The sequence below is a fragment of the Mustelus asterias genome, chromosome 14 (genome assembly GCF_964213995.1).
Source record: "Mustelus asterias chromosome 14, sMusAst1.hap1.1, whole genome shotgun sequence".
Taxonomy (NCBI): Eukaryota; Metazoa; Chordata; class Chondrichthyes; order Carcharhiniformes; family Triakidae; genus Mustelus; species Mustelus asterias.
Window position 1 is genome coordinate 56,379,199 of NC_135814.1, and position 72,089 is coordinate 56,451,287.

At 41.2% G+C, this 72,089-nt stretch overlaps 1 protein-coding gene across 1 annotated transcript; it reads right to left on the reverse strand.

Annotated features, from left to right (window-relative positions):
- Window positions 1-4,772: 4,772 nt before the first annotated feature.
- On the reverse strand, window positions 4,773-45,612 carry LOC144504051 (N-chimaerin). Its single transcript, XM_078229214.1, has 7 exons — window positions 45,370-45,612; window positions 38,424-38,508; window positions 29,098-29,271; window positions 26,728-26,805; window positions 18,326-18,463; window positions 8,104-8,209; window positions 4,773-4,944 (listed from the first exon to the last, which is right to left on the reverse strand). Exons 1-7 carry the CDS (start codon window positions 45,610-45,612, stop codon window positions 4,773-4,775), a joined length of 996 nt encoding a protein of 331 aa, XP_078085340.1.
- Between the last annotated feature and the right edge of the window lie 26,477 nt (window positions 45,613-72,089).

Below are 72,089 nucleotides of genomic sequence, written 5' to 3' on the forward strand. Positions count from 1 at the left end.
CTCTCAAAATGTTATATATATCTATCCATTAATATATTAAAGATGGCACATCAGCACATGCAGACTTCACACTCCATATCTCTCACTATGTTACAGATGCAAAAGAATCTTAAATTACAGGGTGGTTCTCAGCTGCAAACTGAAATTGATGGGCACGTTCGGATTTTCAAAGTTCCTTAACCAATAACTAAATCGTATTTACTTACAATAATTAGACGTTTTAGTTGTAAAGGAACATGGGTAAATGTAGCTCCACTATAGTAGCAGACCAATGTTCTGGGCATTATATGGTATAATAATCCCATTGTTATAAAATCTCATGCCATCTAATTTACCATGAGCAGCATCATGACAGAGCCACCAGAATTTTAAAAATAAGTTTTAACTGCTTCACATTTCAGACATCAAACTTTATTACAGATACAAATTAATCTTTAAAAAGAAATAACAAGAAATTACTGAATACTTGGTGGTTTTTCTAACTTCAGTAGGAGCCACTGATTTGAAATCAGCTGGCAGTCTACCCAGAAGATCATCCAACCAACCTTAGAAAGTAGCAAATGGGAATGACTGCCTGATTTCTCAATTTACAGCAATTAGATCTTCTGGTTTTAGGATTACCACCTTAGCAGTAGTATTGTGTGTTACATTATAGAATACTCCTGTCTTTATAAATCGGGGCATTGTCTGCCATGAGTGGACATGTATACACCTACATGTAGAATATATATTCAGTCTCATGAACTGTTCGGTTTCAGTATCATTCATAAAACAAAAAAATACAGCAAAACAATCTTTAAAATTGTGCAAGGAAAAAAGCCAATCATTTCCCTGTGATTCCTGCCAGCCTTTCTCATGTGCTCTCAAACCAGAGAAAGCAGCAGAGACTTACAAGCACCTGTCAATCTACAGACTAACCTCCTCCTGCAAGAATCACCCTCTAAATGATCTTCAGATGTGCCTCTTTAGACCATCTGCCACATGAGAGAAGTTTTGTGACCATGAAGAGACATTCTAAGTTAAATACAGCTCTATGTTGATAAAAGGAAGCTTTCCTCAAAGCAGTCCCTTCAGACCAGTTAAAGGGAGTGTTATCAAGACATAAATATTCCTTTCATTTTTAGATAAAATATTGCCCATTACATGGTATAATACTCCTATTATAATTCAATACAATTTCTGTCTTACTGTGAACAACATAAATAGCAGTTCAGCAGTCATGGGTATACATACACAGAAATCATGTTTTTAAATGCTTTCTTTAAGTCATGATAGGGCATGTTTTAAAAAGGAAAAGACAAAATCTGTTCCCAAATTTAAAAGAGTACCATTTTGGTTGACATAAGACTTTCTGGAAATCACCTACCTTTGTCCTAGGCTAATCTGTGCGAATGTTTTGAGGTTGGAACTAATACAGTAGATAAGGGAGGTAGTGTATTCCAATTTTAAATTAGCATTCATCAAGGTGCCACACAAGAAAGTACTACAGAAATTTTGGGCTCATGGGGTAATGTATCAGCCAGGATTAAGGATTGGTTAACAGACAGAAAACACTGAGTTGGAATAAATGGATCCTTTTTGTTTGGCAGACTGTGACTAGTAGGGTACAGCAAGAATCAGTGCTTGTAACTCAGCTATTTATAATCTACATCAATGACTTAGATGATGAGCCAAATGTAATTTATCCAAGTTGCTGATGATACAAAGTGGGAAAATATGCTATGGGGAAGATACAAAGAAGTTGCAAAAGGATTTAAACAGGTAAGTGAACGTGGCAGATGGTACACAATATGAAGAAATCTGAAATTACTTTTGTAGAAAAATTAGAAAAACACTATTTTTATGTGCTGAGAGAAATAAAGGTATTCAGAGGGATCAGTGTATCCTTGTAAACAAATGTACAGCAAATATTAGGGTAATTGTATGCTCACATTTATTACAAAAGGATTAATGTATAAAAGAGAGAAGAAATCTTATTGCAATCATTCTGGGTCTTGGTGAGATCCTACCTGGACTACTGCGTACAATTCTGGTTCAAGAAAGACATATTTACCTTGAAAGGAGTGCAACAAAGGTTCACTAGAATGATTCTTGGGAGGAGAAAAGTACCCTATGAGGGGAGATTGAATAAACTAGGCCCATATTCCCTAAAATTTAAGAGAGATGATCTAATGGAAACATATTATATTATTCAGGAACTTGACAAGGTATATGCTGGGAAGATGTTTCCTCTGGCTGGGGAATTTCGAACCAGGGATCAGAGTCTCAGATAAGGAGCCGGTCAATTGAGATGAGAAGAAATTTCTTCACTCAAAGGGTCCTCAGCATTTGGAATTTTCTGCACCGCAGAGATATAGATATTCAGTTGTTGAATATACTTTAGTAAGTTATCGACAGATTTTTGGATACCATGGGAATCAAGAACATGGGAATCATATGGGAAGGTGCAGCTGAGGTAGAAGATCAGCATGAACTTATATAGCACAGCAACATTGAGGGGCCGAGTGGCCTCCTCCTACTATTTCTTTTGTTCTTATTTTACTTTAGAGTCATCTGTATTTCATGCAATTGTTTACAATCAGTAGTTGTATAACATGCTTAGCCAGAAGACTTGCATGTAACTCTTCCTCAGTGACAATGGAGCTCTGTACATTTACATATCTTCTATTCAACTGTTTAAAAATTCTAATTTATTTTAATGCAGAAGTTTGCAGAAGCAATGAAAATCTCCACTGAAAAAACCCAAAAATCTAATAAGTCTTTTGAATTTCAACTTATTTAACTATCCACTTACTGTTATAGTACTAGAACTATTTTTTGGAGCAAGATGGTAGCTGTGGTTCGATTTTCAGTTTTCTCTTGGAACATGTATTTTTTTAAACAACTGTTACTATCTAATTTAGTAACTGGCACAATATTCTGCTCCTTCGGAACTTCAAAAGCAACAAAGCATTTCACGCACAATGACCTTCATTATAAATTGAACCTTGAACCATGTTCCTTGACCAATTTTATGGGGCATTTTGTAGAATGTTTGTCATGCCCCTATTTCTGACAGCTTTAAGCTGACTGCTGACTGGGAGGACATCAACTTAATATACCCTCAAGTCCTTTGAAGCTACAAATGAACAAAAGATGTTAAGAAGTGTCTCTCTCAAAACCACATTAAGTGCTCAGCAATTAACTGGATTCAACAGGTGTTTGTTAACACAAGTACAACTGCCAATCAAACATATTTGATTAAAGTGGAATTTCAAATGAATACTTGTTCCCTGAGACCAAACTTTCACGAGGTAAATAAATTATATTTTATACAAAAATTAGTAATGGCCCAGAATTGCAATTGATTACATTGGGTTAAGAACCTATTTTCTACTTAGTAAAAATTAAAGCCCATTCTAATATTAGTTATGTACTGAGATTCTATAGTATTGTTTTATTCAATGCTGCACAGAGAATTTCTGTGCCATTAAGACACAATTTCTGTAGCACTATCAAAGTGTTCTTGTTTTTTTTCTCCATCATATCAAGTAATTCGCAATTGTACCTTATTCCTTTATCTACTTACTCATCTACACTGAGTGGATGTCTTTTGTCCTGTTTGGGTGATTGTTTAGGACTATTTATTATTAAAATAGATAGTGCATAAATGACTGCAGAATAAAATAACCAAAGGAACAACAGAGAGAAAATAGAAATTTAAAGTAAGGAAATATATTTCCATAAGGCTTATATAACCTTTAACTACCTATGCAAAATATTTTTAAAAATTGAATTTAACTTGAGAAATTACAAACACATTTTTCAGGTCTTGAGCAATTCACAATATAATGTTATGTATATTCACTGACTCAGATGAGCTTTGTATTCAGAAGCTGATGTATTCCTCGAACTTGTCGGTAAGTTCTTAAATAAATAAATTTTCACTCCTGTGGGACCAGCTCTTCCGATGTTCAATCATTTCCAACTGCTATCAACATCTATTGTAATTCAGTAACTTATCCTTACTTTGAAATTACAACAATTAAATAACCATCCAGTAATATCACCAAATTTTGCTATTATCACTGAATATTTGAATATATAAAGTTTCACTTAAAAAAATAATTGTGGATGTAAATATTAATAAATTAATGTTTGCCTGCCAAAGAAAGCAAAAGTTACATATGAGAAACCAACCAGAGATAGTTTTGAATAACCACCTGATGGTTTTGATACTGATTATGCAGATTGTACAGAAATATTATACAAAACATTTTGTTTCCGATTGAAAGAGATCTATAAGCAAAATTTATACAACTCTGATGAACTATACCATAGTTCAAATGGCAGAAATAAACACTGGCAAGGGTCACCAAATGCAATATCAATATTATATTATGTTTGGATATCCTGTCTTATCGACTCATCCCTGGTCCAGAATTATAAACTACATTACAGGTGTAGTTACATAATTTGATAAACACCCACAATTTACCAACATGAGGCAAAAATTTACTACATATGATTAAAAAAAACAGCAACATTTTCTGATTTCCAACAAATATCCCTGACAAAAACAAGGATCAAATCATGCAGTAGCTTTAGTTCATATTAAAGAACCCAAGTCCGGCCCCGATGTTTCAGTTCTCAAAATTGTGTCCAAGTTGAGCATACTATAAAAAAGTACAAAGGATTACTGTCATTTCAACCTGCTCACTGAAACAACTACCTGGGTAAAATAATACAACTCATTCTTCCTATCACTGTGTAAAATTCTGCTCCCAACAGTTTCAAAATAAAATATCTTCATTTTGGATAAGCATCTCTACCAATAGTCTTTGATAACGTATGTCATTTAAGGCTGCCATGGGGTCCTGTTCTGGGGCTCGCATTAGAGTTGGTCCAAAAACAATTCCAAGATTCTCTGCATTCATCAGGTTGTCCTTCTCGTGGAGAGTAACCCTGTGGAAAAACAACCATCCATTTTCGTAAACTACTGAATTGTAATATTTATGAAATTACAACTCAAATAATATTTGAACATTAATAGATTTCAGTACTTTTGTCATTAAATTCTACATATTAATTTTGACCAATTTTCCAAACTTACTCAAAATCGGAAAGGTTGCTATAGTTGCTGCACCTTTATAAACAAGAATAAATTGTGTAGAACACTACATGGAAGTACTTTTCTTTCTTTAGGAGTGTTCCCATTAAAAAGTTATCTAATTGTATTGAATCATTTAAATATAATCATTTCCATCCAAAACATTAATCGAGTATTTCCCATCTTTTGTTTTAAATGTCTAGTTCTCAAGTAAGATACACCTAGAAACATAAGAACAAAATAACAAACAAGAAAAGGTCACTTAGAGTCCACTATATATGCTACATTCAACAAATTTTGCAAAATATGTGATGTCATGGACTCGTAAGACCATAAGACATAGGAGCAGAATTAGGCCACTCACCCCATTGCGTCTGCTCCGTCATTCAATGATGGCTGATATTTTTCTCATCCCCATTCTCCTGCCTTTTCCCCATAACCCCTGATCCCCTTATTAATCAAGAACCTATCCATCTCTGTCTTAAAGACACTCAATGACGTGGCCTCCCCAGCTTTCTGCGGCAAAGAGTTCCACAGATTCATCACTCTGGCTGAAGAAGTTCCTCCTCATCTCTGTTTTAACAGATCGTTCCTTTAGCCTGAGGTTGTGCCCTCTGGTTCTAGTTTTTCCTATTAGTGGAAACATCTCTCCACATCCACAGTATCCAGACCTCGTTGTATCCTGTAAGTTTCAATAAGATCCCCCCCCCTCCTTCTAAACTCAAATATATTGCCAGAAGTTTCTGGCTAGTCATGCTAGTGGGATCTTCTTATCCTGTCAACGGCACCCCCCCGATGCAGGTTTCCAGGTACTGTGCGGTGGAGTCAAAGGAAAATTCCATTGACAGTGGCAGGACCAGAAGATCCCGTCATCAGCCAATAACACTTTCCACCGCAAGAAAGATGCTGCGGAGAGGCCAGAGAATCCTACCCATTGACTCCCTTTAGCTAACTATCAAATGAACTTGTCAGAGAAGAAAGTTCAAGGAAACACATTCCTGAACATCTAAGGTAATGTAATAAAACTTGGGCAGAATCTAACATTCTAATCAACATTTTCCAATAAGTGGAATATCCTGGAACGCAAAGATAATCTTGGCTACCCTTTAACACAAACTGTAATCTTAAATCCTTCTCCACCTATGGACTTCATTCTCACCAAGATTGAGACCATTTGTTCAGCTGTCTTTTGCCATTTCTCTCCATTATCCTAGCCCAGTGGTTCCCAAACTTTTTTCACTGGGCCGCACCTTCGGAATAAAAATTTGCTCGTGCCACACCAAATTTTTTATTGATAAGAAATACATTCAAAAACAAAAAAAAACAACTCCTAGCAGTGCTTGATTCATAACATAGAACACAACTACTTTATAATATGATCATGGGACATCCAGAAAGTATAAAACAATGCGTCACTTGATGCTCTTGCTCTCACTTTGGAAAAATATCTATCCATGTTTAAATGTTTCTTTGATTGTCCTTGAATCTTCCCGCCACACTTGCCATCCTCTCTCGCCGCACGAGTGTGGCGCGCCGTACCCTTTGGGAACCACTGTCCTAGCCCATCAGATCAAACTTTTCCTAAGGCTACCTTGGCCAGCTCTGAACTTGCATCTTTCTCTAGTTTCTCTCTTACCTCCCATCATGCCCTCTTCTGAGTTCAACACCAAAGCCACCTCCTACTCCCTTGATACTATTCACACCAAAACTGCTGACACCCCAAGATATCTGATTATCTGATAGCAACAGTTCCTTCTCCTCAAGAACTGCTTGCCTCTCCTTCAAATCTTCTTGAATTGTCCCTCTCTTCAAAAAAATCCACCTTTGACCACTTCTATCATGGAAAACTACTGCCCCATCTTAAATCGCCTTTTCCTCTCTAAAGTCTTAGAATGTTTTGTCACTCTGAAATCTGTGCCTATCTTGCCCAGAACTCACTGAATTCCTCCAATCCGGTTTCTGTCTCTTTTAGAGCATTTGCGAAGATCCTTATAGAAGTAGCAAATGACATTCTAAGTGATGGGTTTTCATGGTAAACAATCACTTTCATCCTTGACCTGTCTGCAAGCTTTGATACAGTTAGCCAAACTATCCTCCTCCAAATCTGTCCTCTGTCGTCTAGCTGGGTGGGACTACAGTTTCCTACTTCCATTCTTATCTATCCAATTATAGGCGGAGAATCATCTATAATGATTTCTCTTGCCATTCCTGCATGATTAACTCTGATGTCCCCAAGGATTTAAAGTAAAGTAAAGTTTATTTACTAATCACAAGTAGGCTTAAATTAACACTGCAATGAAGTTACTGTGAAAATCCCCTAGTCGTCACACTCTGGCGCCTGTTCAGGTACACTGAGGGAGAATTTAACATGGCCAATGCACCTAACCAGCACGTCTTTCGGACTGTGGGAGGACACCGAAGCACCTGTAGGAAACCGACGGAGAACCACACAGACAGTGACCCAAGCTAGGAATCAAACGCAGATCCCTGGCACTGTGTGGCAGCAGTGTTAACCACTGTGCTATCGTGCCACCCATTTATCCTTAGTCCCTTTCTCATCTACATGCTGCCCTCGATGACATAATCCGAAAACATGTCATGTTCCACATGTACAGTAACTGCACCTCACTGCCAACTCTCTCAATCTCTCCACTGTCTTTAATTTGTCATTTGGTTGATCACTATTCTTAACTGAACTGTTTATAGGTTAAAGAGAAATTGGTTTGACATCAGTTGGCTCCTTGTGATTTTCATTTATCCATTTTCTGTTAGACTAATCAAAAGGATTTTCAGTTTTCCCTTTCTAGGAATACCATGATTTTTTGTGAGAGGTGCAAGAGAACAAAAGCATAGGCATGTAAAATAAAAAAACACAAGTTATGTTCAATATTCTGTAAATTGACATATTTCTAAGAAAAATGAAAAATAATATTCACATCAAAAGATTAAGTAAAATATTAGTTAACTTCATAGCACTCACTTAGAAATGATTAATATGGGTGGTTATGATATACCTTTTTAAATGAGCCATAAGGTACTTCAAGGTTTCACAGTGTGCAGGTGGCAACATTTTCAATGCTTCATGAACTGATTCCAATCTCTCATCAGGTTCTGGAATCTCTGGAATAGAAACAAAAGAATATCAAAAATGAAGGATGAGAAATTGGGTTCATTAATGTTTGTTTTTTGGATGCCACGAGTGTCCTTAGAGCTCCAAGATGACATCCGAACATGTGCAAGGAAAATCATAATAGGCCCCATTTTGCTGAAAGCGTTAGAGCCTACAAAGTAATTGTTGACTGAAAGCATACAGACAGAACAGGCAGATCATGACATCATTCCGTGTGCAAGGAATTACTCAAAATAGTCCTCAAAACTAAAATATATCCCATTGGGAACAAAAGATTGTAAGGTGGAGGTAAAAAAAACATCCATGGCTAAACAAGGAGGTCAAGGACAGTATAAAGACAAAAACTAAGGTATAACATATTGCAAAGGCCAGTGGCAGGCTGGAAGATTGGGAAACTTTCAAACATAAACAAAGGGATACTAAAAAATGAATAAAAAGAGCTAAGGTAAATTATGAAAGAAAACTAGCACAAAATATCAAGAAGGATAGCAAAAGCTTCGATAGATATATAAAAGAGTTGCTAGAGTGAATGTTGGTCCCTTGGAAGATGAAACCGCAGAGTTAATAGTGAGCAACACTGAAATGGCAGAGATGCTAAATCAATACTTTGCCTCAGTTTTCACGGTGGAGGACACTAGTACCGTTCTTTTTAGGCAAGTCAGAGGTAATAGAAAAGGTAGAACTTAGAACAGCCAACATCGATAGGGAAAAGATACTCAGCAAACTATTGGGATTGAGGGCAGATAAGGCTTACATCGTAGGGTATTAAAGGAAGTGGTGGCGGAGATAGTGGGTCCATTGGTTATAATATTCCAAAATTCCCTGGACACAGGAAAGGTTCCAATGCTTTGGAAAAATGCTAATATAAAGCCCTTATTCAAAGAGGGAGGGAGGCAAAATGTGGGAAATTACAGACCAGGTAGTTGGACATCTACTGTTGGGAAAGTGTTAGGATCAATTATCAAGAAAGCAATATCAGGACGTGTCGAAAGTCAAAACACTATCTATCAAAGTCAGGATGGTTTTATGAAGGGCAAATCATGTTTGACTAATTTGCTAGAGTTCTTTGAGGATGTAACAAGCAAAGTGGATAATAGGGATCCTGTAAATGTAGTATATCTGGATTTCCGGAAGGCGTTTGATAAGGTGCCGCACAAAAGGTTATTCACAAGGTTAGATCACATGGGATTAGGGGTAATACTCCAAAGATGTGCGGGTTACATTGATTGGCCATGCTAAAATTGCTCCTTAGTGTCCTGAGATTAGAGGGATTAGTGGGTAAAATATGTAGGGATATGGGGGTAGGGCCTGGGTAGGATTGTGGTCGGTGCAGACTCGATGGGCTGAATGGCCTCTTTCTGTTCTGTAGGGATTCTATGATTCTATGATTTATTAGCTTGGATAGATGACTGGCTGACGGACAGAAGACAGAGAGTCGAGATAAATGTTTTTTTTCATGGTTGGCAAAAAATAACTAGTGGGGTGCCACGTGGTTCGGTCCTTCGGCCCCAGCTATTTACAATCTATATTAATGACTTGGATACAAGGATAGAAGGCTCTATAGCCAAATTTGCAGATGACACAAAATAGGCGGAACAATAAGTTGCAATGAGGAAATAAGAATCTTACAAATGGATTTGGATAGGTTAGGAGAGTGGGCCAAAATGTGACAGATGGAGTTTAACGTGGATAAGTGTGAAGTCATGCATTTTGGTCGGAAAAATGGGAAGGCGACTTGTTATCTAAATAGGGCGAGACTTCGGGGGTGCTCCGGTGCAGGAGGATCTGGGTGTCCTCGTTCATGAGTCACAGAAAGCTAGCCTGCAGGTACAGCAGATAATAGAGAAAGCGAATGGAATGTTAGCATTTACAGCTAAAGGAATAGAATATAAAGGTAAGGAAGTATTCTTGCAACTAGGCAACATTGGCATTGGTGAGGCTTCACCTGGAGTATTGTGCACAGTTTTGGTCCCCTTATTTGAGGAACGATGTAGTGGCATTGGAGGCAGTTTAGAGGAGGTTCACTAGATTGATTCCAGAGATGAGGGGTTTGTTGTATGAAGAGAGATTGAACAGTTTAGGCCTGTACTCTCTGGAATTTAGAAGAATGACAGGAGATCAAATTGAGTGTACGAGATGATAAAAGATAAGAATAAAGTAGACGTGGAGTGGATGTTTACCCTTGTGGGGCATTCTAAGATGAGGTGTCATAATCTTAGGATAAGGGGTAGCAAATTTAAAACAGAGTTGAGGAGAAACTATTTCTCCCAAAGGGTTGTGTATCAGTGGAATTCGCTACCCCAAAATATGGTGGATGCTGGGACAGTGAGTACATTTAAGGAGGAGTTAGACAGATTTTTAATTTGTAATGGGTTGTAGGGTTATGGGGAGAAGGCAGGAAAATGGGGATGAGGAACATATCAGCCATGTTCGAATGGCTTAATTCTGCTCCTATATCTTATGAACTTAGGAACACAGAAACCTAGTTATCTCTGTGGTGTGGACCTCACCTTTGCTGAGGTCAGACTGAATGCACCAAGTCAAGGGGATCTTCCAGGCATCCAGCAACAGCGATGTAATCAAGTAGGGTAAGCAGCCAATCACACTGACAGATGCAGGCCAGGGAATAATGTGCACTGATTAATCTTTATTCTGAATTAAATTCTACAGAGGTCAAAATAAATGATTGGACATGCATATGGGGTTAAAGTAGAAACTGAAGTATCAAACAGGCTTTTAAATAATATATTATTTCAAAAATACGATTGCCCTATATCACAATGGCGAAATTTGACATTACACAAATATAAAATTAGTTTTCCAAGTCAGAGAGAATTTCAGAAATAATTATGAACTAGTGCACTGTTAAAAATCCATTTGCAGCTCATCAACAAGGTATAACTTTTTCAAGGGTTTTTACAGCAAAACTAAGTGTAAAACAGCAACTTCTGGATTTCCGTGTTAACTGGCAATGTGGATTCCAGATGTTTCTGTCAGTTTTAGAGGAGTAATGGTGGTGAAGGCTGACAGTTTTGATGTCATTAGTACCACAAAATCTGGTTCCTTGTGGAATATGAAAACAACTGAGGACTGTTTTGAAACAAAGTGCTGTGGTGAGTGGGTTTGGCGGTGCACTTCCTGCTCAGTGGTGTGGCATGAAATTGTACCCGATTTTGCACTCAGAATCTCATTAATTATGCATATGCAAGTATCTCTCTGAATCACTTTGTGGGTGGGGAATTGATTTGTCTGACCCACCGTTCCTAATGGGGTCGAAGGTCTGGGCACCATATTTAATTGCCACCTGAGCACACACATTTCATTCTCTCCAGCCCAGTTGTGTTTCTGGAGACCTGTAGAGATGTCTGCGTAGCAGAAGAAGACTGGCCTGAGGTTTAGTCACGACTGCCTTGACATGGAGTACACCAGATGTGCTTTACCCAAAGCACACCAGTCTCACTTCTCCGATTTGGGAGGCAACAGCAAGTCTGGTCAATGCAGCTGGCAACCACACTTGTAATGCCATCTAGTGCAGGAAGAGGATGAATGATCTCAGCCACTCCGCTAGGCAAGTCAACCTTCAGCTCACTCCAGTATCACACTATCATCATGCCATTATGCACTCAAAGGGTTACAATCTTCAGGGCTTGCACACAATATTAGTGGGGGACACATATCAGCACTGATTGTCTCATGGATGCTTTCACATCATCACCATCTCATCTATCATGCTATACAATCTCCACCTGCAGCCATTTCTGGACAGGGCTCACCACACACAGATGACTTGTAAGTTTCTCAACCCCTGTTGCATCTCCTCTCATCACGTTCCTTTTTACTTCATGCAGTCCAAGTTCCCCACAATGAAGAGCTGTCCAAATTTGAGGAGGATGCTGCCAAGTGGCTGGGGTGGACAGGGATCTCTCCTGTGGGGAAGGTGAGATCATCTCTTGACATTCACAGTGAGTGACACGTAATCTTGTATTCTGCCTGCTCATGAACCCTTTCTGAAATGTATTGCAGAGCCTCAACTGAGCGGTCAAAACATCAGAAGCCTAACTTTAATATGCCAATGGTTTGCTCAATTATGGATTGTGTGGAACAATGTGCTTCATTATACCTCTGCCCAAGGCACTTTGAGGACAATCTAGGGGTGTCGTGAGCCATCGTTTGAGCAGGTACTCCTTATCCCCAAGCATCTAGCTTTGTAATCGCTGAGGTTTCTTGAATCTGTGAGGCATCTGAGAGTGACTCAGGATGTATGAATCATGGGAACTATAGCCTGATGGGTATTCATAAAGGCGCCAGCAAAGCCTGATGGTTAAAAGGGCTAACCCTGTATCAGTCTAGGGACTGTGGAAGCAGCAAAGAACAGGATGTGCAGCCATGAAACAACCATGAGAGTTGATTGGACAGCAGCTATTGCTATGCCTTGAACAGACAGTGATTGAACACAGACCTCTGAGAAAATTACATGTTCCTCAGAAAATTATGACCCCTGACAGAAACACGACTCTTCAGCATTTGTTACCAAAAAGAGAGTGATTGAGTAGTGCCTGTTCTGTGAGTACATGACTGGAAGCATGATCAGTGCCAGCAACATCTGCATAAGAAGGAGAAACTCAGAGACATCAGCAGCAGTAACCAGAGATCAACCACTGCAGAAGAAGCTGTTCTGATTTCTGTCTGCATCTTTAAATGGGCTTTACAAGATGATGGTACTCAGGTATGACTTCAAGACCAGCTTTGATACTCTGTGCTTGTCACTATACCTCCAATCTTCCTGGAATTCCATGGTGTTCAGGTAAAGATGCCTCCCATTATTTTCCAGGCCCCCCAAAAATCCTAGATGCAAGTGTCATTGCTGTGGATATTCCAATCCTCCCACCTGAATCCATAACTGTTGATGTCCCAATGTCCACTATGCACCTCACCCCACCCCATCTTGAGGCTGCATACACGGTCACATACAAAGGTCACCTCTCCCCCAGGAAAGTTTCACATACCCCCTCCCCCTGTATTACTTATTCCCCCTTTACAGTTTGCAGATGCCTCCCCTCACTTTGACTATCCCTTCTGCAGCTCATTACAAGGCAAAACCATACCGAGGCCAGCGACATTAACATAGAAACACAGAAAATAGGAGCAGGAGTCAATCTTTCGGCCCTTCGAGGCTGCTCTGTCATTCATTATGACCATGGCTGATCATCCAACTCAGTATCCTGTTCCCACTTTTCCTCCCCATATCCTTTGATTCCTTTAGCCCCAAGAGCTATATTGAACTCCTTCCTGAAAACAAACAATGTTTTAGCCTCAACTGCTTTCTGTGGTAGAGAATTCCACAGGCTCACCACTCTCTGGGTGAAGAAATCTCTCCTCATCTCAGTCCTAAGTAGTTTACACTGTATCCTCAGACTGTGACCACTGGTTCTGGACTACCCTGCCATCGAGAACATCCTTCCTGCTTCTATCCTGTCTAGTCCTGTAAGAATTTTACAGGTTTCTGATAGATTCACCCTCATTCTTCTGAACTCCAGCGAATACAATCCTAAATGACTCAATCTCTCCTCATACGTCAATCCCACTATCCCAAGAATCAGTCTGGTAAACCTTCGCTGCACTCCCCCTATAGCAAGAACATCTTTCCTTAGATAAGAGACCAAAACAACACACAATATTCCAGGTGTGTACTCACCAAAGCCCTGTATAACTGCGGCAAGACATCCCTGCTCCTGTACTTGAATTCTCTTGCTATGAAGGCCAACATACCTTTTGCCTTTTTCACCCTCTGCTGCACCTGCATGCTCACTTTCAGTGACCGGTGTACAAGGACACTCCGGTCTCATTGCACATTCCTCTCTCTCAAACTATAACCATTCAGAAAATCTACTTTCCTGTTTTTGCTACCAAAGTTCATAACTTCACATTTATCCGTATTATACTGAATCTGCCATCTATTTTCCCACTCACTTAACTTGTCCAAATCACACTGAAGCATCTCTGCATCTTCCTCATGTTTCTTCATCAATATACATTGTGAATAGCTGGGATCCCAGTACTGATCCCTGCAGAACCCCACTAGTCACTACCTGCCACTTGGAAAAATACCTGTTTGTTTCTACTCTTTGTTTCCTGTCTGCCAACCAGTTTTCCATCCATCTCAATACATTACGCCAAATCCCATGCACTTTAATTTTACAGGGTCTTAATGGCTAACCATAGCCATTAAGACCTTGACATCACCCTGAACATCAAGCTGTGCCTTTTCTCAATTGTGCACACAAGAGAGTGGTGGGAGTGTGGAATGGGCTGCCGGATAAAGTGGTAAATGCTTTTAACATTTAAGAAAAACTTGGACGGGTTCATGGATGAGAGGGGTGTGGAGGGATATGGTCCAAGTGCAGGTCAGTGGGACTAGGCATAAAATGGTTCGGCACAGACAAGAAGGGCCAAAAGGCCTGTTTCTGAGCTGTAATTTTCTATGGTTCTAGCCACTGCCCCTCCCTGGAGCAGGAATACAATGTGTGTGCCATGCATTTTCCTCTAGCATAGCCCACAAAGCCCCAGGACTGACCTCACTCTGGCACCCTGAATACTTAGCCCCAGAGAAGGGACTATGTCTTTATGTTTGCTCTCCCATTCCTTCCTAACTGTTGACAACACAGTGAGCCTCCTCTCCCCACCTTCCATGAGTCTCTAATGCAACCCCTCCCTTGTGTGCACTCCTTTGCCTCCCCCACCTCTCTGAGTCATTGTGCGTCTTCCCCTCATATGCCAAATTAACACAACCCCTCTTGTATTTCTGAGTATGCATAATGCTCCTCCAATTCATACAGTTCTGTTCCTATTCCTCCCCCTACTGTGTCTGCATTCCTGTCTTTTATGTTGGGCTCCAGCTCCCCTGATCTCCCATCTGCCTGCTATCATTCCCCCGCCCCACCTCCTGACACCTCTGCCTATCACTGCTTCCCCTCCCTCCGCTAACTCTACCTTGTCCACTGTCCCCATGTCTCCTTTCCTCATTCCCCCCACATCCCCCAGTCGCAATGCTGGTCTCTGTCTAGGTTCTTTCCCTATCTATGAGCCTCTGGAGAACACCCTCCCTAGCAACAGTGAGGGAGCAAGCCTATAACCCCACCAGTTCCTGGAGGCAGGCTCCAGATGATGCATTCACCTCTAAGCCATGTGCAAAGTGAAGACCACCTTTTGCATGCCACTTGTATCCACATGTGTTTTATATCGATCTGATTTCCTGTTAACGTTGCATATAGTTGGAAGGGGTTTCGTGATTCCAGTGAGTAGTGTTTTTAATGCGCATTCATGAGATGGTAATGCATGCCAGTGGGGTTGTCGCCATGGATCAGCAGGGAACCCGACCTGCCATCCACCCACCAAGAAAGTGGTAAGCGGAAAATTACAAACCATTTTACTGACGGTGCGTTTTTGATTTTTGGCCTCACTCCAAATTCTTCGACCCCACCTGCCACAAAACTTGCTACGGTCTGGATGGGAAAATTGTGCTTAGAGTGTCTGAGCATTCCTCCAATTCACGTTGTATGAAAGTTGATCCATAGACACTTAGTGGGGCCAATCAGAAGAAACCTTCTGTTAGAGTCAGAAAACAGGTGTAAACAGAACATGACAATCCCTTAGATGGGAATCCGTTCCAGCTTTCCTTCAACTGGTATTGAGCAATTAGGTGGCCAATGTGTGAAACCATAGATAGGCTGCAAACTAACTCTAAATAAAGATAATTATAGTCACAGGCTTTTGTGACTGGAAAGTGTGACAAATATATGACTCTGCATATTTGAAAACAATATTGGAGCTTTACTTAAAAGACACCACAGGCAATATAAGAACATAAGAACTAGGAGCAGGAGTAGGCCATCTGGCCCCTCGAGCCTGCTCCGCCATTCAATAAGATCATGGCTGATCTTTTTGTGGACTCAGTTCCACTCACCATAGCCCTTAATTCCTTTACTGTTCAAAAATTTATCTATCCTTGCCTTAAAAACATTCAATGAGGTAGCCTCAACTGCTTCACTGGGCAGGGAATTCCACAGATTCACAACCGTGTGTGTGAAGAAGTTCCTCCTCAACTCAGTCCTAACTGCTCCCCCTTATTTTGAGGCCATGTCCCCTAGTTCTAGTTTCACCCACCAGTGGAAACAACTTCCCTGTTTCTATCTTATCTATTCCCTTCATAATCTTATATGTTTCTATAAGATCTCCCCTCATTCTTCTGAATTCCAATGAGTATAGCCTCAGTCTACTCAGTCTCTCCTCATAAGCCAACCCTCTCAACTCCGGAATCAACCTAGTGAATCTCCTTTGCACCTCCTCCAGTGCCAGTATATGTTTTCTCAAATAAGGAGACCAAAACTGTACACAGTACTCCAGGTGTGGCCTCGCCAGCACCTTATACAGCTGCAACATAACCTCGCTGTTTTTAAACTCCACCCCTCTAGCAATGAAGGACAAAATTCCATTTGACTTCTTAATTACCTGTTACACCTGCAAACCAACTCCTTGTTATTCTTGCACAAGGACACCTAGGTCCCTCTGCACAGCAGCATGCTGCCATTTTTTACCATTTAAATAATAGTCAATTTTGTTGTTATTCCTACCAAAATGGATGATCTCACATTTACCAACACTGTACTCCATCTGCCAGACCCTTGCCCACTCACTTAGACTATCTATATTCCTTTGCAGACTTTCAGCATCCTCTGCACACTTTGCTCTGCCACTCATCTTAGTGTCATCAGCAAATTTTGACACACCGCACTTGGTCCCCAACTCCAAATCATCTATGTAAATCGTAAACAATTGCGGTCCCAACACTGATCCCTGAGGCACACCATTAGCCACTGATCGCCAACCAGAAAAACACCCATTTACCCCTATTCTTTGCTTTCTGTTAGTTAACCAATCCTCTATCCGTGCTAATACATTACCCGTAACACTGTGCACCTTTATTTTATGCAGCAGTCTTTGGTGCGGCACCTTGTTAAATGCCTTCTGGAAATCCAGATACACCACATCCACAGGTTCCCCATTGTCCACTGCGTATGTAATGTTCTCAAAAAATTCCACCAAATTAGTTAAACATGACCTGCCCTTCATGAATCCACGCTGTGTCTTACCAATGGGACAATTTATATCCAGATGTCTCGCTATTTCTTGCTTGATGTTAGATTCAAGCATTTTCCCTACTACAGAAGTTAAGCTAACTGGCCTATAGTTATCCGCCTTTTGTCTACCTCCTTTTTTAAACAGTGGCATCACATTTGCTGTTTTCCAATCTGCGGGAATCACCCCAGAGTCCAGCGAATTTTGGTAAATTATCACTAATGCATTTGCTATTTCCCCGACCATCTCTTTTAGTTCCCTGGGATGCATTCCATTAAGGCCAAAGACTTGTCTACCTTTAGCCCCATTAGCTTGCCCAACACTACCTCTTTCATGATAATGATAGTTTTTAGGTCCTCACCTGCCATAGCCTTCCTGTCATCAATTTTTGGCATGTTATTTGTGTCTTCCACTGTGAAGACCGATACAAAATACCTGTTCAATGCCTCAGCCATTTTCTCATTTTCAGGTATTACATCTCCCTTCTCATCCTCTGAAGGACCAATGTTTACTTTAACCACTCTTTTTCATTTTATATATTTGTAGAAACTTCTGCTATCTGTTTTTATATTCTGAGCTAGTTTACTCATAATCCATCTTACTTTTCTTTATAGCTTTTTTGTGGCTTTCTGTTGACCTTTAAAGATTTCCCAATCCTCTAGTTTCCCACGAATCTTTGCCACTTTGTATGCATTTTCTTTCAATTTGATACCCTCTATTTCCTTAGATATCCATGGCTGATTATCTCTTTTTCTACAGTCCTTCCTTATCACTGGTATATACTTTTGCTGAGCACTGTGAAAAATCGCTTTGAAAGTCCTCCACTGTTCCTCAATTGTCCCATCAATTACAACTTATAAACTCAAGTTATTGACAAATGCCACGACATACCAATTTTAACAATATATAGATTTTAAATGCACATAACTCAATAACATGACTATTTGATTTAAATAAAATAATATACTCACGTGCAGCTTCAATAAATTTTGGGTAAGCATCATATGTGATAAGTGGAATGGGCAAATCTCTGAAGTACAGTTTAAGTGCACCGGTGATAATATTTATATCTTCATAAATATTTACTGAAATGTCTGCTTTCTCACCATCTAGGATCCCAATTAAACAAATCAATACAAAACAGATATTCAGTTCAATATAATAATCATATTCTTGTATTACATTCAATATCTATCAATATAAAAGAAAATCTATTTTGTTTTTCCATTTTTCTAATTACTTCTCACAACATCCTTCTGTGAAAGAGCATATCAGACCATGCTGCAGACATAACCATGATAATAACACATTAGCCACATGTTGAACAATAAGGCAATTGCTTCAATCACATGTACTATCATGGTGATCTTTGATGCATAAGATAATAAGAACATAAAAAATAGAAGTAGGATGTTTTGTCCTTTGGCCCTGCTTTTTGCAGATCTTCTACATCAATTCCATCTTTCCCACACTATCTCCAATCCTGATTCCCTTTGTATCCAAAAATCTATCAATCCATACCTTGAATATACTCAATGACTGAGCATCCATAGCCCTCTGGGGTAGAGATTCCAAAGATTCACAACTCTTCGAATGGTGAAATTTCTCCTCATCTCAGTTCTAAATGGTCAACTTCTTATTCTGAGACTGTGACTCAAATTCAAGACTCCCCAACCAGAGGGAACATTCTGCCAGGATGTTCTACTTTGTCAAGTCCCTTAAGAAATTTATGTTTCATTTAGATCACCTCACATTCTTCTAAATTATAGGGAATATAGGCCTAGTTTACTCGATCTCTCTTCATTGGACAAACCTCTCACCCAGGAATCAGTCCAATGAACATTCATTGCACTCCCTCTAGGGCAATCATATCCTTCCTTAGATAGGAAAACCAAAACTGTACATGGTACTCCAGGCCTTTTATAATTGCAGTAAGGCTTTTTGATTCTTACACTCCAATCTCTTTGTAATAAAGATTAACATACAATTGGCCTTCCTAACTACCTCCTGTAATTGCATGTTAACCTTGTGATTCATGTTTAAGGAGACCCAGGTCATTTTTAAAAAATTCTTTCAAGGGATGTGGATGTCACTGGCTAAGCCAGCATTTAGTGCCCATCTTTAATTGTCCTTGAGAAGGTGGTCATAAGCCACCTTCTTGAACTGAAGTCTCAGTGGTGTATGAACACCCACAATGCTGTCAGGGAGGGAGTTCCAGGATTTTAGCCTAGCGACTTGTGAAGGAACAGTGAAATAATTCCAAGTCAGGATGGTGGGTGGCTTGGAGGAGAACTTGCAGGTTCTCATGTATCTGCTGCCTTTGTCCCTCTTGGTGGTGGAGGATTCATATTTGGAAGGTGCTATCTAAGGAGTGTTGGCGAGATGCTGCAGTACATCTTTTAGATGGTACACACTGCTGCCATTGTATGTTGTGGTAGATGGAGTGAATGTCGAAGGTGCTGGATGGGGTGTGAATCAAGGGACTGCTTTGACCTGGGTGGTATGGAGCTGCACTCATCCAGGCAAGTAGAGAATATTCTATCACACTTGTTAGGGACCAGATCAGAAACCCCAGGGTATGAAGTTGAACCAGACCCCAACTATTTTTTTTATTTTGGCATTAATGTGAGGATAAGGTGTTTCACTCTCAGTGTGATTCTATTGACACACTTGGAAGCTTTTATCAAAACAAACTTTATTTTTAACAATAGTTTAAATATAACAAATTAATTAGCTCACCTTTTACCAATTAAATACTTAAACATGACAGGATACAATTCTTAACTGCTAATCTATCATTTCCAATTTAAGCAATATTCCTCACAGACTTCTGACTTAAATATCATCACACACTTCTGACTTGTGCTTTGTAGATGGTGGACAGGCTTTGGAGAGTCAGGAGATGAATTACTACAGACTACTAAAATATTTCAGTCTTGCACCATTTAAAAAATATGCTGCATTTCCATTTTTCCTAAAAAATCGGATAACATGTGGAAATTCGAATATGGAATTTTAAAAAAAGCAGATAGGCCAAAATTTTATTAAATGGCATAGCTGCCTCAAAGGACCAAATAGCCTATTCCTGCTCCTAATTCCAGAATTATCCACATTATATTCCATCTGCCAGGTTCCTGCCCCCTCACGCAAGCTGTCTATAGCCCTTTGCAGCCTCCTTACATCCTCCTCATAGCTTACATTCCCAGCTAACTTTGTATCATCAGGAAACTTGATATGTTACCCTCGGTCCTCTCATCTAAGTCACTGATATGAATTGTAAATAGCTGAGGCCCAAGCACTGATCCTTGGGGTATGCACTTGTTATAGCCTGCCAATCACAAATGGTCTGTTTGTTTCTAAGCAATCCTCAAACCTGGAATTGGCCAATATATTACTTCCAATCCCATGAGTCCTAATTTTGTGTAATAATCTCATGTGATTTATTGAAATTCAATTTAGTTACAATCATTGGTTCTCCTTATCAATGTTAACAGTGCCCTCTTGTGGTCACATATGTATGTATGAAAGTGAAAATAGGATTAAACTAGTTTTTTGTTGCCAATGGCTATGTTGTTCGCATGAATGAGTTTGTATTTAAAAATATGACAAATTTTACGAAGAGATGGGGTCACGGATTTTTTAGCCAAACAAATTTGGGTTAGAGAACTTTCCATCTAACCAGCTGAAGAACTTGCGAGTGTTCTTTCTGTGATAAATAGTTTTAAAAATGTTTTTAAAAACACAAAAGTGTGTTGTTCATAGGTGGACTGATCTTCCAAGATGGCTGCATTAATGGAGAGGGCAGCCATGACCAAGAGTCTTTCAGTGCTAACGTGGAGTGGTTGGAGGTGTTTTTCACTGATGGCCATATCCTTGAAGATCTTGATAATCCACCTGTGAACCAGGCAGTGGGGGAAAGGAAAATTGTGATATTTTTGACAGAAGCAGCCCCAAAGGGTATGAAATGCTCGCCCTAGCAAAGCCAAAAGACATGACATTATTGGATATTTTGAGTAAGCTTAAAAGCACTCTAACCCAAACCATTGGAAATTGCAGAAAGCTATTGGTATGGGGAAAGAAATCAGCTGTCCATTCATTGTAATTTTGGTGAATACCAAGGCAGCATTCTGTGGAGCAGATTTGTTTGCAGTTTAAAATGTGAGCACATGTGCAATAAGTTGATGACATTGCCAAAGTTAACTTTTGAAATAGCAGCTGCTGTACAGCATTGTCCATGGACATGGAATGTGACTCAAGAGAAGTTAAGGTTAAGGACTGTCAGTCATGTGCTGAAGCAAATGAGCTGCAGATGATATGCAGAAGGCCCCAATGACAGCAATTAATAATAGCAATGGTACAACAAAGTCCTGACCCGGGTGCTTCCAAGGAGTACAGAATTGTATATTTGTGAAGGCAGAGTGCTACAGCTGCAAGAAGGAGGGTCATCTTGCTAAGGCATGCCACAATATAGTAAATAGAGAAGTCTTTGGCTGGAGGAAGCAGCAATCATTTAATATTGTTATTGAACAGGAATAGGTTGATGAGGGATTGGTTGAGATCCACATGAACTGAAGCATTAGGACATCCAATGGAATTTCACAGGGCATCATGATCCAAGTAGTCTTGGATCAAGCTTCTATAAACATAAAGATTGACAGTCAGTGCAATTCCCGAGTTGCTGTATCGTGAAAAGTTGAGTCCACATCAGTTAGCGAGGAGAGAAAATTCCCGTAATTGGAAGTGTATCGGTTCTGGTCACATACAATGAGCAATATGCAAAATTGCCCATCTGTGTGCTGAAAGGTGAAAAATCAGCCTTGTTAGGAAGAAATTGGTTAGCAGCACTCAAGTTAAATTGGAATGAATTTTTCATGTTGAAGCAAAATTCACAATACCAGATGATGTGATTGACAAGTACCCTCAAGTGTTTAGTGAAACCAGCAAACCGATTCAAGGATAAAAGGCTGTTCAGAGGAATGCAAGTTTATTGCAGGCTGCAGTCAGAACCCTATGCTCCAAGAGAGAAAGTAGAACAAGAACTTCAAAGACTTGAGACTATGAACATTATCTCTAAGGTAAAGCAGGGTAAATGGGCTACTCCAATTGTGGCAGTACCAAAATCAGATGACAGTGTGAGAATATGTAGGTATTATAAGGTAACTGTAAATCGGATACTGAAATGTCATCCACCCAATACTTTGCTACATTTGGAGGATCTGTTCACAATCTTATCTGGAGGCCAGATCTTTTCAAAGTTTGATCGGACAAACAGCTATCTGCAACTTGAGCTGGATGATGAGTCTTAAGTTGCACTTCACCATCAATACACATATGAGTCTACTTCAGTTTCATAGACTGCCATTTGGTGTTTCTTCAGCCCCTGAAATCTTCGAAGTGTTGATGAACCCAAATTTTGCAAGGAATTCATGGAGTATTGTGCTATTTGGATACTTATTTCAGCTCCAAACAGGCATACTCATGATAACAGGGTGCAAAAGGTGCTCGTAGGTATAGAACAGCATAAAGTTTGGGCAAAGGCACACACTTATGAAATGTTTCAAAACTCTGTAGAGCACATGGATCACGGTAGATAAAGATAGGTTATGTTCTACAAAGAGTAGAGTTCAAGCAGTAATAAATGTGCCACACCCTGAGAATATGTCCGAGCTCAGATCTTTATTGTGCCCAGTAAATTAATATGATAGATTTATACCAAATTTGGCAACATCATTGCATCCATTAGATGATCTCTTGAGAAAAAGTGTTCAGTGGAATTGGATGAAGGAAAATGACAAAAGGAACGTGTAAAATTCAACTTGGAGGGTACAATGCTATGTCATAGCATCACAGAATCCTACAGTGCAGGAGGAGACCATTCAACCCATCGAGTCTGCACTGACCACAATCCCACCCAGGCCCTATCTCCATAACCCCATGCATTTATCCTAGCCAGTCCCCCTGACACTAAGGGTCAGTTTAGCATGGCCAATCTACCTAACCTGCACATCTTTGGACTGTGGGAGGAAACCGGAGCACCCGGAGAAACCCATGCAAACACGGAGAATGTGCAAACTCCACACCGAGACCCAAGCCAGGAATCGAACCCAGGTTCCTGGCATTGTGAGGCAGCAGTGCTAACCACTGTGCCCCCAGGGATGTGTTCAAAGAGATTAAGCTAACATGTGAATTTTCTCCATAAGGAATAAGTACTGTGATCTCTCACATGTTGGATAATGGTGAGGAAAGACTGATTCTATTTGCATCATGCACCATAAATGCCAATGGGTAAAATTATGTTCAGATAGAATGTGAAGTATTGTCTTTGATTTTTGGAGTAAGAAGATTCCATAAATATTTGTACAGTCATAATTTCACGATCAAAACTGATCAGAAACCAGGCAGCTATTTTGAAATCCAAAGTCTCCAGTGCCCACTTAAGCTGTTGTCTGAATGCAGAGATGGGCTTTAATTTTGTTTGGTTATCAGCACGACGTTAAGTACAGATGATTGGAAGATTATTGTAATTCCAATGCAATGTCTAGAACACTATCCCCATCAGAGGTAGAGCCAAGAGGGAAGACGTATTTTTTTTCATACATGGATGTCACAATAGAAGACATTGGTACAACAACTCATTGGAACACTGTATTGACAAGGGTGTACAACTATGTCACAAATTGGTGGCCAACACAGATAGTGGATTCAGAAATCAGGCCAGCTTTTTAGGCATTAGAAGGTGTTATCAGTTGATGAAGGTTATGTTATGTGGGAAACCAGGATTGTAATCCCTAAAAAGTACAGGTAACAGTTGCTAAGTGATCTTCAGGATCAACATTTAGGGATGAGCACGAGAAACAGCCTTGAAAGGCGCTATCTTTGGGGCTAGGGTTAGATAAGGATGTAGAAGACAGAGTGAAACACTACAGGATATGCCAACCTGTAGAACAGAAGCTACCATTAGTATATTTCAACTATAGAAATGGCCAGCTAGAGTGTGGCAATGACTGCACGTAGATTTTGCACAATTTGAAAGGAAATAGCTACTCATTGTGATAGACAACTATTGAAAATGGGCTGACCGGTTCCCGATGAATTGAACAACTAGCAAAACTTTAGATAGTTTGCACAGTTTGTTTGCTGCTTATGGGTTCCTTGAGGAAATTGTATCTGACAATAGTCCTCAGTTTTGTTCAGAAAAATCTGCACAATTCAGAAGAATTAATGGGGTAAAACACACTAGAGTTCCACCATATTATCCTACTTTCAAAGGAGCAGCAGAGTGAACAGTACACTTGTTAAGAATGCTCTTGTGAAGCAAATACTAAATATGAACTGGAAGAAATGTTGTTTGTTATTGGATCACAGGTGAGTGAATTTTCTGCTTATGTATCGTAACACACACCTCATACTACTGGCAGAGCGCGAACTAATTGTTTTTTTTGAAGGCAGCTCAGTGATGTTTTCATTGCTGAAGCCACATTTAGCACAGTCCGTAGAAGAGAAACAATCAAGACAGAAAGGTCGTCACAACAAGAACAGAGTGAGAGAAAAAAGTCTGAAGTTGCCCAGAAGGCTAGAATGAAGAATCATATTCACAAATAGTTGAACAGGCTACCAGGAAGAGTCAAGAAAATATGTGACACTCGCATATATTTGGTCAAAATGTTTGGTGGAAATATTATATATTTGAATATATAGATCATGCTTTTCCTTCAAAAGTTCACAAAAATGGCAGAAGATGGGGAGAATGGCAGCATGGTGGCACAGTGGTTAGCACTGCTACCTCAGCGCCAGGGACCCAGGTTCAATTCCGGCCTCGGTTTGCACGTTCTCCCTGTGTCTGTGTGGGTTTCCTTCAGGTGCTTTGGTTTCCTCCCACATTCCAAAGATATGCAGATTAGGTTGAAAGGCCATGCTAAATTGTCCCTTAGTATTAGGGGGACTTAAGGGTAAATAGATGGAATTAAGGTGATAGGGCCTGAATGGGATTGTGGTTGGTGCAGACTTGATGGGCCAAATGACCTCCTTATGCACCGTAGGGATTCTATGATTCTTGAATCAAATGAGTCTGATGAATCAGATAGAATAGTAGTAGAATACCAATAGTTACTCTGACACAAGTCATGCCAAAAACCAATTCAGATCCAACTCAGAATCAGACATTGCTGATGAAGTGGAAAATGCAATTGAAGGTCAAAGTCAAAATAAATCTTTGTTGGAGAAAACTTTGCCTCAGATCAGGATAAGATGGGTCAAGTTCTGAAAGTTTGAATCAGGAAAAGAAGTATCCACTTAGGAGTAGGAAACAAATGATTGAGTTTGATTTGTGAGTAAATGAAAAAAGTGTATAAAGATTGTATGAATCTCAAACATAATGAGTGGGATTTTCCTGCCTCGCTCGTCCCAAAACCATAAAATCCCGCCCGAGGTCAACGGATCTTTCCACCGTCCGCCCCCGTGCCCTCTCCGATTCCCGTGACGGGCAGGTTGGTACAATTCCGGCCATTGTAACTTTTTTATTAAGGAGGGAGGTGTGTAATTGCATCCTCTTGAGGCAATGTTATTTTTATGTGTACGCATACAAGGCAAACCTAGATTAAAACTAGTTTTCTGTTACTGATAGCATTTTGTCCACACAAGTGAACTTGTTTGCAAAGATATGATATATCCTACTAGTTACACCCTCAAAAAAACTCTAATAAGACTTTTTAAACACGATTTACCTTTTATAAATTTGTGCTGACACTGCTGAATCATGGCCTATAACTTCCGTTCATCAGGACATCATATCTGGGGGTACCCCAAAAATGCACTGGGGAACCCATCCACCAGAGGTCCCCATGTAATAATTGTACAGCAATTGCCCAAGAAATTCTAATTTTTGTTGGGCATTTGCCCTGCATGAGAATAATTTGGTACTGTGACTTAAATCACAAAGTTTGGATGGTTCCACCTGTCTTACAGGAACTAAAAAGTGTTAGAAGAATTAAAAGCATTTCTAAATTCTGGGTAACTATAGTACTATACACTCCCTACCCCGACTACAATACCACCTGACTATAATCCCACCCCAGACTACACTTCCACACCCGACTACACCCTCACCATCCCCGAACTACCCTCCGCACCTCCTGACTGTCCTTTCCATCGCACTGACCAGCCGACCCCCCCACTGACCACTTGTCCCCTTTCCCCACTGACCACTCAACAATCTCCACCCACTGAACACTCCAATTACTCTTTGACATATCTAGGTTTATGCAGTTATCTTCAAAACTGAAAATTTAGAAACTAGTCAAGGTAATAGTATCCATCTGCTTGTTGTAAATACTGGTTAGTTGTGTAAAAGTGCTATAAATGAAACTGGACATACCTCTGTCAAATGCCAGTTTGACATCTTCAATTAGATCACTAAACCCTGATACTCTGTACAAACCTTCAGACATTAGACCTACAAAACATAAAATTTGAATAAAAAAGGGTTCTCCAGAAGTAACAACGTACCTGTAATGTAATGAAATGTCCTGAGGTGTTTCACAGGAACTTTATAAAACAAAATCTGACACTGAGCCACATAAAGAGAAATTAAGTCAGATTAAAAACTCAGAGGCAGTTTAAATGACTGCCTTAAAGGAGAAAAATGAGGTCGAGAGGTGGAGAAATGTTTGTGAGGGAATTCCAGAACTAGGGCCCAAGACATTTGAAGGCATGGTCACCACTTGTGAAGTAATTATAATTGGGAATATACAAGGGGAATTAGGGGATGATAGATATTTGAGGGTTGTGGCGCTGGAGGAGATTACAGAGTTTGGGAGGGGCAAGGGCCTGGAGGGATTTCAAAACAAGGATGAGAATTTTAAAATCAAGAAAATACTTGACGGTGTCAATTTACATCAGCAAACTCAACGGTGACAGGGGAATGGGACTGGCTGAGAGTTAAGAAATGGGCATCCAAATTTATGTTGGATAGACCAGCCAGGAGTGTTAGAATAGAATAGTTAAGATTCGTTGAGTCTAGAGATTTAAAAAAGGCTTAATGAGGGTTTCAGCAGCAGACGATCTCTGACAAGACTCAGTTGGGTGATGTTATGGATGGAAATAAAACTTTCATAAGAAACCGCCAATACGATAGTAATAAAAATTCAAAAGTAATTACATCTTACATATTAAACAGCTTGGTAGCATGGTGATGAGAATTGTACCAAGGCTCTTTTATTTCGCCAAGTACCGTAAGATTGTGACTCGCAGCTCACTGAAAAAACTGGCACCAATCACTCCCATTTTCTTGCTCGTTCAGCACTTAGAATTTTTCTTGTAAGATAGCACCCGAAGTGATGACTGAGCGAGAAAACGGGAGAGTTTCTGACTTGTTTTTTGGACGAGATTGAAAATGCAATCATGACACGGTAGGTGGGATTTTATGGCCTCGCTTGTCCCGAAACCGTAAAGTCCTGCACAAGTTCAATGGACATTTTCATTCTCTGATTCATTGGTGAGCAGGGCAGTACAGGAGTGCGATTCTCACCAAGGGGGTGGGGAAGGAAGCCTAAGCCCACTGGTGAAGCCAGCTGAGGACAGCTTGGGGCACCATTGTACAGGTTCCCTGATCGCCCAGTGAATTGGTAGACCTCCTGCACTCACCCTCCCCCACCCTAACTCACCAATGGCGGCAATGTAACCCCCACCTCCCCAACCCCATGGCAAATAGGTTGCCAGCATTGGGGCATCAGGAATCAGGACCTTTCCGAAGAGTCCCCCGTCATGACCTCTTCCGCAGCCCACCCAGCATACCCCCAAATGCCAATCTCACCTCCCCCTCCCTTACATACGCCCCCACCGATCACCCCCCCATCTGCAGACCTCTCCCCCCTAGCCTGCAACCTCCCTCATTGCAGAGCTCCCCCCCGCTTCCTCCCCTGTCATAGTCCCAGCACCCCATAGGCTCCATTCCCAGTCGAGTCCCAACCCCCGGCACTATTCCTGGCCTGGTTCTGGTGCCTGGTGAGCACTGCCCCATGGGCACTTCTCGGCCATGCCCCAACCACTGGGGGCTTCAATGGTCTCCATTCCCCCCGAGTAAGGCCATCACATCTGGTCTCTACTGATGGAGAGCAGCTGTGATTCTCACCGGCATGAGGACTGACCAACGAGTAGGTAAGTGTAAGTGAGCCCGGATGATGCCGTCCGGAACTTGTTTTGCATGTCATTAATGTTTAAATTAGTTTAGTGCTCTTTTTGGGCGTGAAGCTGATCTTGCTGGCACAACAGGGTCAGGAAGAAAAACCGGTTCGTGCCGCTAAGATCGTGCCCTTAGAATCTTTTCGGTAAGATGGCGCCCTCAATGTCTGTTTCAGATGTGAGTCCTGGGGACCTTTTTTAATGTCTTATATCAAAATGGTGGGCAGTGCATGTCTGGCTCAGAGCATGCTGCTTGCATGAATGCTGCCTAGCATATTGATCACTGTCTTCACATTTCTAGATCCATATCTTTTAAGCATTGTATATTTAGCCTTGAAGCAAATAATTAGCAAGTATTCATTCCATCATGAAAATATACTCAGTTTTAATAAGTAAATACATACAGCATACAGATGTGAATGTGCAGAATTGAACATAACATCAGGAGTAATTGGTCCAAAACAAATTAAAATGTCTTTAATACAGTTTTAAAAACTTTTCCAATTGGTTAGCATAGAAAGTATTAGTGACTGCCCATAATCTCAGACTGACTGCTAGCTCCTACCTCTGTTTTCAATTTCTCGAATGCACATATCCACCACCATTGGTCTTTTTGTGTTATGCGCTTTAACTAGTGTTGTCAGATCACAGCTGTAGACTTTTTTCACATGCTTCAGGTCTGGCTTGCAATCATGTGGAACCATCTTGGAACATTGCTTGTGAACATTCAAGCCACAATCTAAGTAATAAGAAAGACACTTCTAAGTCCTATCAGAAAATTACAATTACTCTCTTAAGAAAAGCCACAATTCAAAAAGGAGGGTGTATCTATACCATAGCTATGGGTTACAATAAAGATTGCATTCTCATCTCTGATATTTAATGGCTATAATAAGCATCAGTAATTTTGTGTCAACATCAGAAATAAAATGCTTTAATTTTGTGGTTGCAGCCGTTTTGAGAGATTTGGGCCAATTTCCACTTGCTCCAAGGTGCTGAGTGCAAATGGTGATGCTGTACTTACTCCCTGTTCTTGTGCATATTGTCTCCACTGCCATAAGCACATGAGTAGTCCAGGTATCCACCCACATAATGTGGGCACTATCATGTAGATAGGATCTTGCTGCCAATTTTCACTTAGAAAAGCCAGGATTACTGATTAGTGAAGGATCCGTTCAGAAAAGTGGGTGGTAGAGAAGTATGGATTACTTAAAGGATGTGTAAGTAAGTGCTGGCTATTGAAGAGCTGTATATTTTGAAAGAGATAGGATTTCTTTGCATCGCTTAGTCTTTAAAAAAGCAAAAGCTCATGGGATCCAGGGGAATGTGGCACTTGGATACAAAACTGGCTCAGTGGCAGGAAACAAAGGATAATTTTTAAAGGATTATTTTGTGACTGGAAAGCTATTTCCAGTGGGGTTCTGCAGCGGTCAGTACTAGGTTCCCTGCTTTTTGTGCTATATATTATGGATTTTGACATAAATGTAGGAGGAATGATCAAGTGGTATAAGTGTTTTAGGCGAGACAGAGGAGGGGCTAAAAAAGGTGGGGGAGTAGCGGTGTTAGTTAGGGAGCATATTACAGCGTGCAGAGGGTGGACAATTTAGAGGGGTCAAGTAATGAGTCGCTGTGGGTGGAGCTCAGAAACAGGAAAGGTGCAATCACTATGCTGGGGGTATACTACAGGCCACCCAACAGCCCACGGGAAGTGGAGGAATGGATATGTCAGGAGATTCTGGATATGTGCGGAAAAAATAGGGTTGTTGTAGTGGGAGAATTCAATTTCCCTGGTATAGACTGGAAAGTGCTTAGGGCTGGGGGTCTGGACGGGGAGGAATTTGTAAAATGCTTACTGAAAGGTTCTTTGGAACAGTATGTAGATAGCCCAACTAGAGAGGGGGCTATACTGGATCTAGTTCTTGGAAATGAGCCCGGTCAGGTCGTCAAAGTTTCGGAAGGGGAACATGTGGCAAATAGTGACCACAACTCTGTTAACTTTAGGATAATAATGGACAAGGACGAGAGTTGTCCTAAGGATAGGGTGCTAAATTGGGGGAAGGCTAACCATAGCCGGATTAGGCAGGAATTGGTGGCCGTTGATTGGGAGAGGCTGTTCGGGGGTAAGTCCACGTCTGGCATGTGGGAGTCTTTTATGGAACAGTTGATAAGGCTGCAGGACAGGCGTGTGCCTGTAAAAAGGAAGGATAGGAAAGGTAGGATTCGAGAGCCGTGGATAACCAGGAAATTGAGGATCTGATCAAAAAGAAAAGAGAGGTGTACGTTAAATCCAGGCAACTGAAATCAGATGGAGCTCTGGAGGAATAGAGAGAGTAGGAAAGAACTCAAACGGGGAGTTAGAAGGGCAAAAAGAGGTCACGAAATGTTCTTGACAGATAGGATTAAGGAGAATCCAAAGGCATTTTATTCATATGTTAGGAACAAAAGAGTTGTCATGGAAAAAGTCTCAGGGACAAAGGAGGGGAATTATGCTTAGAACCCAAGGGAATAGGGGAGATCCTAAATGAATACTTTGCATCAGTATTCACAAAGAAGAGGGACTTGTCGACTGGGAGTGTCTCAGAGGGAGATGTTGACCCGTTGGAGAGAATCTCCATTACAAGGGAGGAAGTGTTAGGTTTTTTTAGGTAACATTAAAACTGACAAATCCCCAGGGCCTGATGGCATCTATCCTAGACTGCTCAGGGAGTCAAGAGATGTAATTGCTGGGCCTCTGACGGAAATCTTTGTCGCTTCTTTGGACACAGGTGAGGTCCCTGACGATTGAAGGATAGCGAATGTGGTCCCGTTGTTTAAGAAGGGTAGCAGGGATAACCTGGGTAATTATAGGCCAGTGAGCTCGACGTCCGTGGTAGGGAAGCTGTTGGAGAGGATTCGTAGAGACAGGATGTAGGCGCATTTAGAGCGGAACAATCTCATTAGTGACAGACAGCATGGTTTTGTAAGAGGGAGGTTGTGCCGTACAAAGTTGGTGGAGTTTTTTGAGGAAGTGACAAAAACGCTTGACGAAGGAAGGGCCGTGGATGTCATCTATATGGATTACAGTAAGGCATTTGACAAAGTCCCTCATGGCAGGTTGGTTAAGAAGGTTAAGGTTCATGGGATACAAGGAGAGGTGGCTAGATGGGTAGAAAACTGGCTTGGCCACAGGAGACAGAGGGTAACAGTCGAAGGGTCTTTTTCTGGCTGGAGGTCTGTGACCAGTGGTGTTCTGCAGGGCTCTGTACTGGGACCTCTGCTATTTGTGAATGATTTGGAAGAAGGTGTAACTGGTGTTATCAGCAAGTTTGCGGATGACACGAAGATGGCTGGACTTGTGGATAGCGATGAACATTGTCGGACAATACAGCAGGATATAGAAAGGCTGGAAAATTGGGCGGAGAAATGGCAGATGGAATTTAATCGAAGTGATGCATTTTGGAAGAACTAATGTAGAGGGGAGTTATACAATAATTGGCAGAGCCATCAAGAGTGTAGAAACACAGAGGGACCTAGGTGTGCAAGTCCACAAATCCTTGAAGGTGGCAGCACAGGTGGAGAACGTGGTGAAGAAGGCATATGGTATGCTTGCCTTTATAGGACGGGGTATAGAGTATAAAAGCTGGAGTCTGATGTTGCAGCTGTATAGAACACTGGTTAGGCCACATTTGGAGTACTGCGTCCAGTTCTGGTCGCCGCACTACCAGAAGGAGGTGGAGGCTTTAGAGAGAGTGCAGAGAAGGTTTACCAGGATGTTGCCTGGGGTTGTTCTCCCTGGAAAGACGGAGAATGAGGGGAGACCTAATAGAGGTGTACAAAATTATGAAGGGGTGAACAGTGGGAAGCTTTTTCCCAGGTCGCGAGGGGTCACGGGCTCAAGGTGAGAGGGGCGAGGTATAACTCAGATATCAGAGGGACGTATTTTACACAGAGAGTGGTGGGGGCTGGAATGCGCTGCCAAGTAGGGTGGTGGAGGCAGACACGCTGGCATCGTTTAAGACTTACCTGGATAGTCACATGAGCAGTCTGGGAATGGAGGGATACAAACGAATGGTCTAGTTGGACCAATGAGCAGCACAGGCTTGGAGGACCGAAGGGCCTGTTTCCTGTGCTGTTCTTTGTTCGAGTTTACAGATGACACAAAAATTTGCCATGTGGTAGCTAGCAAGGAGGATTGCTATCGACTGCCAGAAGGTAACTATGACTGGTCAGGTGGGCAGAAAAGTGCAAGGTCATGCATTTGGGAAGGTCAAACAAGGCAAAGCATTACATAATAAATGAGAGGATACTCAGAGATGTACAGGAAGTGAGAGACCTTGGGGTGCATGTCCATAGACCCCTGAAACACAAAAAAATTCTTCACCTCCTCAAAGATAAATTACTCAAACATGGATGTATCGCCTACTTGGAGCCATGCATTAGAACAGAAAAAGGATAACTATTTGTACCAGATGTAATCTTTTGTAAAACTGATGATGTGTCTTTCATAGGCATTACAATTAGATTTGAAGACAATGATCATTCCTTACGGAAGGCTTGGGAAGAAAGGGTCAAGAAACCAACATTTAACAGATAGAATCAAAGCACTCTAACTGGCATTTGTGAAAATATTTGGCTCGCGAAGTCAATGGTAATAAGATTTTTACAGATTGTTCACTTCAAAAATTTCACCATCAAGCCTCCAAACTTGCTATGCTCTTAATGTTGTAAATTCCTCAGATTTTTATGGACCACTGTCACCTGCCCATATTTTCTTTTTTATTCTATTTCTACAGCTTCGTTTTTGTTTTATTAGCATGTGCTTTATTCCGGTTTTTATTTCAAATTATATTGGTTTTAGTAATAAAAATGTGTTTCATTTTAACGTTAATTCTAAAAGCCATCAACGCATTTCAAGTGATGTGGGAGTCCAATCTACTTGTCAATTTGAACAGATTTTCACCCAACTCTCAAATCCACCCAGGCTTTGATTGACCTTGTGGCTACAATGTTTTTATTTTGCCTCTTTAGACTTTTTAACATCACCAGTCCCTGTGTTTCGATGGCAGGTAGGCTTTTCTTATTTTCACTGACTATGATCCCACGGCTGAGCTACGTAAAGGCTCAAAACATGCATCTGATATTTTATATCAATGCTTTATCTCACAGGACAGGTTGATAAGGTGATTAAGAAGGAATATAGAATCCTTTCATGTCATTTGTCAAGTCATAGGACAGAATTTTATGCTCCCTCAAGGTGGGTTCTAAGGCAGTGGGGGGAGTGTGAATTTGAATGGACTGGTTCCCTCCTCCTTGGGAACCTGCCTGCCACAACCCAGATGCAACTTCACACTTGGACAAGAAGGGCCTCAGGCAGGGAACCCTTTCACCTATTAAAGCCCTCAAGTGGCCACTTAATGGCCATTTAAGGGCATTTTCCCACCCAGCCTCAACTTCTAGGAGTGGGCACGAGTAGGGTGGGAAACTGAGAAAAAAACTTTTCTCCATCTTGGGCAGGAAGCTGGGGGTGGATGCCTCAATCTGAAGGCCCGTTAGGAGTTGGGACGCCCTCCTCCCCAGGACCTTGGAGCTCTGAACCTCCCCTCTGCGCTGATTCCCCCAGGGTGTGCCCTACCATCCCACCCAGGGACTTTTATCATGGTCTTGGGACTTAGTTCTAGGCAGAGCACTGAAGTAACGCTTCTGGCTACTACAGCACTGTGCCTAGCAGGGTTGGAGAGCTGTCGGCCAATCTGATTGGGATTTTCTTCCAAGGGTGGACGAAAGTTCTTCCCCTGCCAATCAACCCTCAAGTGAAATGGCAGTGGGCTTCTGAAAATTGGCAATAGCATGTTATGTGGCAACTGTCAGCACGGCGAATGCCGATTGCTCACCATTCTAAAAATTCTAGCCATGGAATAGAAGGACAAGGAGATTGTGCTGGAACTATATAAAACATTGGCGAAGCCACAACTGGAGTAGTGTGCAGTTCTGGTCACCTCAATACAGAAAGGATGAAATTATATTAGTGAGGGTACAGATGAAATTTATGAGAATGTTGCCAGGAATGAAAAATTGCAGCTATGAGGAAAGACTGGATAGGCTGGAGTTTCTTCCTTCCAACACAGGAGGCTATGGGGAGGTTTGATTGAGATGCACTAGCTGGTGAAGAGTGATGCAAAGGGCCCATTTACTTTAACAGAGAGTGACCACGGGACCCAGGTTTAAAATGGTCAGTAGGAAGATTAGAGGGGAGATGAGAAAAAGAAAATTCACCCAGAGAGTTGCGGGGGGCCTGGAACTCACTGCCTGAAAGGATCGAGGAGGCAGAATCCTTTAACTCATTCAAAAGGTGTCTAGGTATGCACTTCAAGTGCCTTAACCTTCAGGGCTACAGACCAAATGCTACAAAGTGAGATTAGGCTGGGTGGCTTGTCAGGGCGAAGACGTGATAGGCCAAGTGGCCTCTTTCTGTACTGTAAACTTTCCATGATTCTATTATTTTCAGATTTAAACAACTGAGACCTCTTCATTCTGGGTGTCATATTGGCAACTCCAAGCTGGGTCGTGCAAGAGAAGGAGGAACATGAGCAGCAGGAATAACAGGAAAGGAAGAATCTGCACAAAGGCACTGAAGGGTGTGGGAAATTTAATAATGTGCCTCAATTTTACCAAGGAATGACTAATGCATTAGAAGCTTCAGTTTAGTCACAAGGCTGTTGTTGCCCTACCCCACTTGCTAAAGACAAGCCTGCCACTTAAAGCAAGTGGGTTCTGTGGCTGTCAAGGTCACAACAACACTAAATGTTTTTGCCACTGGATTGTTCAAGCTCCAGGTGGCAATGCACACATCACCTATTCATTTGTTCCACTTTATATATGGGTGAAGAGGTGGTCAGACAGCAGAAAACAAAGTGTAAGGGAAAGATAAATTTTTGGAACTGGAATGATGTCAATGATTGTGAGGACACTGTTATTGACATTCTCATCCGACTTTTGTTTTTTAATCTTCAGGACTATATGAAGTCCCAGCAGTGGTCAGTAGCTCTTGGACATGGAGCTTTCTCTCCAGGTGGGGACAGATGGTCCTCCTCAAGCTTATTTACCTGCCTTGGCAATGGGGGTGGGAGACACCGCCACCTGTAAACCTCTGCCCAAGGTATTTTTCGATGGAGTTAAGAAGGTTGGGAACTGACCTGGTCCAGGTCTTCAGGATTAGGAAGAGTATGACAGGCAAGTAGTAATAGATTGTTTCTACTGATGAGGAAAAATAGGAACAAGAGAGCTCAAAATTAAGATAATTGTCAACAAGAAGAATTAAAAGTGATGCTTACACAATATGTGGTTGTAATATGGAAACTCTGCCATAAACCTATATTTAAGCAGAATTAATGGGCAGGACTTTGCCAGCCCTTTGGTACAGCAATGAGGAAGGATGCCAAAATGTTGCAGGAAGTGATGCCCACCATCTTTCTGCTGTCATGTTATCTTGTCAGTAGCGGGAAAGGTTGCGGATGGCCCTCCTGCCCAGAACCCAACTGAGCCACTTAAGTGGCCAATTAAAGGCCTTTGCCTGCAAAAGTCTGTTGACCTCAGGCAGGATTTTCTGGCTTTGGGGCGAGCATGGCCGGAAAATCCCTCCCAATTTCTCTCCATCTCTGACCTCTCTCCAATCCTCCATAATCTTCAACTACACTGGTATCATCACAACTCTCTCAACCATTCCCTTGCCAAACCCTCCCCACCCCAACTCCTGTGATCTATACCTCCAACAACCTTTTAACACTATTTGCTCTGAGACTGCATCTTCATGCTGTAATCGATCTTTATGCATCCTCCAGCCAGGAAATCTATTTAAAAAGAAACTACATGGTGTTCAGGCTGGGAAATCTAGTCTTCTGGGTTTTCCGCCCATTACTCCTTCCACTGCCCTAGTGAATGTCAGGGCAATGCTTGCTTATCCTAAAGAGTCAGGAATGTGGTAATGCATGCAGTATTAGATATAACCTATGTATCCTGAAAATTAACACAAAAATAAAGCTTCTTCAGTTCTATGCATTAAAAGCATAGCAAATAAATACACTGCAAACTCATACAACTATTTCAATAGTTGTTTTCACGTTTGACATAGTAACAAAACTAAGTCACACAAACGTATGACAAGAAGGGTATAGAAATCATCGAGTTCATCCACCCCAACCAGATACGGTGATGTTATTGACCTACTATGTCATTTTCTGGATAAATAATTAGAAAATGAACATTTTAAAGGGTGTAGGAGAATTTAACAGAACCTTAGTAGATACTGGTACAGCAATGAGGCACTATAAATAACAGGAAGCAAAAATGACTGTTACATTTTAGACTTTTAAATTTGATATTGTAAGCTTGAAAGAATAATGAACATCCTGATTGAAACTTTAATAATCAAATAAAGCTTACAATCATAGATCCAGCGACTATTGCTTGGCATGTCAGCAATGTCAATATAATAATCAGAACTAAATTTATATATTATGTGACAGCAAAATTATTTTGTCTGAATGGACCATTTGCAGAACAAAGCAAGTTGTTTAGGCAAATAACTTAATTAAACTACATCTACTTCTAATAAAACTTGTGAACAAAGAATGTTTTCACAAACAGGCCATTGTCCTAGTTTTTGGTAGGATTTCCCATCTCTTAACAATCTTTTGTGCAAAAAAATTCCAAACTTCTCTTAGGTTCTAATTGTGATTTAAACCGTTTTTTGATTGATTGATTGGCTAGCAGGAAATAGGTTTATCCTGTTTATCAGAATTTTGAACATCTCTTTCAGATCTTCTCTTAACTTTCAATGTTCTAATGAAATGAATTTTTCCAATATAGCAATTAAACCGCTATGCTTAAAGAAGTTGTATGTTTGTACCTTGGAATCTTCCAAACAGGTAGATTTAAACAAACGGTGCAGGGGCACTACATGTCATTTTTATATGTAAATGGAAAGGGTCTTAACAGACATATTGAGATCCACACATTTAAAAATGCTGGGAACAAAGTTAAATCACAATCCATGGTTTGCATATCTGTACTTGGGGGGGTTGGTTAACTCAATTGGCTGGAGAGCTGATTCATGATGCAGAGCGACACCAGCAGTGAGGTTCAATTCCCGTACCAGCTGGGGTTACTCATGAAGGCTCTGCCTTCTCAGCCTTGCCCTTTGCCTGAGCTGTGGTGATCCTCATGTTAAATCACCACCAGTCAGCTCTCCCTCTTAAAGGGGAAAGGAGGCTATAGTCATCTGGGACTATAGCGACTTTACTTTTTACTGAATAGAAGTAATTATTTCAAATGTGGACTGTCACAGTACAATGGTACTGGTCCTGTAATGGTTTTATATGAAAGTTGCTGTGGCATGTTGCTGCTGTTGTTATGTGCCTCCAATAAACATCATTCATGCTGTGCAGTCATTTGAACTGTGTAAAATGTCATACAAGATAAATGGCTAACTTCTTCATGTCACATTTTAGATTACATTGTTATGGAGCACAATTGGAATCACCAGCTATATTTTTGCATACAAATGACTAGTTACCTATGGGTACATTACAAATGTAGCGCTTGAACATAATCTTTTTACCTTATATAAAACTATTCCTGGCTATCTTGAAATATGATAACTAGGAGTAAGAAATTATGTGCACAGCCCATTCATTTTAACGTTATTATTCCAGTAAAAAGTGTGCCTTTTCAGGAAATTGGTGTGAGCTTTGATAATTAACTCTGTTATAATATCTTGAGTTATGATCAAGTTATGTACATTGCAAGCATATCTAGGGTGAAAAGTATATGAAGATTTAAAAACAAATCACTGAAAAAGACGACATGCAATTATATGTTTCAAAGACAGATTATATATTTGGAACAGCAAAGTACCTGCACATTTCACGCCCTGAGCAATCAGACCCCACATAAAATTGGCACAGTACTCACACCAATGAGGTCCTCGGAATGTGTGAACCTGCAATGTATCAGTGCAATATTAGGGAAATAAGGTGATGCAGCAAAACTAGAGCTTTAATGAACAGTTTAACATTAAGAGTTATTCAAGTGAATTGTCTGATTAAAATAAAAAATAACAAAACTGAAGAGTAAAAAATCTTAAATTAATGGTGATAGAAGAGGTAAAGGAACCAACACTGAACATGTAGAGTGCGAAAATGGTTATATAAGATCCAGCTGCTTGCAAAACACATTTTTCTTACAAATTTAGGAGTTTTTAAGTTCACAATTTAAAAAAATTGAGAGATAAACGTAAAATGCACAACGATTGTGTGCCCCATCTCCATTCGTATTTTTTATTCATTTCATGGGTGTGGGGACCTTTGGCTAGTCCAACATGTGATGTCCATTCCTAATTTCTTGAGATCATCATGGTGGGCGGTCAACTTGAACTGCTGCAGCCCATGTGATGTAGGTCCTGTTAGGAAGGCTGTTCCAGGATTTTGACCCAGTGATAGTGAAAAAACAGCAATACATTTCCAAGTCACGATAGTGTGGTTGGAAGGGAACTTGCAGACGGTGTTTTCCCATGTATCAACTGCCCTTTTCCATTCAGGTTGTAGAGGTCATAGGTTTGGAAGATGCAATTGAAGGAGCCGTGGTGAGTTGCTGAAGTAAGTCTTGCATTGGTGGCAGAGGGAATTCATGTTCAAGGCGGTGGATGGGCCGCTAACCAAGTAGGCTGCTTTGTTTTTTTTAATTTGTTCATGTGATGTGGGAATTGCTGGCTAGGCCAGCCTTTATTGTCCATCCATAATTGCCCTCGAGAAGGTGGTGAGCTGCCTTTTTGAATTGCTGCAGTCAATGTGTTGTAGTAACATCCACAGTGCTGTTGGGAAGGTTGTTCCAGGATTTTGACCCAGCAATAGTGAAGAAATGGCAATATAGTATAGCCAGGATGATGTGTGATTTGAAGGGAAACTTGTAGGTGGTGGTGCTGCCTTGTACATCCAGGTGGTAGAGGTAGCAGGTTTGGAAGGTGCTGTGGAAGGAGTTTGGATGAGCCTCCGCAATGCCTTTTGTAGATGGTACATACTGCTGCCACTGTGCGTCAGTGGAGGAATGTATAAGGTGGTGGATGGGATGCCAATCAAATGGCTGTTTTGTCCTGGATCATGTTGAGCTTTTTGACTGTTGAGGCAAGTGAAGAGTATTCAATCACACTCCTGATTTGTGACTTGGACTGACTTTGGGGAATTGGGTGAGGTACTGTCCGCAAAATTCCCAGCCTTTGGCCTGCCCTTATAGTCACACTATTTATATGGCTGATCCAGTTCAGTTTCTGCTCAATGGTAATACCTAGAATGTTGAATGTTGATAGTGGGGGATTCAGTGATGGATATACCATTGAATGTCAAGGGCAGAAGGTTAGATTGTCTCTTACAAAGAACAAAGAACAGTACAGCACAGGAAACAGGCCCTTCGGCCCGCCAAGCCTGTGCCGCTCCTTGGTCCAACTAGACCAATCATTTGTATCCCTCCATTCCCAGGCTGCTCATGTGACTATCCAGGTAAGTCTTAAACAATGTCAGTGTGTCTGCCTCCACCACCCTACTTGGCAGTGCATTCCAGGCCCCCACCACCCTCTGTGTAAAAAACATCCCTCTAATATCTGAGTTATACTTCGCCCCTCTCATTTTGAGCCCGTGACCCCTCATGATTGTCACTTCTGATCTGGGAAAAAGCTTCCCACCGTTCACCCTATCTATCCCCTTCATAATTTTGTACACCTCTATTAGATCTCCCCTCATTCTCCGTCTTTCCAGGGAGAACAACCCCAGTTTACCCAATCTCTCCTCATAGCTAAGACCCTCCATACCAGGCAACATCCTAGTAAACCTTCTCTGCACTCTCTCTAACGCCTCCACGTCCTTCTGGTAGTGCGGCGACCAGAACTGGACTCAGTACTCCAAATGTGGCCTAACCAGTGTTCTATACAGCTGCATCATCAGACTCCAGCTTTTATACTCTATATCCCGTCCTATAAAGGCAAGCATATCATATGCCGTCTTCTCCACCTTCTGTGTTGCCACCTTCAAGGATTTGTGGACTTGCACACCTAGGTCCCTCTGTGTTTCTATACTCTTGATGACTCTGCCATTTATTGTATAACTCCTCCCTACATTATTTCTTCCAAATGCATCACTTCGCATTTATCTGCATTAAATTCCATCTGCCACCTCTCCGCCCAATTTTCCAGCCTATCTATATCTTGCTGTATTGCCTGACAATGTTCATCGCTATCCGCAAGTCCAGCCATCTTCGTGTCATCCGCAAACTTGCTGATAACACCAGTTACACCTTCTTCCAAATCATTTAAATATATCACAAATAGCAGAGGTCCCAGTACAGAGCCCTGTGGAACACCACTGGTCACAGACCTCCAACCGGAAAAAGACCCTTCGACCGCTACCCTCTGTCTCCTATGGCCAAGTCAGTTCTCCACCCATCTAGCCACTTCTCCTTGTACCCCATGAACCTTAACCTTTTTAACCAACCTGCCATGTGGGACTTTGTCAAATGCCTCACTGAAATCCATATAGACGACATCCACGGCCCTTCCTTCGTCAACCGTTTTTGTCACTTCCTCAAAAAACTCCACCAAATTTGTAAGGCACAACCTCCCTCTTACAAAACCATGCTGTCTGTCACTAATGAGATTGTTCCGTTCTAAATGCACATACATCCTGTCTCTAAGAATCCTCTCCAACAACTTCCCTACCACGGACGTCGAGCTCACTGGCCTATAATTACCCAGGTTATCCCTGCTACCCTTCTTAAACAACGGGACCACATTCGCTATCCTTCAATCGTCAGGGACCTCACCTGTGTCCAAAGAAGCGACAAAGATTTCCGTCAGAGGCCCAGCAATTACATCTCTTGACTCCCTGAGCAGTCTAGGATAGATGCCATCAGGCCCTGGGGCTTTGTCAGTTTTAATGTTCCCTAAAAAACCTAACACTTCCTCCCTTGTAATGGAGATTTTCTCTAACGGGTCAACACCTCCCTCCGAGACACTCCCGGTTAACACGTCCCTCTCCTTCGTGAATACTGATGTAAAGTATTCATTTAGGATCTCCCCTATTCTCTTGGGTTTTAAGCATAATTCCCCTCCTTTGTCCCTGAGAGGTCTGATTTTCTCACTGATAACTCTTTTGTTCCTACCGTATGAATAGAATGCCTTAGGATTCTCCTTAATCCTGCCTGCCAAGAACATCTCGTGACCTCTTTTTGCCCTTCTAACTCCCCGTTTGAGTTCTTTCCTCGTCTCTCTGTATTCCTCCAGAGCTCCATCTGTTTTCAGTTGCCTGGACTTAACGTACGTCTCCCCTTTCATTTTAATCAGATCCTCAATTTCCCTGGTTATCCATGGCTCTCGAATCCTACCTTTCCTATCTTTCCTTTTTACAGGCACATGCCTATTCTGCAGCCTTATCAATTGTTCCTTAAAAGACTCCCACATGCCAGACATTGACTTACCCTCGAACATCCTCTCCCAATCGACGTCCCCCAATTCCTGCCTAATCCGGCTATAGTTAGCCTTCCCCCAATTTAGCACCCTGCCCGTAGGATAGCACTCATCCTTGTCCATTACTATCCTAAAGTTAACAAAGTTGTGGTCACTATTTGCCACATGTTCCCCTACCGAAACTTTGACGACCTGACCGAGCTCATTTCCCTGAACTAGGTCTCTTGTTGGAGATGGTCATTGTCTGGCACTTGTATGGGTCTAATGGTTCCTGTCACTTATAAGCCCAAGCATGAATGTTGTTCAGGTCTTTCTGCATATGGAATTGGACTGCTTCAATGTCTGAGAAGTAGTGCATGGTGCTGAACATTGTGCAATCATCTATGGACATCCCCACTTCTGGCCGAACGATGGAGGGACAGTTATTGATAAGCAATAGGTCTAGGACACTACTCTGAGGAATCTCTGCAACAATGTCCTGAGAATAAGATGATTGACCTCCAACAACTACAGCCAGCTTCCTTTGTGCTAGGTATTACTCCAACCAGTAGAGATTCCCATTGACTTCAGTTTTGGTAGGATTCCTTGATACCACACTTGGTCAAATGCTGCCTTGATGTCAAGATCAGTCACTCTCATCTCAACTTTTGAGTTCAGTTCTTTTGTCTGTGTTTAGACCAAGGCATAAGGTCAGGAGCTGAGTGGTCCTGGCGGAACCCAATCTGAGCAGGTTATTGCTGAGTAAGTGCTGCTTGATAGCACTGTTGACGATACCTACCATCAACTCGCTGATGATTGAAAGTAGACTGATGGGGCTGTAATTTGCTGGGTTGGATTTGTCCTGCTTTTTGTATACAGGACACTGATACCATTTTCCACATGGCTGGGTTGATGCCAGTGCTGTAGCGAAACTGGAACAACTTGGCTACAGATGCAGCTAGTTCTGGAGCATAAATCTTATATAATGTTGCTGGAATGTTGTCAGGGTTCAAAGCCTTTGCATTATCCATTGCCTTCATCCATTTCTTGATATCACATGGACTGAATCGAATTGGCTGAAGACTAGCATCTATAATGATGGGGATCTCAGGTGGAGGCTAAGATGGATCATCCATCTGGCATTTCAGGCCAATAGTGATTGCAAATGCTTCAGCCTTGTATGTTGCATTGATGTGAAGATGGAGGTATCTATGGGGCTTCCTCCTCCTGTTAGTTATTTAATTGTCTACCACCATTTCTGCATGATGTCAAGCGTCTGGAGTTTTGTTGGAGCTACACGCAAGTGGAAAGTATTCCATCACACTCCTGACTTGTGCCTTGTAGATGGTGGACAGGATTTGGGAGTGAGCAGGTGAGTTATTCGCTGCCGAATTTCCAGCCTCTAACCCAAGCTGTAGCCACAGTATTTATATGGCAGTTAAGTTTCTGGTCCATGGCAATCCCCAAGATGTTGATAGTGGTGGTTTCAGTGGGGGTAATGCCATTGAATGTCAGGGAGCGATGGTTAGTAATCATATATCTTATGTAATACATGAAATAGAGAGCAGTGTCTGTAGGTGGCTAATTGAGTGGAGGTGAGTTACTATGGCAACTATCAGTGATGCTACTGCAATAGTATTAGCATTTTTCGATACTCAAGACCAGAACGGGATATTTTAATTAAACCATTTTCCAGAAATTCAAAATAAAAGCACATGTTAGACAATCGCTTTTAAATCAGACATGCAGTTAGTAAAGCACCTGGAGTACATTGACACAAATCAATCGGAACTTCATTTGTATGATTGAAATTTCTTTTTCTGAAACTGTTTTAATATATGGAGTATGTAAACAAAAAATAAAAATGACAATTTTAGCAATTTGCAACCTATTTTTGCACAGAAATACAAGCAAAATTTTTCTTTATGGTTATGTATCTGAGTAGATTATTAAGAATGAACTGTTTAACTGTTTGGTTGTATACAAAGTACATTATGAAAAAACGGTCATGAATAATATTAAATATGTTAGGTACCAACATTAATTTTGTGCCACATTCTTATCAAATAAAGCAGCATTTACTCTGATCTCTGGAGAAAATGTGCTATGACAACCAAATTGTACTTGGATAGCATTAACTCCTTCATGTACAAATGAAGTTTAGCATGTAAACTGAATCAGTTGATGAAGATTATTTTAAACATTAGAAAAACAAATTGTCAGAGGCTCCCAGGTCGAAACAAACTGACAATGCACTTGTTTCATCAAATCAGAAAGCTTGAGTACAAAATACACAATTACTGAATAGTGCAAACAAAAGCAGTTCCTTTTTCCAACAAAATCACAAGAGCTGAAAAACAGTTTTTTGGAAAGTGCAACAAGGATGTAATGAATCATGTAAATATTTTCTAACTATATGCATAAATACTCAGAAATAGTCTTAAGTGATCAATGATTAAGGTGCAAGATGCATTACTGCTATACTAAGAGTGCAATTTAGCAATAACCATAAGCCAGTATACAGAGAAAAATAGAATTATAATACAATTTTCTCATGAATTTATTCACATTAATTCCATTAGCAAAGGAATACAATACTATGAAAAGACGTATATCTATTTTCTACTTATAAGCTGGTAGGAAGGTTGCTAAAAAGAGAATACTGGAAATAGGATATTTTACTAGCTAGAGTAATTTTGTGTACTCCAGCTGCTCTGCACTTTTCAACACAATCACCTCATTAGTAAAGGAAGGTTTCACTAGAAATAATGATGTAGGCCAGATGTTAGTACCAGTATAGACAGCCCAAACTCTGAGATTTGAGACAGGTTATCTGCAGCGCATATCAAAAAGGTCTAATGGTTGTCTAGCTGTGATTTTAAGTGAGAATCATATGTGTATGTATATATATATAAGTATTTTCATAAAGCTAATGCACTCTTCCAAAGAATTGACAGAATGCAGGTTTTACTGTGGCTAATATTGTGTTGTTCTTAACATTGAATGGGAGAAAGCTGCTTAGTTTATGTTCCTGATTGTTTAATTTTGTGGATACTTTATGTTTGAAGTTTGAACAAATTTTCCTAGACAGAATATATGCAGTAACTTCTTTTGAATAACGATACAAATTTAACTGCTACATGACAATATAAATAAAGTTTGAGTGAAACAGTTCAGTTAAATAATTGTTTCATTGTAATATTGGAAAAAAATTCCAACTCAAACTCATGATAATAACCAGTTTATTTTCATAATAGACAATTGTAGCATCTAATGGTAATTCTTAACAAAATATCGAAGTAAATTGGCATTTATATATATTTGAAAATGTATACATTTGTTCTTTAACTTATATTAATTGCAATTGCTTACCTTAAAATTATGTACTTTTTCATATTTCGGAATCCGTTCATTTTCCTTCAGAGTGGCTCTTCGAACAAGTGAAGTCAACTGTGAATAAGCAAACAATTTTAGTGGTTGCCAGAGAGTTGAGGATGTTTTCTGGGGTGCCATTCTCATTTCTACAGCTGCTATCAGTTGATGGTTCCCTTGCTTAGGTTCACGAATTAGGAATTTATAAGGTTTACGACCTGACCAATATTCCTTAGAAGGCATTTTGCTTGTACTTTGTAATTTTTATGGCCAACCTGAACTAATAACTTCCGAGGTTAAAAATCTGCAAAATGGTTTTCTTTATCAAATCAGCTCACAGTCTAATAAATTTTAAACAATTTAAACTATATCAATGAAGAAACCTAGACTATGCTCTGTTGAAAGGGATCACTGTATGCGATGTGCAAAATTTTTAAAAGACAACTTAAAGGAGTCATGTTTTCATTATCTTGATTTACAACAGAATTCGTCATTAATTTTCTTTCAAAATAAAAGGTAAATTGAAATATAAACAAGCATATTATTTTAAGTATTATCCTTTCAACAGATAAAATATTCAAGTCAGCCCATCCACTTAGCAACTCATTTGCAAACTATACTTAAAAGCTGAGTAGGTCAGCTTTAGTCTGCAGTTAAGGTCATTTTCCCTGCACTTTTCGGATGCTCTCCTGAATTAAAGATGCTCCAACTCGTGCCTTCAACCAGTTTGCGGAGACCAAGCTCCTGACAACCTTAATCTGGTGGGGTGGGGGAGGGGTGGGGGCTGGGTTTCAGCAGGCACAGTGGATTAGTCAGGTCATATTAAGAAATCAGCCAGCCAATAGCAAATCCCTGGCACTGATCCATTGTTCCTGAGGACTGTGCGCTTTCATCATGTTAGATTAAAAAACAACGATCAGTAGGAAAATAATGAGCAATGAATGAGTCATGCATCTTCAAAAACACATGTTTAAATGAATCTTGTAACCAATTTTGTATGTAACTTCCTCTTTCTTATTCACCCCTAAATAATGTTAGAAAATATTTTAAGTATTCTTATCTAAATGTCAAACACCTTTTTAGTTACAAGTACAATTGTATCAGCTTTAATATTCTAAATCATTGCTTCTTGCGAATAGAAATGAAATAGAACCACAATTTAGTCTCTTTTCTCATATTCATGAATATATTCAAATTAGAAGTGTATTACACATTTCAAACTGGAATATACTCAGGGGGCTTTTCTCTAGAAACAGGATTAGTTATTAGAGAAATGTCTCATTTTGATAACCAAATCAAATAAGATTAAGATATTCCATTTCTCTTTATCTTTAGAAAGCAGTTGGTTTGTGTGACACTTCATTTATCATAAACTTACATTTTTTGTAATATACATTTTGGTGAGGTATTAAGACATTAATTAATACAATTGTGGATATGGTAATCAAGAGCATCAAATGACATTAAAATATAAAATAAACTATTTTCAGTTGAAACTTGAATTATCTTGAAAGGCTTCTTTGTTAGTTTGCATTGATACCTGCTTTTGAGATTTAAATAATTTTAGCTTTATATTCAAAACGAAATGACTTTTCAATTTCTGAAGACCATTGCGTAGAAATAATATTGTGCCCAGAAAACAAACATGCAGGGGCCAGTACAGGCTTTGCATATGTTTCTTTAAGTGGGCATAGGAACAAGCTAAAATTGTGCTGAGACTTCATTACCATGTTTGAGGCATACAGTATTATTGTTTACACTGTTATTGACTGTGTGCCTGTTAGGTAGGAGTGGTAGGTGAGGGGTCTTGAAATCAGGCATCCCTGACATCACTTAAAAACAGCTAACACCTCTTTAAGGCATTTACCAGGCATTAGATAGGTGCCTGAAAAGTGTAGGCTGTCTGCTTGGTGTCCAAAAAAGGTAACCAAGTTTTCCAACAGAGCACCGGCGACTCTGGTCCAGGGGTGAGCAGGAGGAGGGGAACTGTGTCCTTCGAGGGACAGGAAGCCTTCCAAGCAACACTTTCACTGCATGTAGGAAGAGGTGATTGTCAAAGTTACCAGTCAATTTAGTGCAGTTCACTCCATCTCCTCAACCGCCTAATCACACATTCGGTACCTCCAACTCTCACCACTGTGGAACCATCATTTTGCCTCACCTCACATCTTGCACACAACATAGAAACAGAGATAAACTACAGCACAAAACAGGCCCTTTGGCCCCACAAGTTGTGCCGAACATATCCCTACCTTTTAGGCCTACCTATAGCCCTCCATCCTATTATGTCCCATGTACTCATCCAGGAGTCTCTTAAAAGCCCCTATTGAGTTTGCCTCCACCACCACTGACGACAGCCGATTCCACTCGCCCACCACCCTCTGTGTGAAAAACTTCCCCCTAATATTTCCCCTGTACCTACCCCCCAGCACCTTAAACCTGTGTCCTCTCGTAGCAGACATTTCCACCCTGGGAAAAAGCCTCTGAGAGTCCACCCGATCTATGCCTCTCAACATCTTATATACCTCTATTAGGTCTCCTCTCATCCTACGTCTCTCCAAGGAGAAAAGACCGAGCTCCCTCAGCCCATCCTCATAAGGCATGCCACTCAATCCAGGCAACATCCTTGTAAATTGCCGCTGCACCCTTTCAATCTTTTCCACATCCTTCCTGTAATGAGGCGACCAGAACTGAGCACAGTACTCCAAGTGGGATCTGACGAGGGTCTTATATAGCTGCATCATTATCCCCGGACTCCTAAACTCAATCCCTCGATTGATAAAGGCCAGCACACCATACGCCTTCTTAACCACCTCCTCCACCTGCGGGGCCGATTTTAGAGTCCTATGGACTCGGACCCCAAGGTCCTTCTGATCCGCTACAGTACTAAGAGTCTTTCCCTTTATATTGTACTCCTTCATCCCATTTGACCTGCCAAAATGGACCACTACGCATTTATCTGGGTCGAAGTCCATCTGCCACTTCTCCGCCCAGTCTTACATCCTATGTCCCTCTGTAACTTCTGACATCCCTCCAGACGATCCACAACCCCACCAACCTTTGTGTCATTGGCAAACTTACCAACCCATCCCTCCACTTCCTCATCCAGGTCATTTATGAAAATGACAAACCGCAAGGGTCCCAGAACAGATCCCTGGGGCACACCACTGGTGACCAACCTCCATTTAGAAAAAGACCCATCTATACTCACTCTCTGCCTCCTTTGGACAAGCCAGTTCTGGATCCACAGGGCAGCGGCCCCTTGGATCCCATGCCCTCTCACTTTTTCTAGAAGCCTTGCATGGGGGACCTTATCGAACGCCTTGCTAAAATCCATATAAACCACATTTACCGCTTTCCCTTCGTCAATGCGTTTAGTCACATTTTCGAATTCATAGTGTTTGGTCATAAAAGGCACATTATTAAAATAGCTCACTAGCTCAGGCTGTCATTAGTTCATTCCCTTCTTTCTTGCAGGAGAAGGTCACACATTATGAGGTAGCAAGCAGAACTGGGGGAAGTCAAGCATGTCTGTAAAAACTCTTATCAACCGGAGGATAACGTGTTGGACATCAGGATCAGGGGATGAGTCATTGCTGTGGTGAGTGACATCAGTGGAGATGCTCATGCGCAGGGATTTTTCACACCATACTCCTGTTTTCTCTTCCACCTTCAGTTGTACCCTACACACACTGCATCTCAAACTGCAGCTACTTTAGTCAACTACTGGTCTCTACCTGCTCTGCTTTCCAAGTAAAAGCTAACCTTTGTCTCTTTCAAATGTTACAATCTGCATTGATACTGATAACATTTAAAAAGAAACTTGAATTCCCAAAGGAAGTGCATAATAAGATTTCAAATTTTAAGACTTTTACTGTAGCATAAACTAAAAACAACATTGATGAAACACTATTCTAGGAGGCAACTTATACTCGAAACAACAGAAAATATCTCCCATTTAACATTTAAAGTAACTAAAAATCTTTGTCCACACTTATCTGTCTGTCCCTTAACAGAAAATGTTGGAAATAGCAGCAGGTCTCACAGCATCTCTGGAGAGAGAATAGAGCCAACATTTTGAGTCAGGATGTTCTGACTATTTTTGTTTCCGATTCCAGCATCCGCAGTATTTTGCCTTTATCTTAGCTCCAGAGAGCTTGTTTCCTTTCTTTTTCTTTCTCAGCTGAATAACTTCTACGCTCCAAACTAGATTTACTAGGATGCTACTGGGACTTGATGGTTTGAGTTATAAGGAGAGGTTGGATAGACTGGGACTTTTTTCCCTGGAGCGTAGGAGGCTTAGGGGTGATCTTATAGAGATCTATAAAATAACGAGGGGCATAGATCAGCGAGATAGTCAACATATTTTCCCAAAGGTAGGGAGTCTAAAACTAGAGGGCATAGGTTTAAGGTGAGAGGGGAGAGATACAAAAGGGTCCAGAGAGGCAATTTTTTCACACAGAGGGAGGTGAGTGTCTGGAACAAGCTGCCAGAGTTCATAGTAGAGGCAGGTACAATTTTGTCTTTTAAAAAGTATTCAGAGTTACATGGGTAAGATGAGTATAGAGGGATATGGGCCAAACACGGGCAACTGGGACTAGCTTAGTGGTTAAAAAAAAAGGGTGGCATGGACAAGTTGGGCCAAAGGGCCTGTTTCCATGCTATAAAGCTCTATGACTCTATAACTGATTTTCACAGTGAGAGATGAGTCTGAGTTTCTTCCCTCCAGATAAAGCTCAGCGAATCTTCCAATCTCATTTAAAGCCTCACAAGCATAATGCCTGTGAGCATGGAGGAGTCCAGTTCCAACCTGTCTTGAGGTTTTGCACAGACGTAGAAACCATTCTGACCAAAATGGAGCATGTCGTCAATTCCATGATCATCAAAGTGCTGCCCATAAGGTGAAGTGCCTTGTGATAAATCCAACAGTTTTCATGGCAGCTCACACTACGACTAAACTAATGCTGAGATACAGCATTGATAGTAGTTTCAAGAGTCACATCACTCCTGTAACTTGTTCTTTTGCGGAGTTGGAGATGTCAGTGCTCTTATTGATATCAGACAACCACCTGGATCAGATTGTGCTGGTTCATCTCAGCTGAAATTGATAACTGAGCCCTCAGTATGCAAAGTTGCTCGATGTCACTCACCTTGGCTATTGAAGTGTCCTCAATGGAAGCTCCTCAGCCTTCCAAGCTGTAGCTAATAGGCATACATTTTATCGGAACATTAGAATACTTTAAAAAAATACATTAGGCAGGCACTAAAGGCTTGCATAAGGTTGATTTTTAATTTAATAAATTAAGAAATGAGTTGTTGGGAGTAAAGTTTTGTTCTGGATTTGGTATGGATGTTGATACTGAGAGGTAAATGAAGGAAAGTCCCATGATGGTGGACTGCAGGAAAGCAATCAGATGATGGTAATGAAAATTGCTATTATAAGAATGACAAGACTGGGGGTATTGGAAAGATATGTTTGCATATGCAGATGGTCTACTCAATTATATTTCTGAAGGTAGCATGGCTCTTATTGTTCAGTTCTGAGACTATGCCCCAGTTTCTGACAGAAGTTATAAGCCACATCCAGAAGTAATATTCCTTGTTACCAAGTAGCAAGTCTGTAACCTCAGGGCCTGGTTGGAATAAAGGTAGCTAAGGTGATTAGTGTAGGATGAATGGATCCTGACTGCTTCCAGGAAACTGTTCACAGACTTGTATAATGTGCTGCCAAACAAGTTTTCATTCAGTGAGTTCTATCCCCTTCCATTAGGAAATATGTCAGGCTGATCACAGGAAGCACGTAAGTAAAGTGGCTACAGTTAATTAATGGCACCTTGGAACCTGAGGAAGTCTTATGTTCACCTGTTCTGATTAATTCTGTCCAGACCATGATGTATGTGTTCCCCCTAGCATAGAGATCCTTAGCAACTATCCTGTACAGCAGTACACAACAAATTATCGTTGAAATCACCTATTGAATCCTGGACATTCATGTACCTTAGAAGTTACAACCTATGGTGACCTTGACAGCTACAGGCAATGCTGTCCATATCATGGTTCTAGATTCCAGCTGTGACTGCAACAAGATGACAGGCTCCTTGGTGAAGCCCAGGTTCTTGACTCACTTTTTTAATAAGGAAGGAAGTATTGCTGAATCTGATTCTGAGGAATGAGATGGGTCAAGTGGATCAAGTAACAGTAGGGTACATTTAGGGGACAGTGATCATAGTATCATAATATTTAGATTGGCTACTGAAAGTTACAAGGCACAATCCAGAGTAAGAATAATTGCTTGGGGGAAGGATCAACTTCAATGGGGTGAGAATAAACTGGAATCTAAGATTGGTAGGTTAAACTATAACAGAACAGTGGTTGTCTTTAAAGAGGAGACAGCTTGTGTATAGTCAAGGTCTATTCCATGAAGGTGAAAGATAGGACAAACAAATCCAGAAACCAAGATGAAGCAGAAAAAGGGGGTGTATGACATATAGAACATAGAACATTACAGCGCAGTACAGGCCCTTCGGCCCTCGATGTTGCGCTGACCAGTGGTACCAATCTAAAGCCCCTCTAATCTACACTATTCCAATATCATCCATATGTTTATCCAATAACCACTTGAACGCTCTCAACGTTGACGAGTCCACCAATGCTGCAGGCAGGGCATTCCTCGCCCTTACTACTCTCTGAGTAAAGAACCTACCTCTAACATCTGTCCTATATCTCTCACCCCTCAATTTAAAGCTATGTCCCCTCGTGCTAGCCATCACCATCCGAGGAAAAAGGCTCTCATTATCCACCCTATCGAATCCTCTGATCATCTTGTATGCCTCTATTAAGTCACCTCTTAACCTTCTTCTCTCTAACGAAAACAACCTCAAGCCCCTCAGCCTTTCCTCATACGATTTTCCCACCATACCAGGCAACATCCTGGTAAATCTCCTCTGCACCCTTTCCAACACTTCCACATCTTTCCTATAATACGGCGACCAGAACTGTACGCAATACTCCAAATGCGGCCGCACCAGAGTTTTGTACAGTTGCAGCATGACCTCCTGGCTCCGAAACTCAATCCCTCTACCAATAAAAGCTAACACACCGTACGCCTTCTTAACAACCCTATCAACCTGGGTGCCAACTTTCAGGGATCTATGCACATGGACACCCAGATCCCTCTGTTCATCCACACTACCAAGTATCTTACCATTAGCCCAGTACTCTGTATTCCTGTTACTCCTTCCAAAGTGAATCACCTCACATTTTTCCGCATTAAACTCCATTTGCCACCTCTCAGCCCAGCTCTGCAGCTTATCTATGTCCCTCTGTAACCTGCCACTTCCCTCCGCACTGTCTACAACTCCACCGACTTTAGTGTCATCTGCAAATTTACTAATCCATCCTTCCACGCCCTCATCCAAGTCATTAATAAAAATGACAAACAGCAGTGGCCCCAAAACAGATCCTTGCGGTACACCACTAGTAACTGAACTCCAGGATGAATATTTCCCATCAACCACCACCCTTTGTTTTCTTACAGCTAGCCAATTCCTGATCCAAACCACTAAATCACCCTCAATCCCATGTGTCCGTATTTTCTGCAAAAGCTTACCATGGGGAACCTTATCAAACGCTTTGCTGAACTCCATATACACCACATCAACCACTTTACCCTCATCCACCTCTTTGGTCACCTTCTCAAAGAACTCAATAAGGTTTGTGAGGCACGACCTACCCTTCACAAAACCGTGCTGACTATCCCTAATCAAATTATTCCTTTCTAGGTGATTATAAGTCCTATCTCTTATAATCCTTTCCAATACTTTGCCCACAACAGAAGTAAGGCTCACCGGTCTATAATTACCAGGGTTGTCCCTACTCCCCTTCTTGAACAAGGGGACAACATTTGCTATCCTCCAGTCTTCTGGCACTGTTCCTGTAGACAATGACGACACAAAGATCAAAGCCAAAGGCTCTGCAATCTCCTCTCTAGCCTCCCAGAGAATCCTAGGATAAATCCCATCCGGCCCAGGGGACTTATCTATTTTTACCCTTTTCAGAATTGCTAACACCTCCTCCTTATGAACATCAATCCCATCCAGTCCAACAGCCTGCATCTCGGCACTCCCCTGAACAACACTGTCCCTCTCCAGTGTGAATACTGACAAAAAATATTCATTTAGTGCCTCTCCTATCTCTTCAGACTCCACGCACAACTTGCCACTCCTGTCCTTGACTGGCCCTAATCTTACCCTAGTCATTCTTTTACTCCTGACATACCTATAGAAAGCTTTAGGGTTTTCCTTGATTCTACCTGCCAAAGACTTCTCATGTCCCCTCCTGGCTCTTCTTAACTCTTTCTTTAGGTCCTTCCTGGCTAACTTGTAACTCTCAAGCGCCCTAACTGAGCCTTCACGTCTCATCTTAACATAAGTCTCCTTCTTCCTCTTCACAAGAGATTCAACCTCCTTAGTAAACCACGGTTCCCTCACACGTCTGCTTCCTCCCTGCCTGACAGGTACATATTTATCAAGGATGAGTAGTAGCTGTTCCTTGAACAAGTTCCACATTACAATTGTGCCCATCCCCTGCAGTTTCCTTCCCCAACCTATGCCAGCTAAATCTCGCCTAATCGCATCATAATTTCCTTTCCCCCAGCTATAACTCTTGCCCTTTGGTATATACCTATCCTTTTCCATTGCTAAAGTAAACGTAAATCGAATTGTGGTCACTGTCACCAAAGTGCTCACCTACCTCCAAATCTAACACCTGGCCTGGTTCATTACCCAGTACCAAATCCAATGTGGCCTCGCCTCTTGTTGGTCTATCTACATACTGCGTCAGGAAGCCTTCAGATGGATAATACAATTAAAACCAGGCTCAATATAGAAGTTCAGAGGGAAGTTGAATTTTTAAAAAAGTAAAGCGAGAGTATAAGAAGAGACTGGCAGTTAACATAAAAGGAAATCCAAAAGTCTTCTGTAGGCATGTAAGTGTTAAAAAAGGTGGAAAAAAGTGGAATGGGGCCAACTATGGACCTAATGGAGGATTTGCGCACGGAGGAAGGGAGAATGTTGAGGTAATAAATAAGTACTTTGCCAAGGAAGAATATGCTGGCCAATTTATAATTAAAGTAGAGGTACTTGAGACACTCACTGTGTTGCCAAATTCTGCTCCAACTCGATTTTCAAATTTGCTGATGACACCACCGGAGTGAGTCGGATCGCAAACAATGATGAGACAGAGTATAGGAAAGAGATAATCTGGTGAAATGGTGCAATGACAATATCTCTCCCTCAATGTCAATAAAATGAAGGAAATAGTCATCGATTTCAGGAAGCATAGTGGAGGATATGCCCCTGTTTACATCAACAGGGATGAGCTGGAAATGGTCGAGAGCTGCAAGTTACTAGGTGTCCAGCTCACCAACAACCTGTCCTGGCCCCTCCACGCCGACGCTATAGTTAAGAAAGCCCACCAATGCCTCTACTTTCTCAGGAAGCTAAGGAAATTCAGCAAGTCTGTGACGACTCTCACCAATGTTTACAGATGCATGAAAGAAAGCATCCTTTCTGCATTTATCACAGCTTAGTATGGCTCCTGCTCTGACCAACACCGCAAAAAACGTAGCCCAGTTCATTATGCAAACCAGCCTCCCATCCATTGACTCTGTCTACAGTTCCTGCTGCCTCGGAAAAGCAGCCAGCATAATCAAGGACCCCACGCACCCCAGACATACTCTCTTCCGCTTCTTCTGTTGGGAAAAAGACACAAAAGTCTGAGTTCAATACCAACCGACTAAAGAACAGTTTCTTCCCTGCTGCCATCAGACTTTTGGATGGACCTACCTCATATTAAGTTGATCTTTCTCTAAACCCTAGCTTAAACTGTGATACTACATTCTGCACCCTCTCCTTTCCTTCTCCCATGTACTCTATGAACAGTATGCTTTGTCAGTTGTGTGCTCTTTCCCAATATATATGTGACAATAATAAATCATATCAAACCAATTTTGATGGGCTAAAAATTAATAAAAAATAGGTTTTAGATAGGCTGACTTAAAGTTTATAAGTTGCCAGGACAAAATGAAATGCTTTCAAGCATAGTGAGAGAAGTAAAGGTGGAAATTTCAGAAACTCTAGCTATCGTTTTCCAATTCTCCTTAGGTATAGGGACAGTTCAAGAGTACGAGAGAATTGCAAATGTTATATCCTTGCTTCAAAAAATAGGATGTAGAGCTAAGTCCAGCAACTGTGGGTTAGGCAGTTTAACCTCAGTAGTGGGCATGTTTTAGAATCGATAATTTGGCAGGGAGGGGGGCAAAATTAACAATCACTTGGGAAAATGCACTTTAATTAAGGAACGCTACCATGGATTTGTTAAGGGCAAATCATGCAAATCACATTTGCTTGAGTGTTTTGATGAAGTAATAGAAAAGGTGGTTGATGTGGTGGATTTCCAAAAGACATTGATAAAGTGCCACCTAATAGGCCTGTGAGCAAAATTAGAGCCCATGGAATACAAGGGGCAGTAACAGCATGGATACACGCTTGGCAGGAAGAGAGTAGTGGTGAATGATTGTTTTTCATACAGGAGGAATATTTATAGTGGGGTTCCTTGGGGGTTGGTGTTGGGACCCTTGCTTTTCTTCCTATATATTAATGACCTAGACTTGGATGTTAAGACACAATTTCAAAATCTGTGAGTGACTCAAAACTTGGAACAACTGTGAACTGTGAGGAGGATAGTGTTAAACTTCAAAAGGATGCAGTCTGGTAGAATGGGTGGACAAGTGGTAATGAAACTCAATGAAGAGAAATGTGAAGTGATACATTTTGATAGCAAGAACAAGAATAGGCAACATAAAGTAAAGGGTATAATTCTAAAGAGGATGCAGGAGTGGAGGGACCTCAGGGAATGTGTGGACAAACCATTGAATGGGTTGAGAGCATGGTTAATAAAACATACAGGATCCTGGGCTTTATGAATAGCAGCAAAACTGCGGATAGTTGGGAACCTGTCTCGGGGGCAGGGAATTCATATGGTGTTCGTGGAAGTGGAAATGACTAGGGTTGGGAAGCATTTTCCGATCGGGGCCATTGTGATCTCCTGGACTCGTTTCGATCGCCTCAGGGGGTCGGAGAGGAATTTCCCAGATTTTTTTTTCCCCATATTGGCCCTGGGGTTTTTCACTCTGGGTTTTCGCCTCTCCCTGGAGATCACATGGTCTGGAATGGGGGGGTGGGGGTAAGTTAATAGGTTGTAATGAACAAAGCATCGTAGCTGTGAGGGACAGCTCGGTGGATAGGATATTGGTATGTAGATAGGCTGGAAAATTGGGCGGGGATCCTGGATTCAGGATTCAATCCTGGACCGGGGAGCGGCGCGGGCTTGGAGGGCCGAAGGGCCTGTTCCTGTGCTGTATTGTTCTTTGTTCTTTGTTCAAAGAGAACAAAAACAATAAAATTATGATAAATCTGTATAAAACACTTGTTTGGCCTCAACTTTGATATAATGTCCAGTTCTGGGCACCACACTTTAGGAAGAATGTGAAGGCATTAGAGAAGGTGCAGAAGAATGGTTCCAGGGATGAGGAACTTCAGTCACCCGAAGATCAGAGGCTGAATGCCCGTGACTGCTGAAGTGTTCCCCAACAAGAGGAGAACACTTCTGCCTGATGATTGTCGAGCGGTGTTCATGAAGGAGCAGGCTCTGAAAGCTTGTGGCTTGCGCTACCAAATAAACCTGTTGGACTTTAACCTGGCGTTGTGAGACTTTTTACTGTCTCGAAGATCTATCCAGGGCTCCTCCTATCTCTCAACTACTTGCTGCCCCTCGACAAAATCATCCAAAAACACAGCATCGGTTTTCACACGTACGCTGATGACAACCAGCTCTACTTCTTCACCATTTCTCCCAATTCCTTCACTGTTGCTAAATTGTAAGACTGCTTGTTCGTCTGATATGCCAGATTGGATGAGCAGAAATTTCTTCCAATTAATAAACAATTTATTTGAAAAAAAATTTAACTTGGCCTCTCTGCCTGGAACAAGTTCGCAACAGGTTTGGTCTGGCACAAATCCACCATTATATCTCTGTTCAGGCCTCAAGTTAATATTGCCATCAAGCTTTGATTATGTCACTGGAGTTGGATTTGCATATTTAAATAGTACCCAGCCAATGTCAGTTGTGTGCCCTCGCCATCTGCATTTTAAAATTTGAGATGGGGAGTACTGGTGGTTTAGCCAGTGACTACATTTCCCGTTCCATTTCAAGTGCCCACTTCCCAGTTGTTGAAGGAATTAAAATGACCCTCTTTAATTTTTGGATATTTTTTGTTAACTGCAAATTTTATTAGAATAATTGTTTTAGAACAATGTGGCAGCTAAATAAAATAAGGTCAGGAAGCCCAATTTTAAATCCTTGCAAGTGTTTGGTGGATTGGTAATGCTCTAACTTAGAAACTCACAAAAATGAATAATAGTTTTTCAGAAATGACAAATAGGAGCACAACATATCCAATGTATAAGGACTTTTTATTTCAATCCCAAAGCACTTCATCTGTAGGAACTAAGTGGATGACTCATTCAAATTAAGAGAAATAGGACAGATTGCTTCTGCTTTTATGATATAAATATGAATGAGTATAGTTGTTGCTTTTAAACATAAGTGATTCCATTTCTCAAATCACAACCCCCTTTATGAATATAAAAAAGCTTTTTAAATAAATGGCTGCAAACAACATTGAAGCAAATACAGAGGGTTTGAGAGAGATTCCAAAATAAATGGGAGGTGTTGTTTAATGGAGATGAATGAAGTGATAAGATTTAGGAAGGGGCATAAATCATAGAAATAGAGAGAGAACAATTTCACATAATCATGGAATACTTGTGAATAGCTTACTTAAGTCATCAGCACAGTCAATCAAAGTCAAGATCTTAGACACATAACCAGTGGAATAGAGAATTTGTCCAAGAAAGTGATAATGAATATAGATAGTACTGATTGGCACTTATCTGAAAAATGTGTATGGTTCTGGTATTGCAGTAGAGATGGTCATAGTTTGCTCCTTTTATTGTAACACGTTTAGCTTGTGTTCATGGTTAGGTGGCAACTGCTATAAACAGATGCTGTCTCTAAGAGTAGAGGTCTTTCTCTTCATGCCCAATGCAGCAATTAAAAAACAACAACTTTGTGCTCATCAAGGAGGACACCAAAGGAGGCAATGCTACAGACTCCATTTCAGGCACCCAATATGAATAGAACCATTATTATCAGTTTTATCGTCAATATGCATTTGCATTGTATTTTTATTGTAGAAAATTAGTCTGAGGCATTTAACAGTGACATAAAGTACAATGGACACAGAACAAAGACAGAAATATTAAGAGGGGTTACAAAACAAATGGTTTTAAGAAGGGTCTTAAAAAAGGGTTGGAGAGAGAAGGCTTAGTGAAGTCATTTCAGAATGTGAAGTCAGGAGTCTAGATGGCTGAAAGTGTTTCCTCTAGATAAGCACAGACAATTTATGGCACTGAAAAGGCCCATTGAATTGGTGTTGGCTTAATAAAGGCTTTCCAGCCTAACCCACCTTTCCAGCTCTTGATGAGTAGTCCTGTACGTTACTGCATGTAGTGCACATTCAAATGTTTTATAAACGCAATGAAGGTTTCTGTCCTCCCATCCTAGTCGACAGTGAGTTCCAGACTGCCACCAGACTGCAATTTGTTGAGAAACAAATTCTCAATTCTCCTCTATTCCTTCTGCAAATACTTTAAATCTGTGCTCCTTGGTTATTGATCTCTCTGCTAAGGAAAATAGCTTGTTCCCATTCACTCTATTTAGACCCCTCACACTTTTGGATATTTCAATTAAATTTCTCCTCAACCTCCTCTGTCCTAAAGAAAACAATTCCAGTCTTGTTAATATGTATTAATTATATGCAAGTATGGCACAGTGGATAGCATTGTTGCCTCACAGCTCCAGGGACCCGGGTTCGATTCTCAGCTTGGGTAACTGTCTGTGTGGAGTTTGCACATTGGCCCTGTGGGTTTCCTCCAGGTGCTCCAGTTTCCTCCCACAGTCCAAATATGTGCGGGTTAGGTGCATTGGCTATGCTAAATTGCCCCTTAGTGTCCAAAGATTGGGGGATTAGTGGGGTAAATATGTGGGGTTACGGGCATAGGACCTGGGTAGGATTGTTGTCAATGCAGACCCGATGGGCCGAATGGTCTCTTTCTGCATTGTAGGGATTCTATGATTCATAGAAATGATACAGCACAGAATGGGACCATTTGGCCAATCTTGTCCATGCCGACCCAAAAACACCCAGGTGCCCTTTCTAACCCCATATTCTTGCACAAGACCATAGCCCTTCAGCATACAGCACTAAAGGTGGTGATCCAGGTTCTAATCTCCATCACCAATTCAGGCAGCGAATTCCAGACACCCACCACACTCTGCATAAAAAAATTCTTCCTCATGTTCCCTCTAATCCTTCTGCCACTTGATTTGAATGTATGACCCGTGGTTTTTGAACTCTCTGCTAAGGGAAATAGGTTCTTCCTGTCTACTCTATCTCGACCCCTCACAATTTTGTATACCTCAATTCCTCAGCCTTCCCTGTTCCAAGGAAAACAACCCCAATCTTTCCAATTTCTTCTCATAGCTACAATTTTGCAGCCATGGAAACATTCTCGTAAATCTTCTCTGCACTCTCGCCACAGAAATTACATCCTTCCTGTAATGTGATGACCGGAACTGCACACAATTCTCCAGTTGTAGCCTTACCAATGTCTTATACAGTTTCATCATTACATCCCTACTTTTGTATTCTATACCTCTGACAATGAAGGAGAGCATTCCATATGCCTTCTTTACAATCTTATCTACCTGTAATGCTACCTTTAGGGACCTGTGCACTTACACACCAAGATCTCTCACTTCATCTACCCTCGGGTTTTTCCCATTTATTGTGTATTCCCTTTTACTGTTTGCCTTATCCTCATTAGAATTTAACTCCATCTGCCACTTTTCCATCAACTTATCTATACCATTTTGGAGCATACAGATATCCCTTACATGGCCAATTTTTGTGTCTCCACCACCTTTGCTCATCCACATTGTGCCCCTCTCATTTCTCCTTGGAACTTTCTGCTTAAGACCTGCATTACCCACTCACTGGATTGCCACTCACATCACCTTCATAATTAACTTCCATTCATTATCTAACCATGTGTGCCAAGAGGTCCTTGAAAGAAAAAATAAACAAAATAATGCATTACCAGGGAAAAAATAAATTTAGAGTGGGCTAAAAATAAAGTAACATGCACGTGTATATACATAGGTCAGGAAGAAAAAAAAAATACAAAGCTGGCGAATCTTAAAGTCAATGCTATTCACAGTCATGAGCATACTTCTTTAAAAATTCATTCTTGGGATGTGAACATCACTGACTAGACCAGTATTTACTGTTCATCCCTAATTGCTCTTGAGAAGGTGGTGTTGAGCTGCCTTCTTGATTGAATCAGTGCAATCAAGCCTATGCTGTTAGGGATGAAGTTCCAGGATTTTGACCCAGTGACAGTAAAGGAACAGCAAAGTAATAATCTCGCCAAGGCCAGTCTTCCATCACCATAACCCTTTGTTTACAACGCAGAGAAGTGCCGCATTCGTGGCTTACATAAGTCCGAGCCTGGAGACCTACAGAATACTGGTCTGGGCTGAGGCAGCAGGTTTTAAGCCCCCGTTGCTAATTTCTCGGTGGGTGAGCCTCTGCTCACGCAATAGGGGAGTTCATACTCCACAGTGCCCACAGGGAGGTCTATTGATGATCCCCTATGGCCACCATAATATCCCTCCCCACTTGCTTCTGTTTCTCCCTCAGTACCCTTGCTGTGAGAAAGCCCCTCTGCTGCTTGGCAATCGGTCTGAGGTCAGTCGAAGGCAGAACCAGACCGATTGGAGTGAATCATTTGTTTCCAGAGGGAGCGTCGCAAAGTTACTGACGCAGATTCCTCCTCGGGTTCTGCTTCAGTTGGGGAAACAGCTTCTTCCGCTTCCATTTCAGAGTCCGCGTCCTCATTATCCGGAGATGTTATGGCGGCCACAAGGCATCGTCAATAGATCTCCCTGTGGGCATTGTGGATCGGCTTTGAGGCATTGCCCGACACTGGTTATTAATAAGGACCTTGATTCAGGGCATAGGGTATCTATCAACAAATCCGATTGACTGTGAGCATATTGTCTCCACAGAGCAGACTGAGTTATCCGGCTTAAGTCACTGGGGTCATTGTGGTGCCTTGACTTGCAATGGTTCCCCCATGTAGGTGGCTAGTCTGGCCTTGTGGGTTCTAAGCTCAGGCATTGACTGAATACCAGTTCAGGTGTGATTATACGTCTGCTCCTCGATAATGGAGACTGCAGCTCCATGTCCATCTCTATTTTCAATAGATGGCCATTTACCAGCAGCTCCACCATCATAGGGGCGACCTTTGTTGTGATGATGCAGTTTAGTTGCATTGTCCCAGTTTCTGGTATGCCTGTATGGTATGGTCCAGTACTGGCTCTGGCTTCTTCCCCGAACAGCACGTGTTTTGCCTGTTCTCATAACTTTGCCTTGGCTGCGCTCTTTGGCAGTGCTTGCAATAGTCAGAGATTGACATCTACAACCTTCTGGAACATGTTTCTTCGTATTCTTGAGTCCATTATTGCCTTTCCTTGACTGCCTGGTGATGGGACTTGAGCTCCAATTTTGTAATGGACTGTGTTACTTAAGTAAGCGCTCTCAGTTGAAGTATGATTACGGTTACATGAGACCCCTCCTCCTAGCTGGAGGACATTGCTGTCTGACATCGCCTGCAGCTCTTGAGCCCCTTTTTCTGCATTTTCCAGTGATAGAGCTATTTTAATGGCTTTTTTTAGAATCCTGATTGAGTTCTGCCACTAACTTTTTTTGAGCTGTCAAGTTGTTAATTCTGCATACCAATCTGTCTCGTAACGTTTAGTTCAGGAGTGGCCTGAATTCACAATGTTCTGTGAATTTCCATAACCTGGCCAAAAATGTGGTCACAGGCTCCTCAGAGGCTCTCCTTGCTGTGTTAAAGTGGTATCTCTGGAGTACAATAGAGGACTCTGGGCCATAGTGATTTTTTTAAACAAGTCTGCTAGTGCGTTTAAAGTTTGAGTCAGGGGCATCTAGATAGGTCAGACTTTTTAATCATGCTGAATGTTGGGGCCCCGCATGCTGCTAATAAGATCACTTCCTGTTTTACATACTCCTGAATATTATTAGCCCGGGAGAATTAAGGCATGTACTCTCTGCATTAGGTCCAGTCCTCTCCGCTCGCATCATAGATTTCAAGTTTACCGAAGAGGCTTTTTTTTCTTACCCGAGAGGAGTTGGAAGGTTGTGCAGAGAAAATTGTTTTTTACTCCTCGTAGCCAATGTAATAATCTCGCCAAGGCCAGTCTTCTATAACCACAACCCTTTACTTACAAAGTAGAGAAGGACCACATCCACAGCTTGTAGCACATAAGTCCGAGACCAGAGACCTGAATGTCTTGTAGAACTTCAACGTCGTCTTGTTGAAGTTGAACAAGACGTTGATAAGGCCATACTTGGAATACTGTGTACAGTTCTGGTCACCCTATTATAGAAAGGATATTATTAAACTAGAAAGAGTGCAGAAAAGATTTAATAAGACGCTGCTGGGACTTGATAGTTTGAGTTATAAGGAGAGGCTGGATAGACTGGGACTTTTTTCTCTGGCGCGAAGGAGGCTTAGGGGTGATCTTATAGAAGTCTATAAAATAATGAGTGGCATAGATCAGCTAGATAGTCAATATCTTTTCCCAAAGGTAGGGGAGTCTAAAATTAGAGGGCATAGGTTTAAGGTGAGAGGGGAGAGATACAAAAGGGTCCAGAGGGGCAATTTTCTCAGAGGGTGGTGAGTGTTTGGGACAAGCTGCCAGAGTAGTAGTAGAGGCGGGTACAATTCTGTCTTTTAAAAAGTGTTTAGACAGTTACATGGGTAAGATGGCTACAGAGCGACATGGGCCAAACGCGGGCAATTGGGACTAGCTTAGGGGTTAAAAAAAGGGGCAGCATGGACAAGTTGGGCCGCAGGGTCTGTTTCCATGCTGTAAACCTCTGACTCTATGACCTACAGAATACTGGTCTGGTTGAGGCACTGGGTTTTAAGCCCCTGCTGCTCATTTCCCAAGCTGCCACTTGTTCAATAGGGGCCTTCATACTCCACAGAACCCATGGGTGATCTGTTGATGATCCCCATGTCCTTTGTGGCCACTATGTGAAGCTATATATTTCCAAGGGTGGTGAGTGGCTTGGAGGGGTGCTACCCTAGCCCCTCTAGATGAGAGTGGTCATGGATTTGGAAGGTGTTGGCGAAGGAGTCTTGGTGAGTTCCTGCAGTATATCTTATAGGTGATTCGCACAACTACAACCGTATGTCGGTGGTGGAAGGAGTGAATGGTTGTGGATTGGGTGTCAACCAAGCAAGCTCCTTAAGCTTCTCAAGTGTTGTTGGAGTTGTACTAAGTGGACAGCATTCCACAATAAATCTGGCTTGTGCATTGTAGATGGTGGACACGTTTTGGGGAGTCAGGAGATGAGTTACGCACCACAGATTCTCTTGTAGCCACAGTATTTATATGGCTAGTCCAGTTGTGTCTGGTCAATCATAATTCCCAGGATGTTGATAGTGGGGGATTCAGCAATGTTAATGCCATTGAACGTCAAAGGCAAAATGTGAGATTCTGTCTTGTTGGCGAGGGTCATTGCCTGGTACTTATGTTTATTTGGATATGGACTATTTCAGTATCTTGGTCATGAATGCTGCTGAACAGCAAACATCCCCACTTCTGACATGATGATGGAGGGAAGGTCATTGATGAAGCCACTAAATATTGGGCCTAGGACACAACCCTGAGGAACTGCTACAAAGATGTCCTGAAACTGAGATAGTAGATTTCCAAAGCCACAACCATCTTTCTTTGTGCCAGATATGACTTCAACCAGTGGAGAATTTCCCCCGATTCCCACCGACACTGGTTTTGCTCGGGCTCCTTGATGCCACACTCAGAATCATAGAATTGCTGCAGTGCCAAAGGAAGCCATTTGGTACACTGTGCAGACACTGGCTTTACAAATGAGTATCATGGCTTTGTGCCATTCCCCTACCCTTTCTCATACCCCTTCAAGCAGAAACAGTTTCTCCCTATCTACCTGTCCAGCCCTCTCATGAATTTGAACATCTCTATCAAATCTCCTCTTAGCTTTCTTAGGGAGCTGGAAAGATCGTGGTGTGAGAGTGGGAAGGGAAGACATTGCTGGTGTTTCTGTGGCTATAAATTGGTAGGTTAGAATGAAACAAGGTGATGAAAGCTGGATGGCAGAGGAGAGGATATCAGTTGTTCCGGGTTTAATCTCAGTTGTTCCGGGTTTAATCTCAGTTGTTCCGGGTTTAATCTCAGTTGTTCCGGGTTTAATCTCAGTTGTTCCGGGTTTAATCTCAGTTGTTCCGGGTTTAATCTCAGTTGTTCCGGGTTTAATCTCAGTTGTTCCGGGTTTAATCTCAGTTGTTCCGGGTTTAATCTCAGTTGTTCGGGTTTAATCTCAGTTGTTCGGGTTTAATCTCAGTTGTTCGGGTTTAATCTCAGTTGTTCGGGTTTAATCTCAGTTGTTCGGGTTTAATCTCAGTTGTTCGGGTTTAATCTCAGTTGTTCGGGTTTAATCTCAGTTGTTCCGGGTTTAATCTCAGTTGTTCCGGGTTTAATCTCAGTTGTTCCGGGTTTAATCTCAGTTGTTTGGGTTTAATCTCAGTTGTTTGGGTTTAATCTCAGTTGTTTGGGTTTAATCTCAGTTGTTTGGGTTTAATCTCAGTTGTTTGGGTTTAATCTCAGTTGTTTGGGTTTAATCTCAGTTGTTTGGGTTTAATCTCAGTTGTTTGGGTTTAATCTCAGTTGTTTGGGTTTAATCTCAGTTGTTTGGGTTTAATCTCAGTTGTTTGGGTTTAATCTCAGTTGTTTGGGTTTAATCTCAGTTGTTTGGGTTTAATCTCAGTTGTTTGGGTTTAATCTCAGTTGTTTGGGTTTAATCTCAGTTGTTTGGGTTTAATCTCAGTTGTTTGGGTTTAATCTCAGTTGTTTGGGTTTAATCTCAGTTGTTTGGGTTTAATCTCAGTTGTTTGGGTTTAATCTCAGTTGTTTGGGTTTAATCTCAGTTGTTTGGGTTTAATCTCAGTTGTTTGGGTTTAATCTCAGTTGTTTGGGTTTAATCTCAGTTGTTTGGGTTTAATCTCAGTTGTTTGGGTTTAATCTCAGTTGTTTGGGTTTAATCTCAGTTGTTTGGGTTTAATCTCAGTTGTTTGGGTTTAATCTCAGTTGTTTGGGTTTAATCTCAGTTGTTTGGGTTTAATCTCAGTTGTTTGGGTTTAATCTCAGTTGTTTGGGTTTAATCTCAGTTGTTTGGGTTTAATCTCAGTTGTTTGGGTTTAATCTCAGTTGTTTGGGTTTAATCTCAGTTGTTTGGGTTTAATCTCAGTTGTTTGGGTTTAATCTCAGTTGTTTGGGTTTAATCTCAGTTGTTTGGGTTTAATCTCAGTTGTTTGGGTTTAATCTCAGTTGTTTGGGTTTAATCTCAGTTGTTTGGGTTTAATCTCAGTTGTTTGGGTTTAATCTCAGTTGTTTGGGTTTAATCTCAGTTGTTTGGGTTTAATCTCAGTTGTTTGGGTTTAATCTCAGTTGTTTGGGTTTAATCTCAGTTGTTTGGGTTTAATCTCAGTTGTTTGGGTTTAATCTCAGTTGTTTGGGTTTAATCTCAGTTGTTTGGGTTTAATCTCAGTTGTTTGGGTTTAATCTCAGTTGTTTGGGTTTAATCTCAGTTGTTTGGGTTTAATCTCAGTTGTTTGGGTTTAATCTCAGTTGTTTGGGTTTAATCTCAGTTGTTTGGGTTTAATCTCAGTTGTTTGGGTTTAATCTCAGTTGTTTGGGTTTAATCTCAGTTGTTTGGGTTTAATCTCAGTTGTTTGGGTTTAATCTCAGTTGTTTGGGTTTAATCTCAGTTGTTTGGGTTTAATCTCAGTTGTTTGGGTTTAATCTCAGTTGTTTGGGTTTAATCTCAGTTGTTTGGGTTTAATCTCAGTTGTTTGGGTTTAATCTCAGTTGTTTGGGTTTAATCTCAGTTGTTTGGGTTTAATCTCAGTTGTTTGGGTTTAATCTCAGTTGTTTGGGTTTAATCTCAGTTGTTTGGGTTTAATCTCAGTTGTTTGGGTTTAATCTCAGTTGTTTGGGTTTAATCTCAGTTGTTTGGGTTTAATCTCAGTTGTTTGGGTTTAATCTCAGTTGTTTGGGTTTAATCTCAGTTGTTTGGGTTTAATCTCAGTTGTTTGGGTTTAATCTCAGTTGTTTGGGTTTAATCTCAGTTGTTTGGGTTTAATCTCAGTTGTTTGGGTTTAATCTCAGTTGTTTGGGTTTAATCTCAGTTGTTTGGGTTTAATCTCAGTTGTTTGGGTTTAATCTCAGTTGTTTGGGTTTAATCTCAGTTGTTTGGGTTTAATCTCAGTTGTTTGGGTTTAATCTCAGTTGTTTGGGTTTAATCTCAGTTGTTTGGGTTTAATCTCAGTTGTTTGGGTTTAATCTCAGTTGTTTGGGTTTAATCTCAGTTGTTTGGGTTTAATCTCAGTTGTTTGGGTTTAATCTCAGTTGTTTGGGTTTAATCTCAGTTGTTTGGGTTTAATCTCAGTTGTTTGGGTTTAATCTCAGTTGTTTGGGTTTAATCTCAGTTGTTTGGGTTTAATCTCAGTTGTTTGGGTTTAATCTCAGTTGTTTGGGTTTAATCTCAGTTGTTTGGGTTTAATCTCAGTTGTTTGGGTTTAATCTCAGTTGTTTGGGTTTAATCTCAGTTGTTTGGGTTTAATCTCAGTTGTTTGGGTTTAATCTCAGTTGTTTGGGTTTAATCTCAGTTGTTTGGGTTTAATCTCAGTTGTTTGGGTTTAATCTCAGTTGTTTGGGTTTAATCTCAGTTGTTTGGGTTTAATCTCAGTTGTTTGGGTTTAATCTCAGTTGTTTGGGTTTAATCTCAGTTGTTTGGGTTTAATCTCAGTTGTTTGGGTTTAATCTCAGTTGTTTGGGTTTAATCTCAGTTGTTTGGGTTTAATCTCAGTTGTTTGGGTTTAATCTCAGTTGTTTGGGTTTAATCTCAGTTGTTTGGGTTTAATCTCAGTTGTTTGGGTTTAATCTCAGTTGTTTGGGTTTAATCTCAGTTGTTTGGGTTTAATCTCAGTTGTTTGGGTTTAATCTCAGTTGTTTGGGTTTAATCTCAGTTGTTTGGGTTTAATCTCAGTTGTTTGGGTTTAATCTCAGTTGTTTGGGTTTAATCTCAGTTGTTTGGGTTTAATCTCAGTTGTTTGGGTTTAATCTCAGTTGTTTGGGTTTAATCTCAGTTGTTTGGGTTTAATCTCAGTTGTTTGGGTTTAATCTCAGTTGTTTGGGTTTAATCTCAGTTGTTTGGGTTTAATCTCAGTTGTTTGGGTTTAATCTCAGTTGTTTGGGTTTAATCTCAGTTGTTTGGGTTTAATCTCAGTTGTTTGGGTTTAATCTCAGTTGTTTGGGTTTAATCTCAGTTGTTTGGGTTTAATCTCAGTTGTTTGGGTTTAATCTCAGTTGTTTGGGTTTAATCTCAGTTGTTTGGGTTTAATCTCAGTTGTTTGGGTTTAATCTCAGTTGTTTGGGTTTAATCTCAGTTGTTTGGGTTTAATCTCAGTTGTTTGGGTTTAATCTCAGTTGTTTGGGTTTAATCTCAGTTGTTTGGGTTTAATCTCAGTTGTTTGGGTTTAATCTCAGTTGTTTGGGTTTAATCTCAGTTGTTTGGGTTTAATCTCAGTTGTTTGGGTTTAATCTCAGTTGTTTGGGTTTAATCTCAGTTGTTTGGGTTTAATCTCAGTTGTTTGGGTTTAATCTCAGTTGTTTGGGTTTAATCTCAGTTGTTTGGGTTTAATCTCAGTTGTTTGGGTTTAATCTCAGTTGTTTGGGTTTAATCTCAGTTGTTTGGGTTTAATCTCAGTTGTTTGGGTTTAATCTCAGTTGTTTGGGTTTAATCTCAGTTGTTTGGGTTTAATCTCAGTTGTTTGGGTTTAATCTCAGTTGTTTGGGTTTAATCTCAGTTGTTTGGGTTTAATCTCAGTTGTTTGGGTTTAATCTCAGTTGTTTGGGTTTAATCTCAGTTGTTTGGGTTTAATCTCAGTTGTTTGGGTTTAATCTCAGTTGTTTGGGTTTAATCTCAGTTGTTTGGGTTTAATCTCAGTTGTTTGGGTTTAATCTCAGTTGTTTGGGTTTAATCTCAGTTGTTTGGGTTTAATCTCAGTTGTTTGGGTTTAATCTCAGTTGTTTGGGTTTAATCTCAGTTGTTTGGGTTTAATCTCAGTTGTTTGGGTTTAATCTCAGTTGTTTGGGTTTAATCTCAGTTGTTTGGGTTTAATCTCAGTTGTTTGGGTTTAATCTCAGTTGTTTGGGTTTAATCTCAGTTGTTTGGGTTTAATCTCAGTTGTTTGGGTTTAATCTCAGTTGTTTGGGTTTAATCTCAGTTGTTTGGGTTTAATCTCAGTTGTTTGGGTTTAATCTCAGTTGTTTGGGTTTAATCTCAGTTGTTTGGGTTTAATCTCAGTTGTTTGGGTTTAATCTCAGTTGTTTGGGTTTAATCTCAGTTGTTTGGGTTTAATCTCAGTTGTTTGGGTTTAATCTCAGTTGTTTGGGTTTAATCTCAGTTGTTTGGGTTTAATCTCAGTTGTTTGGGTTTAATCTCAGTTGTTTGGGTTTAATCTCAGTTGTTTGGGTTTAATCTCAGTTGTTTGGGTTTAATCTCAGTTGTTTGGGTTTAATCTCAGTTGTTAATATCAGGGATTTGTTCCCAGGAGCAGGCTGAGGGTAAGAGAGTGGGTTTTCTGACTTTAATTAATTATTTATTTTTTCAGTTAATTTTGGGTTTAAAATCGGAGGTTTTTGTCAAAACCAGAAGTCGGGCCAGGAGAGGCCTGGGGAAGTTTTTGGAGGGTTTAAAAGCGCACCAAAGTATACAGCGGGCAGCATCGTAGCGGGCAGCAGAGTGAGTGGGAAGTTGAGTGAGCTGTCAGGGCTTTGGCTCACAGGGCTTGGACGAGCAGGGGTGAGTTTTTGTTTCCTTACACTCTTATTAACTTTTCACTGTCTTACTTGACATAAAGTGTCCAGTATGAGTGTGAAACCAGTGTGTTGTTCCCAGTGTAGGATGTGGGAGGTCCTGGAGGCATCTGGCCTCCCGGACATCCACATCTGTGAGGGGTGTGTCGAGCTGCGGTTCCTGAGGGACCGTGTTAGGGAGCTGGAACTGCAGCTCGAGGATCTTAGGCTGATGAGGGAGAATGAGGAGGTGATAGACAAGAGCTATCATCAGGTGGTCACACCAGGGCAACGGGAGGAGGCCAAGTGGGTGATGGCCAGGAAGGGTAAGGCTAGGGTGGTTGAGAGCACCCCAGTGGATTTGCCCCTGCACAACAAGTACTCCTGCTTGAGTACTGCTGGGGGGGACAGCCCGCCTGGGGAAGCAGCAGTGGCCGTGTCTCCGCAGTGGAGTCCAGCCCTGTAACTCAGAGGGCTAAGGAAAAGAGGAGGAAGGCGGTATTAATCGGGGACTCGATGGTGAAGGGGACTGACAGGCGTTTCTGCGGAGGTAGGCGGGATTCTCGCATGGTGGTCTGCCTCCCTGGGGCCGGGATCCAGGATGTCGCTAGTCGCGTCCCGGAAATCCTGAGGTGGGAGGGAGAGGAGCCTGAGGTAGCGGTACATATTGGTACCGCTGATGTGGGTAGGAAGGGAGAAGGGGTCATGAAAAGGGAGTACAGGGAATTAGGGAGACAGCTGAGAAAGAGGAAAGCAAAGGTAGTAATCTCAGGATTACTGCCTGTGCCACGGGAAGGTGAGGGCAGGAATGGAGTGAGGTGGAAGATGAATGTGTGGCTGAGGGACTGGTGCAGGGGGCAGGGATTCAGGTTCCTGGACCATTGGGACCTCTTTAGGGGCAGGGGTGATCTGTATACAAAAAACGGGTGGAACTTGAATCACACGGGGACCAATATCCTGGCCGGTAGGTTGGCTAAGGTTACTGGGGAGAATTTAAACTAGATAGGTTGGGGGGAGGGGAGCTAGAAGAGTTGACTAGGATCAAGGAACTAATTGATGGGGTGGAGGATGCAGGGGTAAGGGGAATTACAAAATTAATGGTAGAGGAGAGAGTGCAAGTGAATGAAGGCGGTAATTTAGATAAGGGAGTAGAGGGAGAGGGTGTTCGCGACTCATCAAAGCGGGTCCAGATAAAAGCTGGAATAAGGACACTTTGCCTGAATGCACGAAGCATTCGGAACAAGGTAAATGAGTTGATGGTGCAAATCAGCACAAGTGGGTACGATCTAGTGGCCATTACAGAAACGTGGCTGAAAGGTGACCAGGACTGGGAGATGAATATCCAGGGGTATCAGGCGTTTAGGAAGAATAGACAGGAAGGAAAAGGTGGTGGGGTCGCGCTATTAATAAGAGATAATATCAGGGTAGTACTGAGGGATGACATAGGCTCTGAGGAACAAAACGTGGAATCATTATGGGTAGAGATGAGGAATAGTAGAGGGAGAAAGACACTAGTAGGTGTGGTATATAGGCCCCCAAATAATAATGTTGAGGTAGGGAGGGCTATAAACAAGCAGATAAGGGATGCGTGTAAAAACGGAACGGCAATAATCATGGGGGACTTCAACATGCACATTGACTGGCAGACTCAAGTCGGTAAGGGTGGAATGGAGGAAGAGTTCTTAGAATGCTGTCGGGATAGTTTCCTTGAACAGCATGTTACGGAACCGACGAGGGAACGAGCTATTTTGGATCTGGTATTGTGTAACGAGGTAGGTAGAATTAAGGATCTTATTGTGAAGGACCCTCTTGGGTCTAGTGACCACAATATGGTCGAATTTCTGATTCAGATGGAAGAGGAGAAAGTTTGGTCCCAAACCAGTGTCCTCTGTTTGAACAGAGGGAAATATGATAGGATGAGGGATGAATTGGCTAAGGTAGACTGGGAGAGCAGGCTGGCAGGTAGGATAGCTGAGGAACAGTGGAGGATTTTTAAGGAGATCCTTTTCAGTTCTCAGCAAAAATATATTCCAGCAAAAAACAAGGATTGTAAGAAAAGGGAGAACCAGCCGTGGATAACGAAGGAAATAAAGGAGAGTATTAAAATAAAAACAGCTGCGTACAGAGTGGCCAAAAATAGTGGAGAAACAAGTGATTGGGAAAAATTTAAGAAACAACAAAGAGAGACTAAGAAAGCGATAAAGAAAGGAAGGATAGACTATGAAGCTCGGCTAGCAATTAATATAAAAAATGATAGTAAAAGTTTTTATAAATATATAAAAAGGAATAGAGTGGCTAGAGTGAATGTTGGACCCTTGGAGGACGAGAGGGGGGAGTTAATAGTGGGAAATGAGGATATGGCTGAGTCTTTAAATAAGTTTTTTGTGTCGGTCTTCACGGTGGAGGACACAAATAGTTTGCCAAATATTAACGATAGAGGGTTGGCAGCAGGAGAAATACTTAATACCATTAATGTTACCAGAGAGGCAGTGCTGGGTAGACTAATGGGACTGAAGGTGGATAAGTCCCCGGGTCCGGATGGAATGCAT

Coding starts and splice junctions, on each gene's coding strand:
- LOC144504051 (XM_078229214.1), bottom strand. CDS start 45,612: ATGCCTTCTAAGGAATATTGGTCAGGTCGTAAACCTTATAAATTCCTA. Junction 38,509..45,369: donor AAAAAGTACATAATTTTAAG/GTAAGCAATTGC, acceptor GATACATTGCAG/GTTCACACATTCCGAGGACC. Junction 18,464..26,727: donor CAAACTGGCATTTGACAGAG/GTATGTCCAGTT, acceptor TTGGGATCCTAG/ATGGTGAGAAAGCAGACATT.